Here is a 72,089-nt window from a genome sequence, read left to right as displayed (position 1 = left end):
TGTTTTATGAGTGCTTTCTTTGAGCCATAATCTTATACCCAATATTATAAGGTCAAATACATGTTACAGTCCTCCCTAGATGCTTTTAACTTTTGGCAACTGTTCGAGAGGTGTCTCTACTCAGTGTGCTCTCTTGCCCTACATTCTTTTTCTAGAAATGTGTCTTATCTTAAAAAGACTTGTTTTATGCAAACGCTTGCTATCTAAGTATATTACCAGTGTTACTGATAGTTTGCACAGATTTTCAGTCTCTGAGAAGTTGGTAGAATATAGTGGGCAGCACAGCGGTTGCTCACGAGTTCCTCATCTCTTGAAGGTACCATTTTACATTTTTCAGTTTAATAGAGTTTACCATTATATACTAATTAATGTAAAATAGATGTGCAATACCAGCTTCCTGTTGCAGCCTTTCCACTCCTGGTTATGGGAATTAATGGTGGTTGTCTTTTCAGACATTAATGAACAAAACTTTTGCTGTTTCTGCAGCAAGGACTAAGAAGATTTTGCTTATTTTTCCCCCACCAACTTTTTAGAATTTTAAACTTACAAGGAGTTGCCTAACGACTCCTCCAATATCCCTCCCCTAGATTCACTAATTGCAAACAGTTTGCTACATCTTCTTTATCTGTAGCTCAGCAAGCTCTTTCTTTTTTCTTTTTATTTTTTTTAAATTTTATTTATTTGACAGACAGAGATCACAGGTAGGCAGAGAGGCAGGCAGAGAGAGAGGAGGAAGCAGGCTCTCCACGGAGCAGAGAGCCCAATGCGGGGCTCGATCCCAGGACCCTGGGATCATGACCTGAGCCGAAGGCAGAGGCTTTAACCCACTGAGCCACCCAGGTGCCCCCAGCAAGCTCTTTCTAAGGAAGAAGACCTCCCCTGCTTAAGCACACTAGGGCTTTGCACTCAGGAAATTTCCCCGAGTGCCAGTATCTAGGGTCTGGTCCTTATGCTTCAACCAAGGATTATGTGTCAAGATGAGGTGCCCTGTCTCAGTTCCTGGCTTTTTCTTTCATAACATGGTCATTTTTTTGAAAGCCAAGGTCAAAAGTTGTTTTGTAGACTACCCCTCCATTTGGATCTGACTTGTTTCCTTGTGATCAGATTCAGATTGAACTGTGTGGGCTGCATTTTCAAGTAGACCCTTTGAGGCGCAGTGTCCACTGTCCATGCACTCTACCTGGCCTAGATGGTTCTTCTTTTGAAGGAATTACTAAATGAGAGATAAGAAGATGTAAATTTTAGGCCCATTGTAGTCATTCTCAGAGAAGGGACCAGAGGTTTGTTAGCAGGAAAAAGCAAGGGCTGTATTGTAAGGACTTGTATGGTTGCAAACTAAAGAGTAAAGAGTGACCAGCCTTGTGGACATTTGGCTCCACTCACCTGTTTGCTGCCGTTGATCCAGTGCAGTGCTCTCATTCTAGAGTCAGATTGAGATTGTCTTCTCCGTGATCCCTCTGATTACCTGCCCTGGCGCCAACTCCCTGCCTCGCACCGTTGATCCTGACTGTCAGTTGCCTTCTTTACCCTCACAAGGGACAAGCTCCGGGAGTTCTCTCCACTCCAAAAAGCCCAGTGGTCCACCACGTGCATACTGGTGGAGCTACGCACCCAGGGCGAGGACTGCTTTGTTTACACCTGCAAAGAGTGCAAGCACCACGTGGAGACCTGCTGGCACTGCACTGTCTGCCAAGTGGGCCCAAGGGGTGGGGAGCAGAGGGCACTGGAGGGTACAGGTCCCTGCCTCAGGTCAGTAGTCCAGCAGATACACCTGCAGCACCTACACTCTGTGCCAGATCAGATTACACACAAGGACAGGATGCAGTCATTTCTCATGTGTGTTCCAATAATTTGCTAGGAGGTATACCCCCCCCCCACCCCGTCCTGGGCTCCTCTCTCCAGGCAGGCCCATGCTGTGTGCTCCTTCCCACTTTGGCTGGCCTTGCTCTGGCAAGGGCTGCAACTTTCCAGGTTGGGGTGGGGGTAATGGGGGGGTATGGCAGACTGGCCACCTGGCAAGGGTGGACCATGGGGCCAGGTATGGCGGTTGGCACTTATAAACAGTGCCAACCCCCACCCCACCACCAAGGCTACTGTTTCTTGATGTAAGCCTCTAATACTACTTGATAATTTATCTATTTGTATATATTACCTTGATGACATTTTTACAAATTAAAACAAAATACAATACAGGTATTAAATATTCCACTCAAGAAGCTAAAGGAATAAATTTTAAAAATTAAAAATAAAAAACAAAACCAAGCAAACAAACAAAAAAAAAGAAGCTAAAGGAAAATATAGCAAAATATGTAAATGTAAATCATCGATAAGAACAAAGAAACTGATAGAGAACTGATAGAGAACCAAAACCAAAAATAGAAGTGTAATCTTAATTGAGAAAACAAAAACCACTTCATTGAAAATACCAATAAAATAGAAAAATTTTTTGTAAGAACAGTCAAGAAAACAATGAGTACAAATCATTAAACACCACTAAAACCAAGAAAGGGAAACAGTTGCTTAAAGAAAGATTAGGTGTTCTTAGATAATATTTTTAACTATTGTACAAAACTAACTTGACAAACTACTTGAAATGGATGATTTTCTAGGAAAATATAAATGTTATTTTTGACTTAAGAAGGCATAGAAACAATAAATACATCAAAACCTTAGAAAAAATTAGAATCTGTCAAAGAACCACTCCAAAATATTAATGACACAATTTCTTCATAGTTTCAATAATTTTTATGTTGTACAAACTATTCAGGAACATGTGCTTAAAAAATTTTTCCATCCCATTCTATGAATCTAACATACACATAGTTTTAGTTCTAAAATATAATTATAGTACAGCAAAAATAAAATTATGGCAGTCTCACTAATGAACAAAGATGCGAAAATGCTAAATAATTAGTAGCAAATTAGATTCTGTAATATATAAAGACATGAATACTCTTGCCTAATTAGGTTTATTGCTGGAATATAAAGATGCATCAGCTTTACAGAAGCCAGGAATGAAATTCACCACATTATCAGTTACATTAAAGCAATCAAGTCAGAAGATGACAAAAAAAAGAATTCAATAAAAATTCCACACTATAAACAACCTTAGTAAGCTACAAATATATCTGATAAAAGTGATCTACCAGACTCTATGGCAGACTTCATATTTAAAGGTGAAACATTAAATGCAATCCTATTCAAGTCAGGAAATAAAAAAAAAAAGACTGATAATATCAACACTGTCCTAGAGGTACTAAGCAATGCAATAAGATAAGAAAAAATGCAGGATAAATTTTGAATGGGATAGATAAACGGTCATCATTTTTAGCAACATGCACTACTAATATTACTTATAAAATGTACTGAAAGGGGCACCTGGGTGGCTCGGTGGATTGAGGCCTCTGCCTTTGGCTCATGTCAAGATCCCAGGGTCCTGGGATCGAGCCCCACATTGGGCTCTCTGCTCAGCAGGGAGCCTTCTTCCTCCTCTCTCTCTGCCTACTTGTGATCTCTACATGTCAAATAAATAAATAAAATCTTCCAAAAAAAATGTAATGAAACAATAAACAAGCAATGTCAAAACAAACACACAATAACCCATATAAGGCCAAAGATTAAATCTATTAAGACATAAACAAGACACAAATTAAGAAGACTACAAAATTTTACTCAAAGACACAAAGACAATCTGACACATAGAGAGATAGATCATGTTCCTGGATAGGCAGATAAATACTTCATTCTTTTAAAACGTAACCTGTAAATTCTATCAAAGGATATTTGTTTTCAAAACTTTATACTTTGTGAACATCTAGACTAACCTGCCAGTCTGATTATCTTTCTTTTATGGATAAGTATTTTTCTTTCTTGAAGTATATATAATTTCTTTATCTTTGCAATCTGTAAATTTTATCAGAATACATGTAGCTGTACATCTCTTTTTCAGTGACCCTGACTGCGTATCTGTTTATAAATTTCTTTTGGTTGTTTTATTTATTTTTACTTTTAGCTACTCATTAAAAACAAAACAAAATGAAACATTAGATTACTTACCTTTGCATTCCATATTTTTACCTTTAATCTAGTAACTTCCATCAGCCTTTTTGTTCTCCATTAAGGGGGTAATTCATGCATTAAATTTTCTATAAGTTGGTGCTCATTCAGTTACAATCTATCTTAACCAGGTTTGTTTAAAATATATTTCTCTCTCTTATTCTCAGATCCCTTCCTTTGAGCAGGAACAGAGCCTGTGGCTACAGAGATTGCAATCTCCCTGGAGCAAGTTTCCAAGCAGGCTTCCTCTTGTTGAGTGGCTTTGAGAACAGGACCAGGCACGTCTTTCCCTGGGGGCAAACCTGTAAAGAGGTTTCCTCCAGAGTGGGAGGCTAATAAATATTTGTGAGCCAGCCAGTTCTCCTAGCAAGCAAAAAGGATATGAGTCAAAGCCATTCTCTAGTTCTCCCTAGAAAGAATGGTTAAAGGTAACTGCCAACAAGCTGGTGCTCCTTTTTCTTGCTTATGTTAACTAAATGAAAATTCCTAGAGTCTTGAAATATGTAGGTGGCATAGGTTTTTATTTTCCAGGAGTAGGCAAACGTATCCATTTTATGTGTTAGATCATTTTGAGAGATATTTAGAAAATAAGGTTGTTGGGGTGCCTGGGTGGCTCAGTGGGTTAAGCCTCTCTGCCTTCAGCTCAGGTCATGGTCTCAGGGTCCTGGGATCGAGCCCCGCAGCGGGCTCTCTGCTCAGCAAGGATCCTGCTTCCCCCTCTCCCCGTTGCCTCTCTGCCTACTTGTGATCTCTCTCTCTGTCAGAAAAATAAATAAAATCTTAAAAAAAAAAGTAAGGTTGTCAAATACATGTGATTATGTTACTATCTTACCTTCATTCCAAGAAGAATTTGCCTATCAGCGGTTGTTAACTAAAAAAGTAAAAAAGGAGGATGTGCAATTAGAATGCTGCAACAGTAAATATAAGTTATTTTTACCTTTTTTGTTGAAGTACACCAAACATAGTGTAAGGAAAATAAAGTCTTAAGTATACAGCCTGATTAAATTTTTACAAAGTGAACACACTATGCGACCACGAGCCAGGTGGAGAAGACCTTCAGAGGAGTAGCCGTTTTTTTTCTTGTTCTGGGAATCCAGCCATCAGACTGAAAGAAGACTGGGCTAGACTCCTGAGCGATGGGACACTGTGTGTGGAGGGGTGCAGGGGGGCACACATGGAGGAGCACATAGGAGCCAGACAGTGAGTGAAGCTACTTGGAACTTCTAGCACAACTTCTATTTGAATGTAGCTGAATGAGTGACCCCAGCTTTTGCTACATAGAACACAAAAACTAAGTCCTACCTGAATTCCTGACCCAGAAGATTGTGAGAGTTCCATTCTTTTTCTTTGTATGTATCATTATTATCTTAATATCATCTCAAACTTAGAAAAAATTTGCAAATATCCTACAAAGAACTTTTTCCGAAATCATTTGCAGTTAAATTTCTGACTTGATGTCCCAACAGTAAAATTACTTTATGAATTTATTACCACAATACAACCATCAAAATCAGGCAATCAACCCTTCATAGGCAACAGATTCCTTTATAAGGAACAGATTCAATCCAGAATCACCTATTACGTTTACTTGTGATGGATCTTTAGACACCTTCAGTACCGAACAGTCCCTCAGTCTTTCTTTCACTTTCATGACCTTGATATTTTGAGAATTTCTTGCAAGTTATTTTGTAGCATGTCCTTGAATTCGGATTTGTGTGAGATTTCCTTATGCTCGCAGCTACTGAACTCTGTCAGAACCATCACAGGAGTAATGTTCTGTTCTCCTTCCATCCAATCCAAGCACACAGAATTTTTTTTGTTCCATTTAACTCTGATCACTTAAGTTGATGGCTACCAGACTTCTCTACTTCTCAGTTACTCTTCTTCTCTTTATCATTAATAAGCATTTTGTAAAGTGGTACTTCCAGGCAATGTAAAGTTTCACCAAACCTTCAATTTATCCAATTATTAATTTATGTTACAATAGATTCATGAATTCATATCCTGTTAAAAGCATCATTCTGTTGTTCCTATGGTCCCCATTTTGGCCAGTGGGAACTCTGTTCAAATAGACTTCTGTGATCTTTTGGCATGTCCCCATCATTCTTTGCATGTTTCTTATTTTTTGTCTGGTATAATAAAATATCCCAGTCTCATCTTTTACTTTCCCTGCACCAACTCTTGAATAAGCCATTTTTATAAGGAGTCCTGATTCCATTTAGTGGAGAATAATAGTATTTAGAAGACAATTTCTGGACAGTTGGTGTATTCATTGCTATTGGGGGTGAGGCATTGCTGCTTTAAGCCAAAATTAGAGAATGTATGTGTTTTATATTTATCTGTATTTTTGTATCTGTCTACACATACTGAAATCCATGAGTTCACACCAATACTTCTAATTCCAATCCAATCCAAAGTGTTCATTCTAGTTTTGTCCTTTTCCATATCTGTTTCTCAAAAAAACCCAAAAAGACACATGGCACCCATCATCATTAATATATTTTGTATTTTATATACTTGTATTAAATATACTTGTATTTTATATTATATTATATTGTAATTGTATATATACAATTTATTATACTTGTATTTTATATACTTTCATGTATGATGTCCCATTGTCTTTGCTGCATGTGTAACTTGTTTAAGGAATAGCAATAAGTCCAGTGTAGCAAGAATGGGGGGAGCAAAAGGGAAAGTGGTAAAATATGAAATCAGTATTATGTCACTAGTATCCTAATAATAAATCTTCCTTCTGATTCCATGATAAAATAGAAAAGGTATTAGATAAATGTTAGTTAAATTTAATTTAAGTTGGGGCACTTGGGTGACTCAGTCATTAACCATCTGACTCTTGCTTTCAGCTCAGGTCATTATCTCATGGGTCATGATCTCATAGGTCATGAGATCAAGCCCCACTTAGGGCTCCACACTTAGTGGGGAGTCTGTTTGAAGATTCCCTTCCTCTGCCCTTGCCCCCACATGCACATACTCTCTCTCTCTCTCAAATAAATAAACCTTAAATGAATAAATAAATTTAACTTAAATGATGGCTAATCTTATACATGGATTTGCAAATAAATACATTTTTTCTTCCAGTGTTTTGTTTTGTCTTTTGAATTGTCATTATTCAACCTGTGTCTCATAATACTTGCCTAGCACATAACAGGTGCCTCATGATTTTTATTATCTACTTTAAATTAAAAATTTTAAACTTAATAAATTTAAATTTGTTTTAAAAACAATTCAATATTTAAATTTTCTAAATAGGTATTGACTGATTTTTTTCATAAAGGAAATAATGCAGTATTTCAGAGGAAACTGGCTTATTTTTATATATTCTTAAGGTTTTCTTTTTTAAGCATTCTATTGTTTTAAATAGGTAACTTAGATTCTTAAAAATAACATTTCCTTCCCCTAAATACCAAAGTTTTTATTTCTTCCTACTTGGCAAACATTGATTTGGGGCTTCCAAGGTTTATAAGAGAATGAAAATCAATCCACACCATTCTCAAGACTTAAAATCAACACACCGCTTACTGCATTTCTCTTTTTGGATCTCTGTTCAGGATAACTAGGTAACAGCTTCTTAATGCTAAACCTTGGTGAATGAGTGTATTTTGTAGAGTGTAATAAGAGGGTCCAGTCAAGAAATGGGAACTATTCTCAGAACTATGAACAAAAGGGCCTTAATACAGAGATTGGTTATGTACGTGAGGAAGGCCTTGGGAAGCCTCGTAGGGGTAGGGTGGCTGCCCAGGTATTAGCAGGGGCGATGGAATGAGGAGTTCTTATCAGAGCCTACAGGACAAGACCATGCAGCAGGGGGATAGAACCCCTTAGGAAGAGCCCAATGGGTGCTAGGATGCCAGGGAGAGGGGTACCTAGTAGGACCTACAACCACAGAGAAGGCACAGTTACTGATGGAGAGATCACCTGAAGCAGAGTGAGAAGCAGAAAAATGGCTTGACTTCTTCCTTTATGCTACCTTCCAGTCTTTTGCCAGTGCCTCCCATTTGTATGAACCTAACGGGATCAGTTAGCAAGGGAGCCTGGGAAATGCAATCCCTGTGAAAAGTAGGGGAAATGAAAAAAATGGATCTGAGAACAAACAGCAAATGTGGCACAGCACATGTTTCTTAGCTCTTATTTTCAGGAAAACAAATCAATAGTGACTTTACAAAACAATAATAATGCCACATGGAATTTTAAAGTATATGTAGAATTAAATTACACAATGATAGGAGCACATAGGCAGTAAGAGGAAAATTGAAATCAAAAGTTCCATTACCTGGGAAGAAGTAAAAGTCATGAACTGTATTAGAAACCTTAAAAGATGGGGGTGCCTGGGTGGCTCAGTGGGCTTAAAGCCTCTGCCTTCGGCTCAGGTCATGATCCCATGGTCCTGGGATCAAGCCCCGCCTCGGCAGGGAGCCCGCTTCCCGCCACCCCCCCCACCCCCGCCTGTTTGTGATCTCTGTCTGTAAAAAAAAAAAAATAAATAATATTATAAATAAAAAAAAAAAATCCCTTAAAAGATGAAGTTACTCAACATCACTAATGATTATGGAAATACAAATCAAAATCATAATTCATACCCATTAGGATACCTATTACAAAGCAAAAATAAAAACAAAACGAGGGGTGCCTGGGTGGCTCAGTGGGTTAAAGCCTCTGCCTTCAGCTTAGGTCATGATCCCAGAGTTCTGGGATCAAACCCCACATCATGCTCTCTGCTCAGCAGGGAGCCTGCTTCCCTTCCTCTCTCTGCCTGCCTCTCTGCCTACTTGTGATCTCTGTCTGTCAAATAAATAAATAAAATCTTTAAAAAACAACAAAACAAAACGAAGCCAGAAAATAGTAAGTGCTGGTAAGGATGTGGAGAAGTTGCAACCCTGTGCATTTTTCATAGGAATTTAAAACAGTGCAGCTGTTTTTGCAAACAATATGGAGTTTCTTTAAAAAGTTAAAAATAGAATTACCATATGATCCAGCAATTCTGCTTCTGGGAATATACCTAACATAATTGAAAGCAGACTCGAAAATATATTTGTATGCCCACATTCACAGCAACATTATTCACAATGGCCATAGAAGATAGACGATAGAAAAGAAGAAACAGGTAGAAGATAGAAAAAGCCCGAGTGTTCAACAATTGAATGAATAAATAAAATGTGATATATGCATACAATGAAATTATTCAGCCAAAAAAAGGAAGGAAATTCAGACCACACTACAATATGGATGTACTTTGGAATTTGGATACATATTGAGTGACTTTCTGGCCTTAGTTTTCCAAATCTACCCTATGTGTGTTAGTTTATAATACACTGGCTTGTCATAAAACTACCTCTATCATTTAAAAAATTATGCTTACAAGGGTGATTTACTTGTTCAAATACAGATCAGATATGAGATATTTGCGAGACTTTTAAAAGAACCACTAATGGGGGGTGCCTGCTTGGCTCAGTGGGTTAAAGCCTCTGTCAAGTTCGGGTCATGATCCCAGGTTCCTGGCATCGAGCCCCGCATCAGGCTCTCTGCTCAGCAGGGAGCCTGCTTCCTCCTCTCTATCTGTTTGCCTCTCTGCCTACTGTGATCTCTGCCTGTCAAATAAATAAATAAAATCTTAAAAAAAAAACAAAAACCACTAATGGAAGCCATAAGTTCTATTAATTTAGAAATCTTTCAAAACAGAATATCTCTGTTGCTTCTAATTATGGCTTGGCATATTCTGCATTAAGTAGTACTTACGGATTTCAGATAAAAAGTAAGAACCTCACCCAGGTGATTTACTTATCATTTGCTCACTTCATACAAAACCTGAACCAATTTCTGATCAGAGCTCAGATGAAGATTAAGACTCTGCATGAAGACCTCAGATACAAAAGGGCAAGTTCCTGTCTTGTCTAGTGTGACTCCTCTGTTGGTTTTTATTTTCTTATTTTTTAATTTTTTTTAAGATTTTACTTATTTATTTGACAAAGAGAGATCTCAAGTAGGCAGGGAGGCAGGCGAGAGAGAGGAGGAAGCAGGCTCCCCGCTGAGCAAAGAGACCGATGCAGGGCTCTATCCCAGGACCCTGGGATCATGACCTGAGCCAAAGACAGAGGCTTTAAACCACTGAGCCACCCAGGCGCCCCTCCTCTGTTGGTTTTTAGTTGTCCCACGAATATTCCAGTTTGTTCCAAAACAAATTCTGCTCAGAGAAAGCGTGTTGTTCATTCTCCTCTGAATACTGAAAATGATAATGAGCCGTATGGATGAAGAATAAGGGATAGCATTTTAAGGCCTTTGCCCCTTCTCAGTCTAATACCTTTCTCTTCTAATAATGTGTTTTGACTTCTCTTTAAAAAACAAAGCCTTCTTTTACTTGCCCAACTGCCTATCAAGATTTAGTCTGATGCTATAGAAATTCAAACTCAGAAGCAGGGGTAGAGGGACAAGCAGAACAATAAAACAAAATAGAAAAATCAAAAACAGATTAATGGCGGCACCTGGGTGGCTCAGTGGGTTAAGCCTCTGCCTTCTGCTCAGGTCATGATTTCAGGGTCCTGGGATCGAGCCCCACATTGGGCTCTCTGCCCAGTGGGGGGCCTGCTTCCCTTCTTCTCTCTCTGCCTGCCTCTCTGCCTACTTGTGATCTCTGTCTGTCAAATAAATAAATAAAACGTTTTTTTAAAAAAGCTATTGGGGGTTCCTGGGTGGCTCAGGTTGGTTCAGCGCCTGCCTTCAGCCCCACATTGTAGTCCCCGCTCGGTGGGGAGTCTGCTTCTCCCTCTGCCACCACCCTCCCACACGAAGCTTGGGCTCGCTCTCTCTCTCAAATAAATAAAATCTCTTTAAAAATTTAAAAAATAAAAAAGCTATTAGATCTATATTTATTTTTAAAGATTTATTTATCTATTTCAGAGAGATAGAGAGTGTGAGCAGGAGGAGGGGCAAAGAGAGAGAGAGAAAGAATCCTCAAGCTGACTCCCCACTGAGCATAGAGCCTGACTTGGGGCTCAATCCCAAGACCCCTAGATCATGACCTGAGCTGAAATCATTAAATAATACATTTCTAATCTCTATATAAATGGAATCATACTTTTTTCCTATGCTTTTTTCCCCCCATCAACATGATTTACCCACATTGAAGAAATTACTTTTATTACTCTATACTATTCTATTCCATGAGTGCAGCACAATTTATTTTCTTATTCTTTTTTTTAAAGATGTTATTTATATATTTGACAGACAGAGATCACAAGTAGGCAGAGAGGCAGGCAGAGAGAGAGGAGGAAGCAGGCTCCCTGCTGAGCAGAGAGCCCGATGCAGGGCTCGATCCCAGGACCCTAGGATCATGACCTGAGCCGAAGGCAGAGGCTTTAACCCACTGAGCCACCCAGGCGCCCTTTATTTTCTTATTCTTCTAAGGATGCAAATTTGGGTCATTTCCAGTCATTTGCCCCAGTGAACAAAGCAGTTATGACTATCTTCTATAGGAGTCTCTCTTGGGGTGCTCATGCAAGAATTTCTTGTTTCCAGTAACTGAGGGGTGGAATTTCTGGATTCTAGGGTTTAATCCAGAATCTTGTCCCTTCAGCCGCACTTAAACACCCATGTCAAGATTGCCAAAGACCTCCATGTTGCCAGATGGGTAATTTTCCACTCTCATTATGCTTGGTTTTTCAATTGTATTTAACATGGCTTTTCCCTGCTTGAAACACTCCGCCCAGTCATTCTTGGAACAGTGCACTCTGCAGACGTTGCTCAGATTCCAAGGTAGGTCCTTCTTGATCTATTTTACCAGCCCCCTCAACCCTTCTATCCCATTTCTCAACATGGGAATTTCTTGGAAGTCCTTCCTGAGGCCTTTCTTTTCTCCCCAACATCCATATGTTCTGTCGGTGAACCCATCCATCTCTGTGACTTCAAATATTATTTACTTGTTTTAAAACCTCACTTTATTGATTCTCAGCTTCCTTCTCTGAACTCTAATTGTGTGTATTAACTGCTTAGATGACTCAGAGTTATCTCAAATTTAATATGTTTAAAGTGGAATTCTTTATTTTCTTCCATAAAACCTGTTCTGCTCCAGACTCCCACAACCTAATCAATAGTACTACCACTGTTTTAGTTGCCAGAACCAGAAGCCTGGAATTGATTCTAGATGCCTCCCTTTCCTTCATCCTCACCCATCCCACCCATCACTATGTCCTCTCGGGTCTACCTCTAAAATAAATCCTGAATTTGAACACATCGCTCTACCCTGATTGCTACCACCCCAGCCTGAGCTACTAGTCTCTTCCACCTGGCCTTCTGCGATAATATCATGACTGACCCTCATAATTCCGTTTTTGTAACCCTTCGATTTATTCTTCCTACAGCAGCTAAAATGATTTTTTTTTTTTTTTAATAATTCTCCCCGTCCCTTAAAGACTTTCAGTAATTTCCCAGACACTTTACCCTGGCCTACAAGGGACCTTTATCTGTATTTTTGCAAAAATCCATTAGTTGGTCAGGAAATCAATTCAGGAGGCAATGATCAGCATTTTAAAATAAAATTACAGAATAGAACAAAGCGTATGTAGGCATTACACATTATAAGAGTAGGTCTTGTTTTGTGCATTTGCTTTAAGTACTGAATAAGATATAAAATTTATTTCCTATTTTTTTTTTTGTCATTGTCAAAAAATCTGAGGAAATTTTCCCTGTGGGATCTGTGTCCGTGCATCTCTCCAACCCCATTTCATGCCACCCTTCCTGGTCCTGATGCTTCCCGCATCTGAGCCTTCTGTCAGTTCTTTCCTAACACGCCAAGCCCTTTGCACTTGCAATGCCATTGTCCTTCCTACAGATTTCCCATGAATGGCTTCTTTTCATCTTTTGGGTCTCAAGTTAAAAGTCCCCAGCTCTGGGGTGCCTGGGTGGCTCAGTGTGTTAGGGCCTTTGCCTTTGGCTTGGGTCATGATCCCAGTGTCCTGGGATCAAGCCCCGCTCTCTGCTCGGCAGGGAGCCTGCTTCCCCCTCTCTCTCTCTGCCTGCCTCTCTGCCTACTTGTGATCTCTGTCTGCCAAATAAATAAATAAAGTCTTAAAAAGAAAAATAAAATAAAAAATAAATAAAAGTCCCCAGCTCAAAAAGGACTTCCCTGATCACCCTATTTAATTAATTTCTCTCTGTTATTTTCTTCTCAGTGCCCTCTTTCTCTCAAAACACTCATCACAACTTATAAAAATACATTTTAAAAAGACATTTACAGTCTGTCTCCACCAATGGCACACAAGGTCCACAGGAACAGGATTTTGTCAATCTTTTCTCTCTTGTACCCCAGTATCTTGCAAACTCAACCTCATTTTAATTACAAAAAACTTGAAAGTTATGAGTAAGACCCATTTTACATCCTCCGATTTGCTGAAGTGAATAATTTATTATTATTTGTAAAATATTCACCAGCCTTGACAGTAGATGTCAGAAAGAGATCTGTGCACAGTGTAGTAATGAGGCAAATTTCCTTAATAAATTCCTGACTCAATCTGTCTTGTTATCCTGCTTCCTTACTGGAGGCTATTTGCTGTTGGCTTCCGAAATGCCATTAAAACCTTGTTTAAAATTCCGTCAAACTACAAGCTGAGGGTTTCGAAGGGGAGGGGGGATAAGGGCTTGGGTGAACCCAGTGGTGGATATTATGCAGGGCACGTATTGCATGGAGCACCTGGTGTGATGCATAAACAATGAATTTTGGAACACTGAAGAAAAATAAAATAAATAAAATAAATAAAATTTAAAATTTAAATAAATAAAATTTAAATAAAATAAATAAATATTTAAAAATAACATTTAAAAATAAATAAAATTTTTAAATAAAATTTAAAAAAATAAAATTTAAATAAATAAAATTTATATAAATAAATAAATAATTTTTTAAAAGCCCACAAACTTTTTAGCTTGACCGACCACACAGCACTGATCAAAAGTTCAGTCTCGAGGAAGTGAGGCAATCCTTTTTTCTTGGCTTGGAGTTACCTGAGTAGCCACCAAGAGTCCCTTTGTTTGGTTTGGTGGGTTCAGCTCCATGAATGAATAGCTCCTTTACCAACAAAGAATAGCGTACAGCTGGGCCACTAACTAGTTGAGAGGTGTTAATCTCCTGGTAGGTAATTATTTCCAGAGATCTAGCAACTACTAGAATGTCTGGATTCCTACTGTGTCATGGAATTTAAAAAAAAAAAAAAAGTAAGGATTTTTTCGAAATTTTTTAAAGATTTTGTCATTTTCTGCTGCAAAACTCTTAAATTTCAAAAGCCATAGTTCTACCCTGAATTCATAAAATTATACATATTTTTCTTGAAATGATTAGGAGTTTATAATTTAGAATCTAAGAGACTGATTTCCTTTATCATTTTAATTCACATTCAATTCTTAAACACAGGGAACTGATACATTGAGCAAATGCGTGGTTTACCATCACTACTTTCACCTGTTCACCTGAAGGGATACGTAAAACCTACATAGTCACTGCTGTGACCTGCAAATGTTTACTTCGAGAAGTTAAACATCAGACCTTGAGTAGGGGTTAATCAACAGTCTATGTCTAACAGCTTGTTGACAAAGGCAACCTTATACTGCGTCTTTAGAAAAACCACCCGTCAGTTACTGTAACTTCACAGCAAAAACAACAAGCAGGCTTTGCCTTGATGTCCTCAGAGGCCACGGAGTCCTTGAAAACCAAAAGTAAACTGGAGAATGAGAAAAATAACTTTTAAACTTAGTCTTCCTCCAAAATTTCCAGTGGCAAATGAAGTGAACTGGGGCTCTTCCCCACACCTGCTTGTGAATTGGAACATTCTGTGCTGAGTAAATTGAGCCTGGTAACACACCATATGCTGAATTTAGCTCAGATTCGAAAAATACCACAACCATGCGCCATTGTCTGATCGTGTTTACTTTCTGGCTAAAAACAACTTCCATGAAGTATTTATTCTCTTGACCTCTTTTAGGACCTGGATTTTTGCTCACAGTGGTACAACTGTGTATGGTGGGACTCAGGTTGAGTTCTGAATGCTGAAAAGGCATCATTAGATTTTTCTTAAAAATACCATTTTTAACTTAAGGGATGGACTCTTGGTTTCAGCTCAGGTCAAGATCGTGGGGTTACGGAATCGAGCTCCACACTTCAGTGTGGTCTACTTGAGATTCTCTCCCTCTCCTTCTGTCCCTCCCCATGCTCACACACACTGTCTAAATAAATAAATAAAAATAAATGGTATTTTTAAAAATACCATTTGAAAATACAGTCCATGTCTTATTGTCTTGAATTTGTTCCGGTCCCAATTTTACACAAGGTTTTTAAACAAAATGATTTAAGACTTCCTGAGACTCAGATTTAAAAAAAAAAAAAAAAGACAACATAAAACCTCAACCATTTATCATTTCTAATTTAATCTTCTTGTCACACAGATACCAAATTCATAAGGGATGAGACTCTCCATCCTTTGCTGTATTGTCAATTCTCAATTAAAGGCCTGAACCGCGTCAGGCTCCTCAGTCTTCAGTTTCTCTTTTGCTGAAAAGCAAGACTCCCCTGGGGAGCTATCGTAGCTTCCCGCACTGATAGAGGGACAGCCTTAGCTCTCTCAGGAGGTATGCGGTATCCAATATTATATCACAAGGACATTAGGCGGGAGTGGCCTCCAAGAACGGGTTTCCTGATTGGTAACATTTCACTGTGACATTTTCTTCTGTATTTGTCTTATTACATAATTTAATTTTTAAAACTACGCAAGTCAGGGTGCCTGGGTGGCTCAGTTGGTTGAGTCGACTCTTGATTTCAGCTCAGGTCATGATCTCAGGGTGGTGAGTTTGAATCCTCTCAGCAAGGAGTCTGCTTGAAATTCCTGCTTGAAATTCCCTCTCCCTCTCCCTGCCCATCCCCCTGCTTACATTCACTCTCTAAATAAATAAATAAATAAATATCTTTAAAAAAAAAAAAACTACGTAAGTCAATAAAATATGAATGAAAAGAAAGAATATTCTTTCTGTGAAAACTAAGTTAAATGTCCTGAAAACAGTAAGGTCTAATCCCTTACTGAAATTATTTAGTTGTCGAATTAGATGTGGGTTAAACAATAAACAACAAAAAAAGATGGACATAAAAATGGGCATATAAAGGTCTGAGGACTTGGGGCACCTGGGTGGCTCAGTCGTTAAGCATCTGCCATCAGCTCAGGTCAAGATCCCAGGGTCCTGCGATGGAGCCCCACATCAGGTTCCCTGCTCAGCGGGAAGCCTGCTTCTCCTTGTCCCACTCCACCTGCTTGTGTTCCCTTTCTCCCTGTGTCTCTCTCATAATCTTTAAAAAAAAAAAAAGGTCTGAGGACAGACAGCAGAAAAAGGTCTGAGGACAGCACAATAGAGTAGCTACATTGCTATAAGAGTTAATTCTATGGGCATCAGGTAGGTCAGTTAGGTGGAGGTCCTTGAAAGAGAATTTACTTTAATGTAGACTTAAACTGTTTTTATGATGTTCTTTAATTTAAAAACGTATCAAGAGTGTGATAAAGTGTGCCTAAGAAATCCAACTGAACGGGCACCTGGGTGGCTCAGTGGGTTAAAGCCTCTGCCTTCTACTCAGGTCATGATCTCAGGGTCCTGGGATCGAGCCCCACCTTGGGTTCTCTGCTCAGTGGAGAGCCTGTTTCCTCCTCTCTCTCTCTCTGCCGGCCTCTCTGCTTACTTGTGATCTCTCTCTGTCAAGTAAATAAATAAAATCTTTAAAAAAAAAAAAAAAAAAAGAAATCCAACTGAACGAATTAAGTAAGAGAGACTGATAGATAATGATGGTAGTACAATTGGCAAGAAAACATCCCAAAGAAAATGCCATATGACCTCGTGATTATAAACAACTCCATCAGGGTTTTTAGTTTCAAACAATAGATGCTGACTCTGGATATTTAAGCAGTTGGTTAAAAGAACTTTCTCAAGAATACTGGGTTAAAACAGGTGAGCTTGATACTATGTCAGCTAGACCTTGATAAATCTATAAAAGAAAAACAAAGAGTACTAGGCATCCAATGTGTGTTTGTTTTTCTTTAACACCACCAAGCAATCAACTCACTTCTGACACTACCTGGAGATGGTGTCAGATCCCACAGGTTAAAGACTCAGTCCTGCAACACTGCCCACTGTCACAAGTCCACGTTGTCCCCTGTGCCATGGAACACATGACTTCCTTCTCAGGTTTGATTAATTTGCTAGAGCAGCTCACAGAACTCAAAGAAACATTTTATTTGCTAGATTTTCAGTTTACATTAAAGGATATACGCGAACAGGAACAACCAGAAGGAAGAGAAGCACAGGGTCAGGTATTTGGGAAGGGGGCATGGATTTTCCACACTGTCTGATCTTGTCGTTCTCCCCAACATGTTATCTCCAAGTATTCACCAACTCAGAAGCTCTCCAAACCCCATCCTTCTGGGTTTCTATGGAGGCATCATTACATGGGCATTATTGATTAAACAGATGCCCACCAGCGATGGAACTCAATCTCCAACCCCTCTCCCTTCCTCAGGATGAGGTTGGGTGGGGGACATGGGGGTAGCACATACTGAAAACTCCAGCCCTGTAATTTCTCAGACCAGCTCCATTCTTAGGGTCTTTCCAAAAGTTGCCTCATTAGCATAATGAAAGACTTTTTTTTCCACTCTCATCACTGGACGAAAACCAAATACATATTTCTTATTATAAATCATAATATCATGGGATAGCTCACAGAATCAGTGGGAGAACAGGAGAAAATGTACGTGAATTAAAGTGACACTTCCAGGAGCAACAACGAATCCATCGTGCAGGAATGGTCTGTTGAAGAACATGTTGGTCTTGCTCTCCCCACCATGGAGGGCTCACCATGGTCCTTCTTTAGAGTGTCCATACTGCTGGCCAGCACCATAGCTAACTGCTACATGGGAAACCAACCTTAGGACGAGAGCTGTCCCCTCTACTTCCACTCTTACCTGTAAAATGGATGGTTTCCTCTGAGTTTATTTCCTTGTACAAGTTTGGAGATAAAGTCTCACATAGCTATGAGCTAGCTGCAAAGGATCCCAAGGAATTGAATTTTCTGGGTTTCTCTCTTGGGGAGGCAAGACTCGTAAGTCTAGAGATTTCTTGATGTAGCAAAAGTGATCAGAAAATGTTGGGCAGACCAAAAATGAAAGAAATAGCCATTTCAACAAACTCCAAAGTCAATGGATTTACTCATGTTCAGTCAAATTCTCCTAATCTAGTACTTATGATGTCAGAACCTCTAGAATTTCACATGTCATGTGTGACTTACCAAAGTCTTTGATTTCTCCAAAAGAATTTAATAATAATAATAAAGAATAATGGTGATCATGTATACAACATATACACACATGCACACATACATCTTAGTGGTTAAGAGCCTGACTCTGAAACCAGACTTTCTAGATTCCAATCCCTGTCTGCTACTTATTAGCAGTGTGACCTTGGGCAATTGATTGTAACATGTCAGTATCATCAACTGTCAACCGTGGATAATAATGGTAACCTACCCCATAGCAGTGTTGTGTGTTTTAAATGAGTTGATAAATGCAGAGCTTTCAAAACCATCCCTGAATGACTAAAAGTGAGCTATTATTATGGGTAGTACATAAATACTATAAGAAAACAGGAATGCACTGAATTTATGAGCTATACAATATGGGCAAAGTGTGTAGATGAAGGCTCAAAGGTGGAAAGAGGCATGGTCCTTGCATGCTGAGCAGGTAACCAAGCGTGGAAGATAAACACATAAATAACTGTGATACAAGACAGCAACAGTAAGCGTACAATATCAGTACACACAGAACACTATGGGAATATTAAGAACAATGAAATTCTTTCCTGCCTTTCTGAGGCACTTGGGGTATGTCAGTTTGGAACTATGCCTTAAAAAGAAAAGTATGTGGGGCACCTGGGTGGCTCAGTGGGTTAAAGCCTCTGCCTTCAGCTCAGGTCATGATCCCAGGGTCCTGGGATCGAGCCCCACATCGGGCTCTCTGCTCAGCAGGGAGCCTGCTTCCCCCTCTTTGCCTGCCTCTCTGCCTACTTATGATCTCTGTCTGTCAAATAAATAAATAAAGTCTTTAAAAAAAAAAAAAAAAAGAAAAAGAAAAGTATGAATTTGATGGGCAGATACTAGGGGAGGGAGAGGATGAGGGAACTCCAAGCAGGAATGGAGCAGCTTAAACCAAAGCCCAAAGATAAGAAATGATACAAAAGAGGGGCGCCTGGGTGGCTCAGTGGGTTAAAGCCTCTGCCTTCGGCTCAGGTCATGGTCTCAGGGTTCTGGGATTGAGCCCTGCATCGGGCTCTCTGCTCAGCAGGGAGCCTGCTTCCTCCTCTCTCTCTGCTTGCCTCTCTGCCTGTTTGTGATCTCTGTCTGTCAAATAAATAAATAAAATCTTAAATAAAAAAAAAAAGAAAGAAAGAAAGAAAGAAAGAAAGAAAGAAAAGAAATGGTACAAAAGATATGGGATAAAGAAAGTTTAGCTGGAGACAAGGCAAGAAAAGAAGCCTGGACCAATCTGCGTCGTGTGTTCAGTTCTTGGCTGGGGAGATGCACTAGATTACAAACGCAATGGAACTTTCAGTTGTTTTACAACTTTTTCCTTTTTCAGTTGTTTTACATCAAGGAGGGGGTGTGTGTCCCAAGCCATCCCAAATCACTCAAACCATTCCATTTTTTGTAGTCCATTAGTTATCCTCTGATTCTAGGTTTTTTAGAAAGGCATTAGCTTTTCACAGCTATGAGATAAAATGAATTACATTTCTTTTTTTTTTTTTAAGATTTTTTATTTATTTATTTGACAGACAGATCACAAGGAGGCAGAGAGGCAGGCAGAGAGAGAGGTGGGGGGAAGCAGGCTCCCTGCTGAGCAGAGAGCCCGATGCGGGGCTCTATCCCAGAACCCTGAGATCATGACCTGAGCCGAAGGCAGAGGCTTTAACCCACTGAGCCACCCAGGCGCCCCATGAATTACATTTCTAAGTCAAACTGGAAACTGCTTTGAACTATCCTTGCTGGAGTTTTCCAATTCTCCGTTTCTATATTCTTCCCTGGGCTGCCTAAAGGAGGTTTTTTTAACTCTAAATAGACAAAAGCCAGTTAGCAGCATTCCATTATTCAGGAACTAGAGTTTCTTGACATTCACGAGGCAGTCATGGCTGCTGTTCTCATTTACCTCTCCACGAGCGCGTTTCTTCCTCTTACTCTCTGAGATCAAAGAGAAGGGCACGGAGAAATCCTGGTGAAGTCAAACAGTTCCTTATCCGAAATGTAGCTCAGCGGGGCGCCTGGGTGGCTCAGTGGGTTAAGCCGCTGCCTTCGGCTCAGGTCATGATCTCGGGGTCCGGGGATCGAGTCCCGCATCGGGTTCTCTGCTCAGTGGGGAGCCTGCTTCCGCTTCTCTCTCTCTCTGCCTGCCTCTCTGCCTACTTGTGATCTCTATCTGTCAAATAAATAAAAAAAAGAAAGAAAGAAAGAAAGGTAGCTCATTTCCCCTTTCCTCAAGGTTTGATATGTTCTTTCCAGCAACAAATCCACAGCAGAAAGGTCGGTGAGTGACTCCTTGGGTCAGTGTTTGCTCCCTCAGCCACCCCCATCTGGCAGGAGCCCCAGGTTGGCCAAGTGTTCCAGCACGTCTCCCCCAGGACGGAGTCCTGGGCTTGGTGAGCCTTCCAAACCTCCAACCACTAAATTGACTTACGGACTGTGCTCACCAGTAAAACATATTCACAGCTTCGATTTTTAAATATATAGTAAGCAAATCTGAGTTAAGAAGTATTCCAAAACGAACAGAATTTGGAATTGCTAATGATAGGGAACAAACACATCAGTGTAAAAACTCTGGTGTGACTCTGCATCAGTTCATGGGCCACAAATTTGGTTCTGAGACTCGAAACCAGAATAGGAAACTCGCTTGTTCTACTGGAGACCTGTTTGCTTCATTAATATATGGTTTTTTTTTTTAAAAGCCTTGGGATTTTTTACTGGCCCATTTAACTGAAGAGTCCAGAAATGGTTCCAAGCTTCAGGAAGAGTTGGATCGGGGCTCTGGCTTTCCTTCTCTCTGTTTCTTGTTTTTGCTGGCTTTGCACCCAGTCTGGCTTCCTTCGAGATTGCAAGAACACTTTTAGCAGTCGATGACTTGTTGGAAAGTGATCTTATGATTTCACTGTAGGTTTTATACATTGTTTTACTATCCTTCAAAATCTAGCAGGTGCTGCATTTTTACACAAAGGTAAGAGTCTTTTACAAATGGTTCTTCAAAGCAACAAACCCCAAACTTGCGGTGCTGGACAATGACTGAGGGTTACTTCATCATGGGTGCCATGGGTATCCTCCCTGTCTGGGCCCATGCGGTCTCTTCAAATTAGACGGTTCTGCTGCTCCCATGTCAGGGGAGTATCCAAGCCTCTGCTTTTTTGGACGCCCTGGCACCCAGGACTAACCCTTCTTACATTATTACCATGTGGCCACTTTTCTCCAGGGTCCTTCCATTATTGGTTCCTTTTAAGAATTTGAAAAATAAAACAATGGATAGAGGAAAATATTAAGACCTATTTACTTTATTTTTTTTTTTAAGTTTAATTTTTTTAGTAATCTCCACACTCAGTGTGGGAATTGAACTCACAGTCCCGAGATCAAGAGTCACAAGCTCTTCTGCCTGAGCCGGCCACACATCCTAAGACCTGTTTCTTTGGACATAGAGGACCCCTAAGCAATAATGTGAAAAGAAATGTCATGGGGGTCATTCTCTATTATTATATTTTAATATGTCGGGTTGTTCTATTTCTGGTCCAATTGTTAGGAAAATCAACTAACTTGTATGAGTGCCTGAAATAGTATTGATGACATTTTCTCTCTGGCCTGGACTGTGTTTTTAGTGTGCAAAATCACGTATGTGTGTGGACTGTGTGTGGGCATGAGGGGATGGTCAAGGGAATAAGAATCAGGTCCTGCTGTTGAACTCTGCAGCAGGCAAGAGTTAACATTTACTAAGCACTGCTCTGTGCCAGCCATGGTTTTGAGCTGTTTTATTATTTTTTTAATTCTGTTTTTGGTTTTGAGCTTCTTACATATTTTTTTTTAAAGATTTCATTTATTTATTTGACAGAGAGAGAGATTACAAGTAGGCAGAGAGGCAGGAAGAGAGAGGGGGAAGCATGCTCCCTGCTGAGCAGAGAGCCTGACGTGGGGCTCGATCCCAGGACCCTGGGATCATGACCTGAGGCAAAGGCAGAGGCTTTAACCCATTGAGCCACCCAGGCATCCTGCTTCTTACATATATTAACACATTTAATTCTCATAACCACCCAATGGTATGATATTGATCTTCTCCCCATTTATGGACAGAGAAACAAGTTCAGAGAGGCAAGTATATTTCTCAAGGTTGCACAGCCCAGGGCCTATCTCCAAAGTCCGAGGACTGACCTGTGAGTGTGTACCTGGCTTCCAGCGCCCTCTCCCCTGAAGTATACAGCTTGATGTTCCCTAAGTGTGACAAAAGGTGTCTCCCACCTCTATTCAGTGCCCTTTGAGAAGCCTTTTCTCTGAGAATGCCATAGAATTATGGTTCAGTGTCAGGGAGAGAACAGCTTGCCCAAGCCTTTTCTCCTCCCCTACCCCTGAAACATTTCATTTCCTCCACTATAATGACCTTCTTCCCTTGCCATATAATTCAACATGCTTCAGATGCAGACAAAGTGCTACTACTTGATTCTTTAAAATACATTTTTCTGAGTGTGGAAGAATTACACCCAAATTGGAAACTTTTGGAAAAAGGAAAACATGGGAATCTGTAAAGAACCACATAAAACACCTTAACACTCCTAATGCCATTAATATTTTTGTGCATTCTCTTCCAGCAGGCATGGCTTTGCATTTTGGTTAATCCATACATGTTTATGTGGTGAACATGTGTCCAGAATTCTTGAGGGTAACAACTGCTTTTTTTTTTTTTTCCTTGATCAACATTGTACTTCCAAACAAACTAGAATTTAAGTAAAAACTTGACATAAAAACGAACAAACAAAAAAACCCACGGTACTTCCAGGCCTAGCGCAGTACCTGACATAAAACAATGAGCATCTAATTAGTACTCTCTAATTATGTGATTTAATAAATAATTGTTGATTGAATGACTGACATTATATACCCTCCAAAACTTTTTAAAGGCCAGATGATTATGAATCTCTGAAATAAAACATAAATGTGAGATCACATTAAGATAGCACTTATGGGGCACCTGGTGGCCCAGTGGGTTAAAGCCTCTGCCTTTGGCTCGGGTCATGGTCTCAGGATGCTGGGATCGAGCCCCGCATCGGCTCTCTGCTGAGCAGGGAGCCTGCTTCCCCCCACCTCCCCGCCTGCCTCTCTGCCTACTTGTGATCTCTGTCAAATAAATAAATAAAATCTTAAAAAAAAAAAAGATACAGCTTAGCTTGTTTTCAAAGGTTTCCCCCACAGTGAAGGCAAAATGGTGCAACACAGAGAATGCAGTGGCAGGAGCGGGGCTGGCAGGCTCTAGCTCAGCTCGGCCGCTGCATATGCATTCTACTCCTTAACACCGCAGTTTCCGTATCTGTGATGTGAAGGGGTTGATTGGACTGCTTGCCAAGATGGCCTTCTATTTTTAAACTGTATCATTTTCCCTCTTTGAAAGGCTGTTCCTCTAGTACATAAATACATTTTATTTCAAAACATTCAAGTCCTTCAGAATTATATAGGCTAAAACATTGAAATTTTCCTTTTACAAACACCGCCCATCCCCAATACCACTCTCCTGCCCAAAGGTTACAACTAGGGGCGCCTGGGTAGCTCAGTGGGTTAAAGCCTCTGCCTTCCACTCAGGTCATGATCTCAGGGTCCTGGGATAGAGACTTGAGTCGGGCTCTCTGCTCTCCAGGGAGCCTGCTTCCCCATCTCTCTCTCTGTCTGCCTCTCTGCCCACTTGTGATCTCTGTCTGCCAAATAAATAAATAAATATCTTTATTAAAAAAATTAAAAAGAAACAAAGGTTACAACTAGTGCAGACTGATGTCTCTAAAGTCCTTCCACCCTTTCTCTATGCTTGTACATATCCAAATACAGATATGAAATTTAAAGAACCATACATGGAATCATATTATATGTATTATACCGGGAACTGCTTCCCGCCTGCTCCCCCTCCATCCGTCTGCTATTTTCCCTACAATATGTCTTTGGGGGTCTTTCTGAGTCATTTCATCTGGATTGACCTCATTTTGGTAAGATGGATGTAGCATCGGTGATTCAGGTATTCCACTAGCAATGGACGTGGGTTGTTTCCAGCTTTACACTATTAGAAACAATACCCTGTCCTGCCCAGGTCTTGCTTAAGGGTCTTGCTTAAGAGCATAAACTCTGCAATCACACTGCCTGTATTTGAATCCTGGTTCCACAACCTCGTGGCTGTTAGTTAACCTCACTGTGCCTCTTTCCTCAACAAGGCAGAGAGATCACTGGGCTACTTTTAGTATCACGTTAGTCAATATACATAGAGTTCTTCAAACTTGGCACATAGTAAGCGGTAAATGCTATCATCATCGCTGTGATCATTACATATGCCTTTATGCACACAGACAAGCCATTTCTGGGGAACTGATCTCTGAAGATGGCATTGCTGGACTGAACTTAAGCACGTTTGACACTCTGAAAGATTTTGCCGGATTGCCTTCCTAAATGTCTTTAACGGTTTCAACTTCTATCAACAGTGGTTGGGAGTGAGTATTCTACAGTGATCATTATCAATATTATGTGTTCGCCCTACTATTAGATATCTAGGCACCTTTCGAAATGTAGGCTAATTAGCCATTGTCCCTGTTACTTAGTGTCCTTTACTGTCAAACTAAAATGTAAGACTTCTGAGTACTATTCAGGCAAGTTTGGGCCGTTAGTTGTTACCAGGAAAGCTAGTGTCAGCGGTCTTAGGCTGCTCCCTGTCCATAGCCTGTACTGCCTCTTGTTAGTGGAACTTATGTGCCCGAAACATGCCTGGTGATTGTTTTCTTTTGTGGGGTTAATGTAAAATTAAAATCTGTATTTATCTCAAAAAGAGCTAAAAACAAAAGCAGAACACAGAACAAGTATCAGAGAGTTAGTACACACTGTCAGAGTTTGAAGACTGTGGTTAGAGAAGTGTTAGACATTAGAGAGATGTGTCTGAGCTTGTCCCCTACAAAGTGCTGTGCAGTCTGATTCTGAGTCAGGACTGGGGCAGGCTGGGCTGAAGGATCGCTTCAGGCTCCACCTAGCCCTTTGGGATTGGCGCCCTGAAAACGGCCTGAAAGCTCTCTAGTGCCCTCTTCTGGCAAAAATGAAGAGTTACATGCTTCCAAGAGAGCTGCACCAGCTTGGTCCCACCAGAGTATTTGTTTACAGAGTTAAGGTCAAAGAGTTAAAGGGAGAGGGAAAAATTCATGTTTCAAGAGAGGAGAAATTAAAGTACTTGAAAATAAATTGATGACTGAAGTGCTGATTAATATTTACTTATTTATTCAATTGAGAAAACCAAGTGGAGAAACAAATACAACAGCATTTTGCAGAATCCCATCCCAAACGATAAAAACCAATCTCCACCATACAAAACTTCTAAAATTCCTAAGTCCCCAGATGTATTCATTTAGTGAGTACTTATTTAAATGCTTATCATGTGAGGAAATGTGAAAATAATAATTCTAGTTGCATTATGGATTCTCTAAAACTGTAGTTACTTCTCATTTCCCTGTGTTCCTTTTATCTGAATTGCTCTCTGTAAGTAACTCAGTGATGGAAAAAAGTTTCTTCCCTTTTCAATGTCAAAGTCCAATATTTTCCTTCTGACCTCCTTTGGATCTGTAGTCACTCAAATATCACCTATGGTGAGACCTACCCTCCTTACTCTGAGTAAAAATTCTATCAAAACTCCTCCATCTCGGGGCATCTGGGTGGCTCAGTGGGTTAGAGCCTCTGCCTTCGGTTCAGGTCATGATCTCAGGGTCCTGGGCTCTCTGCTCAGCAGGGAGCCTGCATCCTCCTCTCTCTGCCTGTTTCTCTGCCTACTTTTGATCTCTCTCTGTCAAATAAATAAATAAAATATTAAAAAAAAAAACTCCTCCATCTCTGCTTCCTGCCATATGTTTTATCACTCTCAGAGGGCTTATTACTATAAATTTTACTTTTTCACATTTATTTTAATACACATACTATACAATTCACCCATTTCACACCTACAACTTAATGATTATTAGTGTGCTCTCAAAGTTGTGTAACTTTCATTACAAGCCATTATAGTATGTTCTCATCACCCCTAAAAGAACTCCAGGACCTCTTAGCAGGAAGACCTCGTTTCCCTTTGAGCCATCTCACAGCCACTAATCCTGGGCAATCACTAATCCGTTTCCTGTCCTTAGAGATTTGCCTATTCAGGACATTTCATATACATGGAATCACACGTTCTGTGGGCTTTTGTGACTGAGTTAATTCCCTTAGCATGTTTCCAAGGTTCTTCTGTGCTGTGTGTATTGGTACTTGATTTCTTTTAATGGTCAAATAATATCCCTTATATGGAATATACCACATTTCCTTTGTCTGTTTATCAACTGATGGACATTTGAGTTCTTTTCATTTTTTGGCTATTGTAAATAATCTGCTCTCAACATTCTTGCGCAAGTTTTCATGTGAGCAAGTGTTTGTTTCTCTTGGGAATTTTACTTTAAAAAAAAAAAGTTTATTGTTTATCTCCCTTATCTAGAATGCAAGCTAAGGGATTTTTGTAAGTTTTGCTCTATCCCCAGCACATAACACCATGCCAGCCAGAGTAGGTGGACAATACATATCTGTCGCATGAAGCAACTTCTTTTCTCTTTTCTCTTTGCTACACGGGATCCCTCAGTTCCTCTTAATTCTGGTCCCAACTCTTCCCCTCAATTCAGGTTAGGCATCACTAGGGGGGAAGGAAGGCGAATCCTCCCAGTCTCTGCTGTCTGTCCATCCGTGTCCCCAGTCCCAGAGCTGGTTGTATTAGACCCCAGCCCCTGTTACATCTCTGTACTCATGTCCAGTAGATCTGTCTTCTCCTGATCCCAAGTCCCTATCTTACATGGAAATGAAACCGCGGGGAAACTCTGAGTCTGGGTGGATCTCTGAAATGTCAGTGAGTCTTATTCTTTTTTTAAAAAATGATTTTATCTGTTTGAAAGGAAAGGAGAGGCAGAGAGAGAGAGAGAGAGAGAGCCAGAGCATAGGAGCAGAGGGAGGGGCAGAGGGAGAAGCAAATTCTCCCCAGAGCAGGGAGACCATCAGGGCTGGACCCCAGGACCCAGAGATCTTGACCTGAGCCAAAGGCAGACGCTCAACTGACTGACCACCCAGGTGCCCCAAGTCTTATCTATTCTTGTTTTGTCTACAGCTAGGTGTTATTATTCGTAGGTGCTTTGCTTTTTCCCTCGAAGGCAAAAAAGAAAAAAGAAGATCTCAAAGAGTTAATGTTCAGAGATTGGAAGACTGAAAGACTGTTTCACAGTGACCTAGGAAGATAAGCTCTTTGTTTTTTAAAGAGGAAGAGAAGTTTTGATCAGAAATATTTTTCAGACAGACAATCATGAGTTTTGATTTTTTTTTTTTTTTTTTTTAAATCCGAGAGAGAGTGAGCAGGGGGCACAGCAGGTAGAGGGAGAAGTAGGCTTCCCTCTGAGCAAGGAGCCCAATGTGGGACTTGATCCCAAGACCTTAGGATCATGACCTGAGCTGAAGGCAGCCGCTTAACCAGCTGAGACACCCCGGCATCCCTAATGAGTTCTAATTTTTAAATAAGCTTTTTTTTTTTTTTAAGAGATTTTATTTATTTATTTGACACACAAAGAGAGAGATAACAAGTAGGCAGAGTCAGGTAGGGAGAAAGGGGGAAGAAGGCTCCCCTCTGAGCAGAGAGCCCAATGGGGAGCTCAACCCCAGGACCCTGAGATCATGACCTGAGCAGAAGGCAGAGGCTCAACCCACTGAGTCACCCAGGCACCTCTTAAATAAGCTTTTGTATGTAGATCATTTGTATATTGGAGACAGCCTGTGGATTTAACTTAGAGGTCCCTCAGACCTGAAGAAAATAAAAGCCTGTGAAAATTCCCCTTAATTTGTAGAATTTAACCCACATACAACTTATGGATATAACAAATCCACATAACATAGCCCACATACAAATGGACATAAAGATGAGTAGAACTGATCCTGGGTGGGCATCAAGGAAGTAAAACGCTAGGGGAGGAGAAGAATGGATACACATTTCACTCAGAAATTGGAAAAAAATATTGATTATACTTCTATAGTGGTACCATTCTTAAAACTTTTACTAGTTATGTGCCAAGGACTGTGCTAAGTACTGCATATAAAAATGTATCTGTCCCTGTACATGAAGGATTTTCAATGTTGATAATACTGTGCAGAAAGTACTCAAGCTTAGTTCTCATGAGGGCTGGTGTATTGGAACCTGGCCTAGGAGAATTCTGACAGGTAGAGACAAACAGGAAGGGTTATTCAAGTTGAAGAAAACGGCATGAACAAGGCACGACAATGGCTACTGGTCAGATCCCTGGAAACAAGAGAAAAAGAAAGATACCCAAGACTTGAGATTTCTCAAGTTCAATTCTGCCACAATCAGGCAGGTCTTTGTGAGAAACAAGACAAGGCCAGCAGGTTTTGGCCATAAAGCCCAGTGTGGAAACTAGCCCGTAGGCAGGAACCATAGACTCTCTTCTACCTCAAAGGCCGGCCTAGCTCAGTGTCTGTGCAAGCCAGGCCGCCGCCTGCCCTTTCCACCTGGGAACCCGCTCAGCAATCGTCCTCTTGTATCTCACCACTTCAATGGGAAGGAAGAGCCAATTCAAGGAAAAGCCTCCAAGAAGAAAGAAGGGAAATGAGTTTTTCAACCCCGAGAGAGAGTACAGAGCTGGCTTCATGGAACACTCAAGGCCGTGCCAGTGAGAATCACTAACCAAATGCAAGAGTCGTTTGAACTGCTCTGGGAAAGCAGAAGCTGACAGAACATCAGATGAGATGTGCCGCCGGCACGGCTCAAACCGCAGAAGGCCAAGGTCGCAGAAACTCCTTACCACACACTGGTATTACAGCCCCATTTTGGCAAGGAAAAGGCCGTAAAGAGGAGGAGAAATTTACCTTGACTTCAGAGAAGTCAGAGAACCCAGGCAGTCTGGCCAGAGTCCATGCTCTCGACCATTCGTTTTTCAATATTACTTCCCCAAAGACGTGAATGGAGAGAAAGTGCTGGAGGAAAAGAAAGCTCAAAGACATGAGCCCAGTGAGATCAGCTACATAGACATTCAACAACTGTGCCTGTATCCATCCCTCAAATCCCTTGAACCCCGGGCTTATGGAGAGGATGGCTAACCCTCCCTATGTCCCATTAATACCCGGAGCTAAAACCAACTGAATTCTAGACAGTAAGCTCAAGTGCTTGACTTACCTCTGTGTTAGAGGCCAATGGCTCAGAGGAGCCCACAGCAAGTCCACTTTACCAAAATAGAGTTCTATTCTTATAACGTAGTCTGACAACTCTGTGGAGTGGATGATCTGGTTTGCTTCCCCAAGCCTTCTTTTAGAACCAAGATATCCAGGGGTGCCTGGGTGGCTCAGTAGGATAAAGCCTCTGCCTTCAGCTCAGGTCATGATCTCACAGTCCTGAGATTGAACCCCGCATTGGGCTCTCTTCTCAGTGGGGAGCCTGCTTTCCCCTCTCTCTCTGCCTGTTGCTGCCTACTTGTGATCTCTCTCTCTGTCAAATAAATAAATAAAGTCTTGGGGGAAAAAAAAAAAAAGAATCAAGATATCCAATCTCTTGGACGCTGAAAACTCGCTTCTAAAGCCCTCTCTGGGAGTTACCCTCCGCCAAAAGGTGCTGCTGCTACTCTGCATCAATTAGAATGGCCAGGACACAGACACCACCAAACGCTGGTGAAGATGTAAAGCAACAGGCACTCTCATTCATTGGTGGAGGGAACGCAAAAATGGCACAGCTGCGTTGGAAGACAGTTTGGCAGCTTCTTCAAAGGGAGCTACCACATCAGGGTCATGCCTCTCTCTGTGGGCAGCTCACCGCCAATGACAGGAAGATGCATGGATGTAAAGGGCCATCCCCCGCCAGAACTCAAAAGGGCCATCCTAGCCCAGAGCTTCCAGGATGAATGGCTTAGAACTCTGTTGCAAACTCATCATAGTTGCACAGTTCTCTTTGTCCATTCCTGATTCCCTCCTTCCCTTATAGATATCATTCTCGAAAGCATCTCCCCAAATTCTCCTTATGGAAATCATTGTTGCTCATCCCTCCCAGGAGACCCAAGATAAGACAAACAGTAAGGAAGCAGATTATAAAATGACATGTTGGAGCTGAATCACCTTCTAGACCACCATCAAGGAGGACGCTGTCATTGGTGGTCCATGGTATACTGATGGCTCTTAGCACGCTGTGTCATTGCAATTATTCCAACTTCTGCTGTGGGTGAGAGGGACGAGAACGCCCTGGTGGTCCGATGTCAGGAACTGGAATGGTTTGGTGGAGACAGTGTTGTAAGGACGATGGACTCAATGTTCTCTTGCTGAGGATTATGTATTTACTGGCATAAGACAAAGAAATGCCGAGATAACCAATTTAAGGTGAAGTGTCAAAGCCAGAAAGGCCTCCACTGCGGCACATAAAGAGACTCATTTATAGCTGAAAGGCAGGAAAAAACATGGGCTCTGGGGTTTTTATGAGGATAAGTTCCAGGGATGCCTGGGTGGTTTGGTCAATTAAGTGTCTGACTTCAGCCCCAGGTCATGATCTCAGGGTCCTGGGGTTGAGCCCCGCCTTGAGCGCCAGGCTCAGTGGGGAGTCTGCTTGAGAGTCTCTCTCCTTTTCTTCCTCCCCTTCCCCGTTCATGTTCCCTCTCTCAAATAAATAAAATCTTAAAAAAAAAAAGGGGGGGGGGAATGGAGTTCCAAGGAAGGGTGAGTTCTCAGAGGCAGGATTGCTAAACCAGTCAGTCTCTGATTGGGAAGGAGAGACCCTGAGCCTTGGTATGAGGATATCCTGGTTGATGCAATGGGAGATACTGAATCCTCTGAATCCTCTGAGCTCACTTCTCCCCACTGAAAGCTAGAGTCCCCCGTGCTTGCAGATGACACATAGGCTTCTGCTTTGGAAGACTACATGCACCACTGAGGACCTACCCCATACTCCCTCCAGCCCACCAGTCCAATAAATAGGGTGAAGGCACAACCTAACCCAGCAAGAGATGTACTGCGTCCAGCCAGAGAGGACTGACCAACATGTACTGGCATGACCGAGGAAAGTTTATGTGGGAGTGGATACAGAGGGTGCTAGATCAGAGAGTAGAATATCAAGTTAGATAAGGGAGAGTCTCTCGGTATGGTTAGAATTCAGCTACCTATACACATAACATACATGACCCTCTGTGAGATGGCTTTTGTATATTTCTCCAACCTGAGGTTTTGTCCCAGTTTGCCCCTGCTAATCCAGCCATACTAAGCTACCGAGACCAAATTCTTTTACTCTTCTGTAAAATCACTAATGACTCTCTGCCTGGAAAGTTTATCCTACTCCATCTCCCATTCTATTCCTAGCTGAGGTGTCTATAATCTACTATTTCATAACACAGTCCATCTGAGAATTATATCTGCTAATGGAAGTAGAAATTCATACACATCCTTTTTGGGAAACAACTTGGCAATACTAGCAGTCTTAAAATGTTTACACATCCTGACTTGGGAATCCTACTTTTCCCTGGGGGGTGAGTGTGGGGCATACTAAATACAGGCAAAATTTAAGTACAAATGTATCAAAATGGCATATTCATTATTATGGAAATTAATGTAGCTCAAACACCTAAAAGTATGGGTTTATGGAAATTATACACAGATATTGGAAATAATGTACTTAAATAATTTGTAATAAGATTTTAGTATATGTGCTGCCAAAGCGAGCACAATAATTTGTAATAAGAAAATGATTAGCCTAAATAAAAGATTAATGAAAAAGTTAATATGATCTAAACTATGTAATAATGTGATAGGAAAAACTATCGAAAGAAAATATTCCAAAATCTAACAGTAGTTATTGCCAAGCATTGGAAGTACAACTGATTTAAATTTCCTTCTATTTCAAAATGACACAGATATTGCTTTCATGATCAAGACTCAGCTTAAGTGTCACTTCTGGGAAGAAAGATCTTTTTTTCCCATAAAGGGGTTAGAAAAAAATATATACATATATATACACACACACACTTGCAGAATACACACACACACACACACACACGTGTTTTAAAAAAAATTTTTTTTTAAAGATTTTATTCATCCATTTGACAGAAAGAGATCACAAGTAGGCAGAGAGGCAGGCAGAGGGGGCGGGGGAAGCAGGCCCCCTGCTGAGCAGAGAGTGGGACTCGATCCCAGGACCTTGGGATCACAACCTGAGCCAAAGGCAGAGGTTTAACACACCAAGCCACCTAGCACCCCTAAATACATTTTTAAAATCAGAGTCCTTCCTCAACACAATCATCTATTAACCCATCTGCACCCAGAACTCAGTCTTTTATTTCTAAAACTTTGACATCTATGTGTTACCTGGCACATAGCAGGTTCCTACAAATATCTGCTTGGGTTTGGTTTGGTTTGGGTTTTTTTTGGAAAGAAGCTATTGTTGTTTTTAAACTTTTGACTAGGACAAGTGGTCTCTGTTACTCTAAATCTAATGACAATGTACTAAAATGTCTTAAAAAACAAACTTTTTGAAGAAATGCTAGAGTAAATAGATTTTACTTTCAGTAAGTGAAGTCTGTAGCTAAGTACAATTTTAAACAAAATCCAAGACTCCTGACAAAGGGAATAAACATAGAGTCAAATGTGATAAATGGAATTATTCCCTGAACATGATATTAAGTCTAATATTTTCCTCAAAATAAACTCCAAATTTAACACAGTGTTCTTCCAGATGAGTGTGAAGGAAGGCAGGTGTTTTCCCAATGCTGTTCGTTGTGGGAGCTGTTGGCCCTGGTGCAGTTTTTTCACAGCTAGAGAGCAAACAGAAGTTATTCCAACCCGCTCTATGCACATTTAATAGTTATATAACAGAAATGAGTGGTCTCTGTTCTTCTCCAAAATGTATTATCTTTTTTTTTTTTTTAAAGATTTTATTTATTTATTTGAGTGAGAATGAGTGAGAGAGAGCATGAGAGAAGAGAAGGTCAGAGGGAGAAGCAGACTCCGCAAGGAGCTGGGAGCCTGATGCGGGACTCGATTCTGGAAGTCCGGTATCATGACCTGAGACGAAGGCAGTCGTTCAATCAACTGAGCCACCCAGGCGCCCTCCAAAATATATTATCTCGAGCAGACTTTTATTGTGAGGGTATTCTTAGTTTGCACACATTCCTCCCAGCTGGAAATTTTAATCTGCTTGAATAGTTACATGATATAAAATGTAATGATTTGAGCAGCAAAACAGAGACATGAAAGGAGACTAACCTACCCTTTTTGGCAAAATGTGTCTTGTTCAAAATGTAAAGGCAGATTTATATTGGGAACCATGTGATTAGGTTGGGGAAAATCTAGATCGCTGGATTTGTCATTGGAGTGTCCTTTGGTCATAAGCAGAGGGTTCCACTTACTACAAGTCCCCAGCGTAAAACTGAATTTTCTTTCAGATTGTGTTTGTGCAGATGTGCGTGTGTGCAGTGTAGGCGGCGCATGAGTTAGGTCACGATGACCTTGGGGTGACTCACAAGCACCCTGAAAACGGAGGGGATCCTGGGGAGAGAATTCTCTGTTGGGTAGGTCGAAGGGGAGCGGCGTCGGGTTAGGGCCGACCTAGCGGGGGCGCCGCACTGAACGCCACGCGGTCCACCCCCGCCCCGCCCTGCAGCGTCCGCGCCCCCGCACCACCCTGCAGACCGCGGCCCCCTCGCCCCCGCCCCCGCCTCCACCCCGCCCCCGCCTCCACCCATCCCCCAACTCACCGGGCCCTGCGCCCCTCGAGGCCCCGCGCTCGTTGCGGGCTGCGCCGGCGGCGCTCGCTCATTGGCCAGCGGGCTGAGAGCGGGAAAAGCGACTAACGGCCGCAGCTGGTCCTCGCGGTGTGAGGAGATGGCGTCGGGGGCCAGGGCTTCCGCGCCGGAGGACTCCGTCCGAACCGTCAGCCCCGGCAGGCGAGGCGAAAAGGGGGTGTCCGCGCCCACCGGGGACTCGGTGTTGGTGGGGACCCTGAAGAGCGCCGCATCCCCGGTGCGGGCGGTGGCGGCGTCCCCGCGGCCCGTGAAGGGGAAGGCGGGCCGGGAGGCGGCGCGGCGGCGGCTGCAGCTGCTGCCCGGGGCTCAGGCCGAGGGCGAGGGCGAGGGCGCGGAGGAACAGCAGCAGGAGGAGGAGGAGGAGCCCCTTCTGTCGGTGCCCGAAGAGGATGAAGAGGAGGCGCAGCCACTGCCCCCGGTCTGCGTGTCCCCCATGAGGGGGATGTGGCGCAACGAGAAGGTGGCGCTGTACTGCGACGAGGTGCTGCAGGGCTGTAAGGTGAGGGCCGGCCTGCGGTTCCGAGGAGGACGTGGGCTCGCATTGGGGGGGGCCTCCGCCGGGCCAGAGGCACCCGGCCTGGCCCAGAGCCAGTTACCGTTGGCTTTTCCCGCACCCAAACCACTGTCCGTGAGGGGGGCAGCCCTGGTAGAGCGTTTGCCCGGTTTCTGGCAACTTCCAACAGATGAAGATCGCTAGGCCTTAGTCAGTGCCCCAGTGGACGTCTTAGATCGACAGGCCTTATCGGTGCCCAGGTTTGCGTCTCAGTTCTCTCATTTAAGGACTCGTGTCCACACGTGAGGATACCGTGACCTAGCCTTGACTTTGACCTGACAGAGCTGCACGGGTGTACACTCGATGTACATCCCAGACCACCCGGGGTGTTTCGTATCCAGGATACGCATACCTCGTAACACTGCAGAGAACAAATATCTTGTTTCTAGCCTTTTTTTTTTTTTTTGAAGTTTGTACAAAGATATTGGACACTGGTATGTATTAGAATTAAAAATTAGAAACTAGGGGCGCCTGGGTGGCTCAGTGGGTTAAGGCCTCTGCCTTCAGCTCGGGTCATGGTCTCAGGGTCCTGGGACCCGAGGCCCGCATTGGGTTCTCTGCACAGCGGGGAGCCTGCTCCCCGCCCCCCACCCCCGCCTGCTGCTCTGCCTACTTGAGATCTCTTGTCTGGCAAATAAATAAATAAATAAAAATCTTTTTGTAAAAATTAGAAATTAAATTTCTGACTATGGGGCAATAAAGAACTTATGGCTGCATATAGTGGCGACCCATGCAGAGCAAAAAATTGGGTTTTCAAGAGCATTAGTTATATCTTACACTATAATATTAGAAAAAAAAACCCAGGAGACAAAACAAAATATAATTCATATGCAGGATGAATACAAGCACAGGAAAATGACGGGAAGGAATTAGCAACAATGGTTATTTGGGCTGTCAGGATCAGGAGTGGGTTTTGTTTTCCTTACAGGTTGTGCATTTTTCAGATTTTCTGTAGGTGAGCCGTATTTTACAATCGGATGAAAATTTTATTTCTAAGAACACATTTAACATAAAACTAGGACAGTATTAATGGCCAAGTTATATCTGATAATGAGGGTTGGAGAAGAGGAAGTCTCTGAAAGGCAACTGAAATACTTTTATAGAAAATTTTGTGCCATTAATCAGACTGGTTCTAATGGCTGAGTTTCACAATAGCTTTCCTGATGATTATCATCCTTGAGGTAACTGAATTTTAAAGAAATCAAATGGGTAGTTTTTGTTGAATGCTTAATATGCTCATTTGTTTTACAGAATGGAGTGCTGTTTTAAATTTTTATGTACTGTTTTAAATAGGTTACTGTATCTTTAAAGTTCAGAAAAATAATTGCTGTTTTTTAAAAAAGATAATTACTATTTGTAAATGTATAATTACAGTTCTTCTCAGTGGATTAATAAAACAAATTACTTAAAAAATAACAAGTAGATGTTTCAGCACTGAATTACTCTATTGAGTGAGTGGATCTCTTTTAAGTTAATTTTTATGATATTTTCCAGTAAACATTGATTCAATTAAAATCTGTTACTTTCCAGGTAACAGATAACTGTTTTTTAATTATTTAAGGGTGTATCCATCTCAAATTTAAATAGAAATCAGTAAAAATATTTATATACTAATCTATAATTTTATATGCTTACACATTTTCTCTTTTGCTAGGCAGAAGATGCTGATGAAGCTATGAGTAAATATCTATCAGAAAAATTAAAGTTGAAGGACAAATGGTTTGGAGTCTGGAAGACAAATCCTGAGTTATTCTTTGTGAAATATGAAGAAGCTTCTATCCCTTTTGTTGGTATACTGGTTGAGGTAAATAACTTTTACCTGAGCTTTGTTCTTTTGAGTGAAATTATTAGTTCTTTTGAAGACCAAAATATGACCTTACTAATTTGGGGCTTTGATTCTTAAAAGCAGGCTGACAAAAGTTATGTCTATTTTAATTTTCTAAGCAGATTAATAGCATAAAAAGAAGGGGGGGATATTAGCATCCATTTACCTGGGCACAGTTAATTATTAAATGGAATCTAGTGCATCAGACAGTATTTATTAGCTTAGTTTCAACTGCTCACATAGCAAAAGTGCATTTCTTTAAATTACTAATTTAGGCTTTAACAGACTTGGGCCTTCTTTTTCCATCATTTGCCTTTAAACTTCATTTATCTGAATTATGAGGTTTAGGTAGAATAAGACAGGAAAAAAATGGATTAGAAAACTATTGGCAAAATTTGAAATTTCCCATGAAAAGTACCCTTTTAGTATAATACATCAACTTCCAGGCCTTCATCTGGTAAGATTTTACTTTTTTAGGTCTATAGGTTAAATACTGTAGCATATTTGATGTCATGAGTTTCCCTTAAAGATTAATTTTCCCTGTATAGACATTAATATCTATAATCACAAATGGTATCCCTACCTCAGATATTTCAAATCTGTTGTTTTGGTTACCAGAAAAATTTGTGTTTGAAATTCATTACATTGCACACTACCTGAAAATAATTCACTTCTATGTGCTATGGAAAAGTAAGTTAGTGATATTTTTACAGATAAAAAAAGGCTTTTTTTTTTAAATCATAGAGACTATACAAAAAATATAATAGAGACTTTGGATTAGTTTTTCAGTAATATTCTGTTTTTAGTGTTTTTTGAGTTTTGCTCAACCTCAGATTTTGAGTAACTTTTTCCTGGAACTTTCGTAACTCCTCTGGACTTTTTTTCACATAGATAAGATAAGAGGAGGTGTACTACATTGATATCTTTAACATTTTGGGGGGGGGGTTAGTCAAGTTTTATGTGGAAGCCTGACTTACACAACACATTAAAGCAGGACATTTCTGACTGAAATAAAGGGGATGGCAGTCTAGCAATTAAAAAAAAGGGGGGGGGGATGGCTTTTCTTCTAACATCTCATGATAGCCCCTATACACCATAAATCCTTGAAAGATCCTTAAACTTATGTGAAAACTCACTGGATTAGATTATCTAGAAATTATATCAAGTTCTAAGGTTTTACATGTAATACACTGATTAATTGCTCTCTTTCTTACTCTAAAAATAACAAGATTATAGATAATTAGATTGCTAGAATCCTCTAGGGATTGCCCATTCTCTAGAGATTGCCAATGTCCTGTAAATACTAGAAAGATAGGAAGAAAAGGGGAGAACAGAGCAAAAAGCAGAATAGTATATTGGCAGATTCTAATTTTTTTAATTACATGGCAGTAAAACTAGCTCTTAAAGTAGTGCTGCACAATTCAGATGTTGTTTTATCTGCCAAAGCTGCTTAAATCTTACTTGAAGTATCAATAGTTGCTAAGTTGCTAAGTTGTTCTGAAGTCACAATAATTTATTTCTATGGACCTCATTCTCTTTTTCTTTAGATGCTCAGTTTTCTGTTGCTGCTGTAAGAATTTACTATAAGTTTGGTGACAATACAAATTTGTTTTCTTACACTTCAATAGAAAAAATCTGACATGGACCCAGTGAGGTAAAATCAAGATATAGGCAAGACTGCATTCCCTTTTGGAGGCTCTAGAAAGGAATCTGTTTCCTTGTCTTGTCCAGCCTCTAGAAGCTTCCTGCATTCCACAACTTCTGGCCCCCCTCTTCATCTTCAAAGTCTTCCTTAGATTCTACCTGTTTGGTTCTTGGCAGGCTGAAAAAGTGCATGTCCTTTAAGATTTATGATTACAATGGGCCCAACTGGGTAATTCAGGATAACTTTCCCATCTCAACTCCTTAACCTTAATTACACCTGCAAAGTCTCTTCTACTATGTAAAGTAATATTAATATATTAACAGGTTCCAAGTATAAAGACATGAATGTCTTTGAGGGCCATTATTCTGGCTACTACAGATTCACTCAATGATAAAAAAAAATTTGGAAATATTTGATTGGAAGAAAACCTGGCATATCCTTAATCTTGGTTACAAAATGGTCCAGAAATTAAGGGAATTTTTTTTATAACCTCTGTAAAAAGCAGTCTGCCAAAATATATTAAGCATTTTCAAGTAAGGGCTCCTGGGTGGCTCAGTTGGTTAAGCGTCTGCCTTCCAGTCAGGTCATGATCCCAGAGTCTTAGGATTGAGCCCCCATTGGGCTCTCTTCTCAATGGAGAATCTGCTTCTCCCTCTCTCTGCTGCTCTGCTTACTTGTGCGCTTTCTCTCTCTCTCCCTCTCTGTCAAATAAAATCTTAAAAAAAATTTAAGTAGTTCACTCATTATATGTCAGTTATCTCAATAAAGCTAGAAAAAATAAAAATAACAAAAATAAATAGACCCCATTGCATGTAAAAACAAATAAACAAAAATGAAAAAGTATGCTTAATTTCTAGAAATTTAGTCTACAGAAATCAGATATGCAGAAAAAGATTTATATATTGAGTGATCACAGTGATACTTAAAAAATTAAAAATTAGTAATATCATAAAACTTCAATAATAAGATGCTGGTTAAATAAATGATATAGCCATAAAATGGAATATTATATAGCCATAAAACATATTAACAAAAAACTTTTAATGATTTAGAAAAGCACTCATTATATATGTAAGATAAAATAAAAGATTACAGGGGCACCTGGGTGGCTCAGTGGGTTAAAGCCTCTGCCTTCGGCTCAGGTCATGATGCCAGCGTCCTGGGATCAAGCCCAGCATTGGGCTCTCTGCTCGGCAGGGAGCCTGCTTCCCTCCCTCTCTCTCTGCCTACTTCTGATCTGTGTCAGATAAATAAATAAAATCTTTTTAAAATAAAAATAAATAAATAAAAGAACTAGATATTCAGTATGATCCAATTATGTAAATTATATAAGGACATAGGAATAAAACTGGAAGATAAAAAGGTTAACAGTAGTTGGTGTATTATGGTTGATTTGTAAACATTTTGTACAAAGAGCATGTGTAGACACTATCAATAAATTTAGAGAATCTAAGTTTTATTCAAATTCCAGTTAGTTAACATACAGTGTAATACTAGTTTCAAATGTACAATATAGTGATTCAACACTTCCCTACAATAGCCAGTGCTTGACTTGCCGCAACAAGTGCTCTCTTTAATCCTTATCACTTATTTGATTTATTCCCCACCCCACTCACCCTCCCTCTGGTTCCCATCAGTTTGTTCTCTATAGTTAGGAGTCTTTTTCTTGGTTTGCCTCTCTCTCTCTTTTTTCCCCCTTGTTTGTTTTATTTCTTAAATTCCCATATAAGTGAAATCATGTAGTACTTGTCTTTCTCTGACTGACTTATTTTACTTAGCATAACACCCTCTAGCTTCCTCCATGTCTTTGCAAGTCGCAAGATTTTGTTCTTTTTTATGGCTGAGTAATATGCCATTGTATATATGTACACACACACACACATATATATATATACACATATGTATATATACCAATCATCTTTATCCATTCATCAATTGATGGACACTTGGACTGTTTCCATAATTTGGCTATTGTAGATAATGCTGCTTGAAACATTGGGGTGCATGTATCCCTTTGACTTAGTATTTTTGTGTTCTTTAGGTAAATATTTAGTAGTGCAATTGCTGGATCATAGGGTAATTCTATTTTTAGCTTTTTGAGGAACCTCCATACTGTTTTCCAGAATGGCTGCACCATGAAAATAGGAAAAAAGCAAAGCTGGAGGCATCACAAGTTATATTACAAAGCTGTAGTGATTAAAATAGTATGGTACTAGCACAAAAATAGACACCACAGATCAACAGAACAGAACAGAAAACACAGAAATAAACCCACTAGTATATGGTCAATTAATCTTTGACAAAGCAGGAAAGACTATCCAATGAAAGAAAGACACTCTCTTTAATAAATGGTGTTGGGGAAACTGGGCAGCAACATGCAAAAGAATGAAACTGGACCACTTTCTTATACTATTCACAAAAATAAATTCAAAATGAATTAAAGACCTAAATGTGAGACCTGAAACCATAAAAATCCTAAAAGAAAATATAAGTGGTAATTTCTCTGACATCAGCTATAGCAACATTTTTCTAGATACGTCTCCTCTGAGGTAAGGGAAACAAAAGCAAAAATAAGTAGCTAGGACTACATCAGAATAAAAAGGTCATGCACGGAAAAGGATATAAGCAACAAAACTAAAAGACAACCTATGGAATGGGAGAAGATATTTGCCAATGATATATCTGATAAAGAGTTAATATCCACAATACAAAAATTATACAACTCAACAGTCAGAAAATAATCCCATTAAAAAATGGGCACAAGACATGAACAGACAATTCTCCAAAGAAGACATGGCCAACAGACACATGAAAAGATGCTCAAACTGATCATGAGGGAAATGCAAATCAAAACTACAAAGAGATAGCACCTCACATCGGTCAGAATGGTTAAAATAAAAAACAAAAGAAACAACAGTGTTGAGGATATGGAAAAAAAGGAACCCCCACAAATTGTTGGTGGGAATGCAACCTGGTGCAGCCATTGGAAGACATTATGGTAAAGGTTTCTCAAAAAATTAAACATAGAACTAGTTTTGAATTAGTATTTTGTATTTTGTATTTATTGAGTAAATACCCAATAGTGTATTGCAGAATTATTTACAATAGCTAAATTATGGAAGTGGTCCAAATGTGCTGTGATAGATGAAAGGATTAAGACAATGTGTATATATATTCACAATGGAATATTATATAGACACAAAAAGAATGAAATCTCATTTGCAACAACATAGATGGATCTAGAGAGTATAATGCTAAGTGAAGTTAAGTCAGTCACAGAAATACAAATACCATATGATTTCACTCATATGTGGAATTTAAGGAAGAAAACCAGAGACAAACCAAAAACAAACTCTAAATTACAGAAAACAAACAGGTGTTTATCAGAGGAGAGGTGGGTTGGGGGATGGGTGAAATAACTGCAGAGTAATAATGTTTCCTTTTATGAGCTCTGAACAATATAGGGAATTGTTGAGTCATTGTGTTGTGCAACTGAAACTAATATAACATTATTAACTACACCAGAACTAAAAGAAAAAAAAGAAGGAAATGAGAGGAGAAGGGAGAGGAAGGAAGGGAAGGAAAGGAAAAAAGAAAGGAAAAAAAGGAGAGGGAAAAGGGGAGGGAGGGTTTTGAAAAATTGTATTTTATTTAGTATTGACCTATAATTTGTGTGTGGTTAAAGAGGTCATAAAATTTAAAAGAAGAAATTTTATAAGCAGATGATGTGTGAGGAAAAAATCCTGTGGTTTATTTTGATTTGTAATTACAAATTTTATATTTATCTTAGGTAACTTGTAAACCACACCAAAGCTCATCATCTTGTTTCAAAGTTACTGTATCTGTTGCTGAGCCCTTTTCCTCTAACATTGCAAATATTCCAAGAGATTTGGTCAATGAGATTTTAGAAGAACTGGAGCATAGTGTGCCTCTCTTGGAAGTATACCCTGTTGAAGGACAAGATTCTGATATACATGATATTGCTCTGGCCCTGGAAGTTGTAAGGTATTAAACCTTTTTACCTCTTAAAAATTATCATATTCAAAAAGTTAATGTGTAAATATATAAGTGCTTCATAAATAGTTACTGATTTCATTTTTACCCACTGCTGAATTCAATTTGTCCATTTTTTTTTAAGTTTATTTATTTATTTTAAGTAATCTCTACACCCAACATGGGGCTTGAACTCATGACTCCAAGATCAAGAGTCACATGTTTTGGGTGCCTGGGTGGCTCAGTGGGTTAAAGCCTCTGCCTTCTGCTCAGGTCATGATCCCAGGGTCTTGGGATCAAGACCCGCATCGGGCTCTCTGCTCAGCAGGGAGCCGGCTTCCTCCTCTCTCTCTGCCTGCTTCTCTGCCTGCTTGTGATCTCCATCTGTCAAATAAATAAATAAAGTCTTGAAAAAAAAAAAGAGTCACATGTTTCACTGACTGTGTCAGCCAGGTGCTCTTGTTCATTTTTAATGAACATATTTGTAACTCTTTTAACATTTTCTTTTTTTTTTCTTTTAACATTTTCTTGAAGAAGTATTATATATGGGCAATGAAAATTCTGCCATTCTTTGATCTTGATTTTTCAAAAATTGAAAAAAATGCTAGACACAAGTAACATTAAATTTTGTTCACATACGGGGCGCCTGGGTGGCTCAGTGCGTTAAGCCGCTGCCTTCAGCTCAGGTCATGATCTCAGGGTCCTGGGATCGAGTCCTGCATCGGGCTCGCTGCTCAGCAGGGAGCCTGCTTCCTCCTCTCTCTCTGCCTGCCTCTCTACCTACTTGTGATCTCTCTCTGCCAAATAAATAAATAAAATCTTAAAAAAAAAATTTTGTTCACATTCAAGCATCTTAAATATATTAGATTTTATGTTTCACATGTAAAGGCATTACAAATACTAGATGTCATCATCTATATTATGATTGCTCCTTAAAAATTGATACAATATGAGAGAAGCTGTCCAAAAATATAATACAGAGTATTTGGGGGCATATTTTTATTTTTATTTATTTTTTTTTAAGATTTTATTTATTTATTTGACAGATAGAGATCACAAGTAGGCAGAGAGGCAGGCAGAGAGAGAGAGAGGAGGAAGCAGGCTCCCTGCCGAGCAGAGAGCCTGATGTGGGACTCGATCCCAGGACCCTGAGATCATGACCTGAGCCGAAGGCAGCGGCTTAACCCACTGAACCACCCAGGCGCCCCATATTTTTATTTTTCTAATGCTTCCTCTGAATATACAAATTTTATTACTTTGTAAGTATTATTTCTTTGTTGAATAAAACCATAGCCAAAATCTAGGAAATTTGGAAATATTTTTCATTACCACTTCAAGAATATTATCTGTAGTAACCTCAAATAGAATCTAGGTAGGTAATCTGATTTTTAAAGGTTTGATTTTAATACTAGTTCACTAAAAAGTCATTTAAAAACATTTTTCTTAGAATTCATACAAAGAATTCTGACGTGAGATTGTCTTTAATTATATACATAGTATTGTCTCTTTTTGATCACTTTTAAATTATTTTTATTCATTATAGGTTTTTTTATGACTTTCTTTGGAGGGACTGGGATGATGAAGAAAGTTGTGAGAATTACACTGCTTTGATTGAAGAAAGAATTAATTTGTAAGTACAGTTAAAAATGAACTCAGCACATTATTATTATAAGATAAACATTGTAATTATATTGACACTTTTCAGGTGGTGTGATATACAAGATGGAACCATACCAGGTCCTATTGCACAACGTTTCAAAAAAACTTTGGAGAAATATAAAAATAAACGTGTTGAGCTCATCGAGTATCAGAGTAATATTAAGGAAGATCCATCTGCAGCAGAGGCCGTTGAATGCTGGAAAAAATACTATGAGATAGTAATGCTCTGTGGATTACTGAAAATGTGGGAAGATTTACGACTCCGGTAATTTGCTCTATTTTAAACAAAAAGATTACATGGTCATTCTTTTATCCTATCACTTGTCATATATGTTACCCTGACTAAAGTAGATTATAAAATGAGATGTCCAGTTTTTGAGATAAGAACAAAGTGCAACTACTAATATTGGAAAATTATTTTTATATAACTGAGTTCACTGAAATCATTGGCTCCTTGGATAAGAAAACATGTTATCAATCTTGTTTTTTTCTTATCTCTCATCTTTATAGTCTTGACTTTGGCCAAAGCCTAAGAAAAGAGGAGGTAGATCTCTACCACATATAATAGGCAAAGTAAAGAGACAGTTGATTAATTTGGCTGCTTCTTAATTTCTTCTTTTTTAACCAACATAAATTGATAAGTTCTTTTTATGATAAATAAATCAGTGGAGATTTAACTAGTATCATTCTCCAGAATGTTTCAAAATGTCTTAAAATGTTTTCACAGTACTATGCACTAAAGTACATATTTCTTTGTTTTAGATAGAGAGGAAACAGGAATTCTTGCTTGTGGTTTCAAAGTAAATGGAAAATTTTGAATGGAGCCAAAGGACATCTGACTTAGGTTCCACTTTTACACGTCTGTGCCTTAGAAATTCTGAGCCACATTTTACTTGTCCAACAATTAACTGTTAGCCTAAACATTTTCTTTTTGTATTTTCTTTCAAATTTGAATTTTTTTTAATTATTAAGAATCCCATCTTAATGTCTATTGGGATTCCTATCTAAGAAAACCTTGGGATCACTTTGGGAAGTCAATATAGATAAGATTTTTGAAATCTACTTATGTTGAAATCAAGATTCAACAAGAGTTGAATTTGAATACAAGCTATCATCACTGGACTTCAGATTCTAATGGCATAGGGCAGACAGGGCTCTCTCATCTTAAAAGTTATAATCACAAAGAATCTAGGTCTAGGAGTGGTAGAATAAATTAATTGGTCAAACCCTTACATAGATAACACTTATAAAATTTGGACAAAAATATAATTAAAGTATCCAGGTATTTGAAGGCACTGTAAAATAATCAAAGCAGGCCATAGCCTTGAAATGTATTTATCCTTGGAATGGGTAAGAAATGGGAATTTGTTGCTTTTCAGTCTTAGAGGGATCACCAGTTCTCATAGCTCTGGCAGCAAAAAATGCAGTCCAACTATTTCATGATGGTGAAGGACAGAGTTCAAAGCTGGCAGAAGAGCTGGAAATAATAGGTGGGATATCTTGAAAGAAGAAAGTTGCAAAAGGGGTGAGATCTAGAATTTTAGCATAAACTGTGCCCAAATTCTTGACTGACTGCTAAACTGTGCTAGCACTGGTCGGGGAAAAATTGGGGACCCATGCTTAAAAAAAAGTATGTAATTGAAACATGGAACTTGAGAGAACTTAACAGAGATGTCAGCTGCATTTTGAGCCCAGACAAGTTAAGTGCCTGCTAGAATACAAGAGTAGCAATCCTCAGAAGAACAAAACATAATCCAGAGTTATGAGAATATATTTTCCAGAGTCTCCAGTGTTCAACCAAAAATTAATGGGCATGGAAAGAAACCAGAACATAAGATCCATACCCAGGAAAAAAGACATTTACTAAAATATGAGTTTGAATGGACCCAGAGGTTAGATTTCAAAGACCTCAAAGCAGTTATTTAAATATATTCAATGAATTGCAGGAAAACTGGTTTAATAAATGGACAGAGAATCTCAACAGAGAAATGGAAGCTAAAAAACAAAATATTTTCAGATGCACCTCTGACATGCTAATTACCGCTAATTACCGCTCCCATTCTTAAAAAAGAAAAAAGCTGAGCAAACCAAAAATGACTTTCTTGGACCCATAGGAAAACTGAGGTCACAGGGCAAACCACCACCTTGAATTCTAGAGGAAGAAGTAAATTCAGAATCACAACCAAGATCTGCTTACCTGGAACAGATAACCACATAGAGCCATAAACTGTAAGAACACAAATGGTAATTTTGATAAACTGCTGGAGGTTAAGTGTGGACTAGTATGCAAGTGAGAAACTGCTGGAGGGATGCAGTTCATTGGGAGAAACCCTTGCCTCCAGGAATTCTGGTGAAGAGTCAAGAAAAATCCCATTATGCCTCTGGTTGGGCATGGGAAAAGTTACTATTATGAAATATATCCAAAGCATCTCCATGACAAAGATCTGTTCACCGGAGGAAGATTTTACCAGAGCCTTTTCCCACTGAGGGGAGAAGGGCATTTCCTTGACTCCAGTCCCTTCTAGCCTCCATATCTGGGAAGAGGAGGGCACTAAGAAACTTCTGAAGGTCACAGTCCAGGGATATAGACCCACTAAAAGATCAATATTTCAATATAAGATCATAGAACAATTCCTCTCCACCATACCACACCAATCACATCAGCTAGGCTCCTGTAATAACTGGTTTATAGCTAAAAGAACTACAAGACAAAAAAATCTAAAGAGTTTTTAGGGAAGCTTGAAGGCAACAGAAGAGACACAAATATGGAAACATAGGAATGTGAGGCCTCTGACACCTACAGCTATAGCAAACATTAAACACAGTTTACCTCCTGGCCAAATTAATATAAAACTGCACTCTAAAAGCCTATTTGCTTCAGTTTTTAGTCAATATATCATGCTTGGCTTTCCACAAACTATTACAGGACATACTAAAAGGCAAGAACAAACCCAAGAGAGAAAGCAAGCATCAGAACCAGACTCAATCATGATTTTGGAATTAATCAGATAGAATTTAAAATGCCTAATTAATGTTAGTCTCTAATGAAAAAAGGACACAAAATGTAAGAACAGATAGATAGTGTAAGCATAAGACAGAAACTCTAAGAATTAATTAAAAGAAAATGCTAGAAATTAAAAAACACTAAAAATGATGAATATCTTTGAAGAGCTTACTAAAAAGATGGGATGAAACTGAGGAAGTAATCAGTGAGCTTGATTCTTGTGAGTGAGTGAGCTTGTCAGTGAGTGAGATGTGTCAACAGAATCTTTTCAAACTGAAATGCAAAGGAAAAAAAAAACATCCAAGAATTGTGGAAATATTTTGAAGGGTGCAGCATATGTGTAATTGGAATACCAGAAGAGAAAAAGAGCAAATGCAGCAGAGGAAATGTGAATTAATAATGTTGAGAATTGGGGCGCCTGGGTGGCTCAGTGAGTTAAAGTCTCTGCCTTCAGCTCAGGTCAAGATCCCGGGGTTCTGGGATCGAGCCCCGCATCAGGCTATCTGCTCAGCTTCCCCCCCTCTCTCTGCTTGCCTCTCTGCCTACTTGTGATCTCTGTCTGTCAAATAAATAAATAAAACCCTTAAAAATCGTAATAATAATGTTGAGGATTTTCCAAAATTAAATGTAGACACCAAACCATAGATCCAGGAAGCTCAGAGAATACCAGGAATGATAAATACCAGAAATCTACACATAGGCATATCATATTCAAACTGAAGAAAACTATACATAAAGAAGCTGAGGAGGAAAAGAACACCTTATCGATGGTGAACAAGAATAAGAATTAAAATGCATTTCTTATAATCATGCAAGCAAGATAAGAGAGGAGTGAAATATTCAAAGCATTAAAGGAATACCAACCTACAATTCTATATATTTGGTGAAAATATTTTTCAAAAGTGAAACAATAATAGCTCTTTAGACAGAAAGAAAAAGAAAAAAAAAAAAAACTTGGGGGGATGTATCACCTTGCAAGAAAAATGAAAAGTTCTTTAGAGAAGAAAATTGCTAAAGGTCAGAAACACAGATCTATGTATAGGAAGGAAGAAGAGATTTGGAGAAAGAATAAATAAAGGTAAATTAAAATATTTTATTTTTCTTTATCTCAATTTATTAAGAAGACACCATTTCATACTAGTTATGATGGTATTGGGTGATAGTGTACATATTGTGTAAAATAAGTGACAGTAATATACTGAGGGAAGAAATGGGACTACTCTGTTAAAAAGTACCTGTACTATATACGAAGTAGCATAGTGTTATTTGAAGGTGGACTAAAATTAGTTTAAAATGTATATTGCAAGACTTCAGCCACCAAGCATGTGCCATGAGACAGCTTTTCTGTGACAGAATGGTGCCAAGCACACCACAAGGGTCTCCGCCAGTGGAGGGAAGCAGTCCATGCATTGCCAGGCCCTTTAAGATTTGGAGTTTTGAATCCCAGCCCTGTGACAGAGATAAAACACAGGAGAACTTGGATGTCACGTGGGCTGACAGGTTGAGGGCAGTGATCTGAAAAAAGCCTAGGACATATGAGAGGATATTGTTTGCTTTTCTGTGAGAGCATCCTGAACACCTATGGCTGAGTTTCCCTCCCTGGGGAAAAGAGCACAGGGTGACACCATCTCTCCCCCACCTCTACTAGCATGGATGGACTTCAGAGAGAAACCCAGTACATCCAGTGGACGCTGGAGTGGCTTGTACAAAACCCTGCCCCCTCTTGCACTCAGCAGGAGATTCTTTGCAAAGGCAGGTCTGATTGTGAACCAGCTCAGAAGGCCCGTCCCTCAGAAGACCAACACCCTAACCTCATCCCTGCATGTTCCAGGTCTGTTGACCATAGAGTACTCCAGAGTGTCAGCCCAGTTCTGGTGGAAATAGGACCAGGCTGGCTGGCTTTCTTTCCTTCTTTCTTTCAATTTTATTACTTTATTATTTAATTTCTTATATATTCTTTTTTGTTTCTTTTTCCTTTGGTGTCAGACTTATGGTTTTTTTGTTCATTTGTTGATATGTTTTATTATTTTTTTTAAATCAGGCTTTTTTATTTTCTTTTTTCTTTCTTTTGTATTCTTTAGAATTGGGCTTATAGGTTTTTGTTTCCTTTTGCCTTTTTTCTTTTTTTGGTTCCTTTTCTCTTTTCTTAGATCAGATATATTTTTTAAATTTATCAGGTTTAACAATCCAAGCACACCTAGTTAAAGGTCTGAATACTGCCCTCTACAAGCAAAAAGGAACTCTGTAGAGGACTGACCTGTGGGAAAGAGCAGCCAAAACACAACAGCAGAGAGCACACAGCATACACAGAAACACGTCCTGAAGCACCCTGAACATTGTATGACCCCTTCTTAATATAGTATTACTCTCAAGAGCAGAAATAAAACAAGCTTTCAGGGGCGCCTGGGTGGCTCAGTGGGTTAAGCCACTGCCTTCGGCTCAGGTCATGATCTCAGGGTCCTGGGATCAAGTCCCGCATCGGGCTCTCTGCTCAGCAGGGAGCCTGCTTCCTCCTCTCTCTCTCTACCTGCCTCTCTGCCTACTTGTAATCTCTCTCTGTCAAATAAATAAATAAAATCTTAAAAAAAAAAAAAAATTTAAAAAAAAAAAAAAAACCAAGCTTTCATAACATGCAAAAGACAGAAACCTAGACGTAATGACAAAATGGAGGAATTCTCCTCAGAAGAAAAGTCAAGAAGAAATCACACCCAGGGATTTTCTCAAAACAGATATAAGCAATGTACCTAAATAAAAATTTAGAACAGTCATAAGAATACTAGCTGGGCTTGAAAGAAGCATAAAGACACCAGAGAAACCCTGGCTGCAAAGACAAAAGACCTAAAACCAGTCAGGTCAAAGTAAAAAATGCTTGAACTGAGATGCAAAATCAACTGGATGCAATCACAATGAGGATGGAAAAAACAGAAGAACAAACAGGTAATACAGAAGATAAAATTATAGAAAATAAGTTGAAAAGGAAAAGAAAACTATTAGATTATGAATACAGATTTAGGGAACTCAGTGATTCCACAAAACACAATAATATCCATACATAGGAGTCCCAGAAGAAGAGGAGAAAAGGGGGAAGAAAGTTTATTTGGGAAAATTATGGCTGAGAATTTCTCTAATCTGGGGATGGAAATAGGCATTCAAGTGCAAAAGGTACAGAAAACTCCCCTCAAAATCAACAAAAACAGGCCAACACAAAGACATATATTGAAACTTGCAAAATACAAAGAGAATTCTGAAAGCAGCTAGGGACAAAAAGTCCCAAACCTATAAGGGTACCTACATAAGGTTAGCAGCAGACCTGTCCACAGAAATTTAACAGGCCAGAAAAAAATGACATGATCTATTCAAGGTGCTAAATTGGAAAAATATGCAGCCAAGAATACTTTAGCCAGCAAAGCCGTCATTCAGAATAGAATGAGAGAGCGTGAGTTTCCAAGACAAGCAAAAGCTAAAGGAATTCTGAACACTAAATGAGCTCTGCAAACAATATTAAAGGGGACCCTCTGAGCAGGAGTGACCAAAAGCAATAAAAGACTAGAAAGGAACAGAAACAATCTGCAGGAACAGCGAATTTACAGGTAATGCAATGGCACTAAATTCATATCTGTCAATAATTAATCTGAATGTAAATGGACTCAATGCTATAATAAAAAGACCTGGGATATCAGAATGGATTTAAAAAAAAAAAAAAAAAAAAAGCAAGACCCATCAATATTCTACTTACAAGAGAGTAATTTTAGACCCAAAGACACCTCTCGATTAAAAGAGATGGGGTAGAGAACCATCTATCATCATGCTGGTGGACATCAAAAGAAAGAGGGAGGGTCACCTGGGTGGCTCATTCACTAAGCGCCTTCGGTGTGGGTCATAATCCCAGGGTCCTGGGATCAAGCCCCGAGTTGGGCTCCCTGCCCAGCAGGAAGCTTGCTTCTCCCTCTCCCACTCCCCCTGCTTATGTTCCCTCTCTCACCGTGTCTCTCTCAAATAAATGAATAAAATCTTAAAAAAGAAAAAAGAAAGAGGGAGTAGTCATACTTCTATTAGATAAACTAGATTTTTTAAAAAAGACTGTAATAAGAGATGAAGAAGGCCTCTATATCATAAAAAAGGTATCTATCCAACAAGAAGACCTAACAGTTGTAAATATTTATGCCCTCAACTTGGGAGCAGGCAGATATACAAATCAATTAATAATAAACTTAAAGAAACTCAATACAGTAACAGTAGAGGACTTTAACTCCCCATTCAGCAAATGGACAGATCATCTAAGCAGAAGATCAACAAGGAAACAATGACTTTGAATGACACTCTGGACCAGATGGACTTCACAGACATATTCAGAACATTTAATCCTAAACTAGCAGAATACACATTCTTTTTGAGTGCACATGGAACACTCTCCAGAATAGATTGCATACTGAGTCACAAATCAGGCCTCAACAAGTACAAAAGGATTGAAATCATACCATGCATATTTTAAGACCACAGTGCTATGAAACTTGAAGCCAACCACAAGAAGAAATTTGGAAAGACCACAAATACATGGAGGTAAAAGATCATCCTACTAAAAATGAGTGGGTTAACTAGGAAACTAAAGAAGAAATAAAAAATACATGGGAGCAAATGAAACTAAAAGCACAACAGTCAAAAACCTATGGGACACAGCAAAGCTGATCAAACGAGGGAAGTATATAGCCATATAGGTCTTAAGTAGTTTGAAATACACAACCTAACCTTATACCTAAAGGAGCTGGAAAAAGAACAGCTAGTAAAGTCTAAAAGATTAAGATTAGAGCAGAAATAAAGGATACAGCTATCAAAAAAAAAAACAGATCAATGAAACTAGGAGCTAGTTCTTTGAAAGAATTAACAAAATTGATGAATCCCTAGCTAGACTTACCAAAAAGAAAAGAGAAAGGACTCAAATTAATAAAATCATGAAAGAGGAGAGATCATAACCAACAACACAGAAATACAAACAATTATAAGAGAATATTATGAGCAATTATATGCCAACAAATTGGGCAGTCTGAAAGAAATGGATAAATTCCTAGAAACACAAGAAACCTTCCAAAACTGAAACAAGAAGAAATAGAAAATTTGAACAGATCCATAATCAGCAAAGAAATTGAATCAGTAATAAAAAAAAATTCCCAACAAACAAGAGTCTAGGGTTGGATGGCTTCGCAGGGGAATTCTACCAAACCTTTAAAGAAGAATTAATACCTATTCTCCTTTCCAAAAAATAGAAATGGAAGGAAAACTTCCAAATTCATTCTGTGAGGCCAGCATTACCTTGATCCCCAAACCAGACAAAGAACCCACTAAAAAGGAGTATTACAGACCAATATCCCTGATGATCATGGATACAAAACTTCTCAACAAGGGCGCCTGGGTGGCTCAGTGGGTTAAGCCTCTGCCTTCAGCTCAGGTCATGATCTCAGGGTCTGGGATCGAGGCCCGCATCGGGCTCTCTGCTCAGTGGGGAGCCTGTTTCCCCCTCTCTCTCTGCCTGCCTCTCGGCCTACCTGTGACCTCTCTCTCTCTCAAATAAATAAATAAAATCTTTAAAAAAAAAAAAAAAAAAAAAACTTCTCAACAAGAATCCAACAGTACATTAAAAGGATTATTCACCATGATCAAGTGGAATTTATTCCTGGGAGGCAAGGGTGGTTCAAAGTCCACAAACCAATCAATATGATTGATATTAATAAAGGATTAGAACATTAATAAAGGATAAGAACCATATGATCCATGAGGCACCGGGGTGGCTCAGTGGGTTAAAGCCTCTGCCTTCAGCTCAGGTCATGATCTCAGGGTCCTGGGATCGAGCCCCACATCGGGCTCTCTGCTCAGCAGGAAGCCTGCTTCTCCATCTCTCTCTGCCTGCCTCTCTGCCTACTTGTGATCTCTGTCAAATAAATAAGTAAAATCCTTAAAAAACTTTTTAAGAAGAACCATATGATCCTCTCAATAGATGCAGAAAAAAATTTGAAAAAATATAGCATCCTTGATTTAAAAAAAAACAAACCCTCAAGAAAGTAGGGAAATAAAAGATATACAGAAATGGAAACAAAAGATGTAATAAAAGATAAAAGTTTAGAAAAGAAGTAAAACTCTTTGCAGGTAACATAATTGCCTACATAGAAAATCTCAAAGAATCATTATCATCATCACCATCATCATCATCATCAACAACAACAACAGTAATAAAACCCTGGAACCAACGACTATAGCAAGGTTAACATTTTAAATCCCTTGCTTTCTTATATATCAGTAATAATTTGAAATTTTTAAAATATCATTTAAAATAAAGCCAAAAAATTAAATATTTAGGTATAAATCTAACAAAATATGTATAGGATCTACATGTGGAAAACTACAAAACTATGATGGCAGAGAAAATGTAAATGAGAGATATTATCTATCAATATTGTTAAATGTCATTTCCTCCCAACCTGATGTAGATTCACTGCAATCCTAATGAAAATCCCAGCAAGCTATTTTGTAGGTATTGACTATTTCTAAAATTCATATGGAAAGGCTAAAAGCCTACAAGAGCTAACATAGTACTGAAGAAGAATAAAGTGAGAGTACTCATATTACCCAATTGTAAGGCTTGTTGTAAAACTATAGTAATCAAGAAAGCACAGTATTGGTGCTTAGATACATAAACCAATGGAACAGAAAAAAAGAGTCCATAAATAGATCCACACAAATATAGTGAGTGGGCTGAACTTTGATAAAGGAGCAGAGAAAATTCAATGGAGAAAGAATATTATTTTTAACAAATGGTGCTATAGAGTAATTAATTGGATATCCATATGCAAAAAGATGAGTGTAAACACAAACCTCACATCTTCACAAAAATTAACTCAAAATGATCCAATGACCTAAATATAAAATAAAACTGTAAGACTTGAATAAATCATAGAGGAAAACATAGGTGATCTTGGATTGACAATGAGGTTTTTTTTTTAGGTAAAACACTGACAATATGATCTGTAAGAGAAAAACATCGAGAAATTGGACTTTTATATTAAAAGTAAAAAATTTATGCTCTGTGAAAGACACTGTTAAGAGAATTAAAGATAAGGCAAAACTTTGAAGAAAATATTTGTAAAATACATATCTGATAAAAGTTTTGTATCTAAGATACAAAGATTCTTAAAATTCATTGTGAGTAACAGCCCAATTAAAAATGGACATTCTGGGGGCACCTGGGTGGCTCAGTTGGTTAAGCCGCTGCCTTCGGCTCGGGTCATGATCCCAGGGTCCTGGGATCAAGTCCCACATCGGACTCCTTGCTCGGCGGCGGGGAGCCTGCTTCTCTCTCTCGCTGCCTCTGCCTGCCTCTCTGCCTGCTTGTGTGTACTCTCTGTCTCTCTCTCTCTGGCAAATAAATAAAATCTCTAAAAAAAACAATGGACATTCTGAACAAACACCTCACCAGAGAAGATATACAAATGGAAAAAAAAAAAACCCTGACAATACCAATTGCTGGCATGGTTGTGGAACAAGAACTCTCATTTATTGTTGATTGGAATGCAAAACAGTACAGCTTTTTTGGAAGATAGTTTCTTAAAAGCTTAGTGTGATCTACGCATATGAACCAGCAATAGTGCTCCTAGTTGATATTTAACCAACTGAGTTGAAAACTTACATCCACGTAGAAACCTGCACAGAAATAAAAAAGGGTTACTAAGGAATACTCCAAACAATTATATGCCAGAAAATTAGATCACCAGATCAAGTGGACACATTCCTGAAAAGATAAAATCTACCCAAACTGACTCAAGACAAAACAGAAAACCTGAGTGGGACCTATAACAAGTGAGGAGATAAAATTAGCGGATTATAAACTACCCACAAAGAAAAGCCAAAGACCAGATGTCTTCACTGGTGAATTTCATCAAATATTTAAAGGTTTGACACCAATTCTTTACAAACTTCAAAAAAGTAGAAGGAAACACTTACCCACCTCATTCAGTGAAGCCACTATTATTCCCCTGATACCAAAACTAGAAAAACATCACAAGAAAACTACAGAATAATATCCCTTATGAATATAGATGAAAAATAATATACTAACAAACTGATCCACTTAAAATGGATCAGACTATGAGTAAGTTGGATTTATTCCAAGGTTGTGAGGTTGGTTTAACACATAAAAATGAATCAATATAGTGCACCATTATTAATTAAAAAAAAAAAAGCCACACCTCAATAGACATGGAAGAAGAATCTGACAAAATTCAGTGCTTTCATGATAAAAATTTTCAAAAATCTTGGAATAGAAGGGATATTTTTCAGCCCATAAAAGGCCATCTATGAAAAATCTTTAAATCCTACTTAGAGGTGAAAGAATGGATGTTTCCCCACTAAGATCCGGAAGAAGATAAGGATGTCTACTCTTACCACTTCTATTCAAATTGTACTGGAGGTTGCAGCTAGAGCAATAGGCAAGAAAAAAGCCATCCAGATTGGAAAGGAAGAAGTAATAAAATTACGTCTATTTGCAGATGACATGATTTTTGCATACAGAAAATCCAGTAATGAAATACTGCTCAGCAATATAAACAAAATGCTGATACACAAAATAACATCATGGATCTCAAAACAGACTGAATGAAAAAAAGCCAGACACAAAAGAGTACATCATATATTATGTCACTTTAAAATTTCATTTAAAAAATCCAAGAAAGGGAAATAAATCTATGACAGAAAGTAGATCAATGGTTGCCGGGGAATAGGTGTGGAGGATTGACTGCAAAGATGAATGAAGGAACCTAACAGTGTGATGGGAATGTTCTATATCTTGATTATTTTGATTGAGTTAAGTGGGTATACACATTTGTGGAACTTCGTGGAATGGTTTACTTAAAATGAGTGTTATATAAATTATACCTTAATAAATTTGATTTTAAAAAAACCCACTGATACATACTTTTGATTTTAAAACTAGGATTGCATGATAAACTACTGTATTTCCTGAACGTAGGATGCTGTACTCTTTGAGCAGCTAGTGATCAGGTATATGGTGAAGAAATGTGTGAGTAGTTCTCTTTCTCAAGATCATAATCACTTGCTTAAATAGGTATAAAAATGCTGAATGGCTTTACTTTTGAAATGTTCAATGAAACTTTTGAAGCTGAAACATATTGGTACTAAAGCTGCTTTCCAGGAGTGTCAAGCAGTAATGTGCTGTAGAGAACCCAAAATATGACACCTAAGGAGATTATTAGTAAAGCTACATATGTTGGTAAAGGAGTGACCCTTTCAGCTGATAGTAATGATAAAAAATTATACTCAAACTTTCTTTCTTTTGATAACACTTACATGATTAAGAGTTAGGAAACAGGAATTGTAAAGAAGAGCAGAAAGACAAGAAAGAGTGGAATCAGAAGTGCTGAAGAGCAAACAATAATAATTAAAAACACACACATACAACTCAGAGAGAAGCTAGAATTGTTCTATTGGGAGGCTGCAGTCAACGTATCTATGGAGACCGTATCCTTTGAAACAAAACACTTTGTTAGTTGAACACAGTATCTAAAATCGGGCATTTCTCTAAACATTTTTATGCCTCAGTATCGGAGACCTAATTGATCTTTGCTTTGTTTTGAGTCCACAACTCAGTGGACTATGTAAGTATAATCAGGAAAATTTTCTACTGTATTAAAGATTTGAGGTGACAGGTGTTGATTTTAGTGGGTTACATACAGATTTCCAGGTACAAACCATGAAAATGAAAAGATTTTAGAGTTAGAGAGTGTAAACATTCAGTTATCTAAAAGATTTTAATTATTCCATTGCTCTCAAGTTGCTCATTGCTCTCAAGGAGCTTAAAATAAGTGAAATCTACTTCTCAAAGATGCTTGGTGCCAAGTTTTATTTTCTAAGCAAGCATAGCTTGAGTCTTGTTCAGGTTAATATCATCATAATAAATGTTTTCAACTCTAGAGTTCATGGGCCTTTTTTCCCAAGAATTCTGAGGCGCCGGAAGGGAAAAAGAGATTTTGGAAAGACTATAACACATATTGTGGCAAAAGTGATGACTACTGACATGGTAAGAAATACACTTTATCCCTATTTGTTCATTTAAGTTGTAGTTGTGTATAATCAAAAAAGAAGTTATTTGAGGGTAGGATACTCATCTGACATTAATGCTTTCTTTCTCCTATTACATCCGCTTCAGTGATTAGCATATAATCAGTACTAAATAAATAAATGTCAGCAACTATTTACTGAGTACAAACCTTATTGCTAGGCACTATGCTGGTAGTAACTATGGAAAGGATAGGAGACAAATATGAGAAAGCCTGCTTTTGAGGGTGATACCATTTTGAACCAGGTCCATGGTCTTGCTGCTTCATACATTTGAGAAGTTATTGAAGGATAGTTTTGCTAGATATAGAATTCTTGGTTAACAGTACCTACCCCCCTTAAATATGTCATCCCACTGTTTTCAGGCTTCCGTGACTTCTGTTAGGAAATCAGCCATTAATCCTATTGCCAATTCCCTATATATCGAATTGCTTCTCTTTCACTGCTTTCAAGATTCTTTGACTTTCAACAGTTTGATTATATGTGTTGGTTTGGCTTGTGTTTATCCTACTTGATGCCCATTAAGCTTCTTGGATATGTAGATTCACAAATTTCAACAAATTTGAAAAGTGTTCAACCATCATTCTTCAAATATTCTTTTTGCTCCTTTCTCTCTTCTCCTTCTGGGACTCCTATAATATGTTTGCTTGTATTCTTGATGGTGTATCACTGGTCTCGTCAACATTGTTTACTTTTCCTTGTGTTTTTTTTTCCATCTGCTCCTGACACTGGATATTTTAATCATCTTGTCTTCAAATTTGTTGATTCTTTCTTCTTCCCATTCAAATATGGTATCTAAGCCTCTCTAGTGAGTTTGTTGTTGTTAATTTCAGCTATTGTGATTTTCAACAATAGAATTTCCATTTGGTTCTTTTTGTAATTTTTATTTCATTATTGATATTGTCATTTTGTTCATTGCCCTTCTGGCTCCTTTAGTTTTTTGTCCACGGTTTCTTTTTGCTCTTTGAGCACATTTAAGACAGTTTATTTCAAGTTTTTTGTCTGATAAATCCAAAGGCTTGTCTGGGCTTCCTCAGAGGTGGTTTCTATAAATCTTTTTTCCTGTAAATGGGCCAGTTTCCTGTTTCATTGAATACTTTGTAGCTTTTTTGTTGAAAATTGGCTTTTTGAGTATTATAATCTAATAACTCTGGAAATCAGTCTACCCTATCTCCAGGGTTTGCTCTATTAATTTTTGAGGACTGTGGTTGTCCATATGGTTAGCAAATTTTCCAAACTATTTTTGCAACAGCTGTATTTCTTTTTGCGTGTGGCTACTGAAGTTCTATTATGTAATCTCAGCAGGTAACCAGTTACCTGACAAATTTCCGTAAACACTGATACTAAGAAACAAAAACAAAAAATATCTCACAGTCTTTGCAAATTAGCTCCGAGCTGAGGCACTCCTTCAAAGCTGAGCCAGGCTGCTTACAACTCTGCCTTGGCTTTCACCTCTTGTTTGCATGGGGCCCAAAGATCAGTGGGAAGCAAAGCTTGGGGTACTTTCAGATCTCTCCTGAGCATGGATCCAGCCCTGGCCATGTGCTTTTCACTCTAGATGTCCTAGTTTATGAGGGAACCCTTATTTCCCCAAGAATCTTCCTTCTCAGCCTCCTCCTCTGCAGACTTTTCCTTTGACCCAGACAGCTATGGGTAGTGTGTGTTTTTAAATGCTTTCATCAAGTGATACCTATATTGCTGCTCAGTTCTGAGGAGGATATTAAACAAGTGAGCTTTGTCAATCCTTCCCCTGAGATACTGCCTGGTCTCAAAATAAATCACACTTTTCCCCCCAAGAAAGAGAGCAAGGGAGCGGCAAAAGGAAATGGAGAGAAAGAATCTTTTTTTTTTTTTTTTTAAAGATTTTATTTATTTGTTTGACAGAGAGAAATCACAAGCAGGCAGAGAGATAGGCAGAGAGAGAGAGGAGGAAGCAGGCTCCCTGCTGAGCAGAGAGCCCGATGCGGGACTCGATCCCAGGACCCTGAGATCATGACCTGAGCCGAAGGCAGCGGCTTAACCCACTGGGCCACCCAGGCGCCCCGAGAGAAAGAATCTTAAGCAGGCTCCATGCCCAGTGTGAATCCTGATGAGGGGCTCCATCTCAACACCCTGATATCAAGACCTGAGCCAAAATCCAGAATCAGATGCTTGACAAAGCTGCCCATCACAACCATACTGTTTTTGAGAATAAGGTTCATATTTCCCCCACCCCGTGCCTGCTTCAGATCAGCAAGCCATAGAAACATGGGCTGTTCTTTCCACAGCTGCTGCCAAGCTGGGGAATAGAAGCTGGTAGGCAGCTAAGCAAAACCACATTTTTTTTCTTTCTACCATATTTTGGCAGCCTCTTCATTAAGCATTTGCATGGTTGCTGTGTTTGATTAGGTTCCAGAGTTCCCAAAATGTTGATTCTGTCATTTTTTCCCCCCAACTTAATATTTGCTTCAGTGGAAGAACCATTTTTTTGCTCTTCATTCCACCATTTCCATGACATCACTTCTCTTTTATATCGTTCTGTTTCCTTCCTAAATGTACTGAGATGTATTCAATTGTTTTCTAAATAATAAAACAGTATACATCCTCAATACCACATCTCTCTTCTTTTACACAGGAGAACTTGACAGATTTATCTGTTTCTACTGCTTTCACATTCATGCCTCTACTCACAGTGATCTTGTTTCTGCCTCCAGAGTATCAGTGAAAATGCCTTTCTGGTCAATGTGGGACCAAGCTGTGGCTAAATGCACTAAGATTGCCATCTCATTTACCGTTCAGCACCCGACATCATCAACGATTTCCTCCTTTCCTGACACCTTGGTGTCCTGATTTTTACCACCTCTTTGGCGACCCCTAGCCTCAGCTTTGAGATTTCTTTTGTTTCTGCCTGTTCTTTTAATGTTTTCATCGTTCCATCCTAGAGTGCTCTCTTTCCCTCTTCAGACAGTCGCGTAGCTAATCTTATCCATTCCTATGCTTAAGTAACTCCCAGATCTTTACACCCAAATGTTAGTCCTATATTCTAGACTCTTATATGCAATCTATTGGATACCTCTGCTTAGTGAGTCCACCAGCATTTCAAATTAACTGGCATCAAAACTAAACTCATTATGTCCCCTCACAAACTTCTTTCTCCTGGGTTTCCTATTTTCATGAATAAGAAAAATATAAATGAGATGGATTTTAGAGTTCTTCCAAATTACTTAGAGGTAATCCTTGTGCTCTCTGCCACCAAAGTATTTAGAATACACACATAAATGAATATAGTAGTTTGCTGAATTAGTAAGGATTATGAGTTCCAAATATATCTGGAAAAAATGTTCACTCTTATCAAATGAGTGAAAATTAAAATGAGGCAGTGAAGATTTTTGCCTATTAAGGTGGCATATATTTTATAAATTTAAAAGATAACCCCATGCTGATGAGTTTACAGCAAAATGAGTTCTCAAGCCAAATTTTAATTGGTTAAACTCTTCAGGAGGGCAATTTAGCAGTATGTCTCCCAAGACACAAAATCTTTTGTACTTGTACAAAAGATTGTACTTTTGTACAATAATTCCCCATCTGTAATTTATCCAAAGAATTAACTAGAGATGAATGTAAGGATTTATTTGTCATAGTATTTTCATAATCTTGAACTGCAAACCATCTAAATAAGAGTAAGAAAATCAACTATGATAAATTGTGATTGCCCATATGATGCATTATTATGTAATGACTAAAAATTAGTCTTTGAAAAGATAAAGACATGGGAAGATATGATGTAATGAAGTCAGGATTCAGTGGTGTCTGTCTGGGTCATGGAGTTGGTTGAGCATCTGACTCTTGGCTTTGTGTTCAGCCTGGAGCTGCTTGAGATTCTCTCCCTCACCTTCTACCCCTCCCACTCATGCTCTCTCTCTGAAATATGTAAGTCTTAAAAAATAAGTCAGGATTCAAAGCCATGTATATGTATGGTATGATATGTTGGTATTATGAGTAACGAGTATATGCATGGGAAAAAGACTGAAAAGGAAATATCTATATATTTTATTTAGCTTAAAATTTCAATTTGTTATGTTTTCATTTGTTTTTCTTCTAACCACTTTATAAGAAAAAAGACAGAGGAATGATAATGCCATTTCTTTTTTTATTATTTTTATTAACATACATTGTATTATTTGCCCCAGGGATACAGGTCTGTGAATCATCAGGCTTACACACTTCATAGCACTCACAATTTCACATACCCTCAATAATGCCAATTCTATAGGGATAAAATAACAGGCATTTTTTCAGAATATATTTTTAGTTTTCAAATTTTGAGAGTTCCCCACTCTTTATGGTACTAATAATGAAGTTCTCTTCCCTTTTCTACTCTTAGTGGATTTAATTGCATATAAATTAACCTGAGAAAAGGCTGAATATGTTTTAATACAGCCTTTCATTTGGTTTTTCTTTTTATAAAGATTTTGTTTATTTATTTGACAGAAAGATGGCAAGTAGGCAGAGAGAGAGAAAAGGAAGCAGGCTCCCCGCTGAGCAGAGAGCCCAATGCGGGGCTCGATCCCAGGACCCTGGGATAGTTAAAAGTCTTATCATAGTTAAAAGATAATTACAATTATCTTTTATTTAGTTCTAGAGTATTTAATATATAAGGTTTTATTGATTGACTAAAATTATAGGATTAGTCTGAGTTAAAGAAAACAAAGTAGTAGACTGCAAAGAGATCTAGTGTCATAAAGTCCTGGATCTAAAGCTTAGATTAGCTGTTCACCAACTCTGTGTCCTTGGGCAAATCATTTTATCTCATTGAGTTTCAAAGTCCTTCACCTGATAAGGGGATATCATTTCCCCTCAAAGAACTGTTGTAAGGCTTGGGAGGTAATATGCTAGTTCAAATTCTGCCTTCTTGGCACATAGTCTTTCATAGCTGTAAAATGATTAGTGATTGTAAAGAATATCCCATTTCACCATTCCCTTAGTTGATGATACTTGGAACAATTTAATGAACATAAAAACATATTTACAGTGTATTACAGTGTAATATACAAGGTAAGTCTTTGAGAAAAGCACACGTCACCAATACGTTAGCTGATTAAAATGACCTGTTTCAGTTTAATTTATTGTTTAAAGTGTACTGTTTTATTTCTTCTTTTCAGGTAAAGGACTTATCTTCAGACACACTTCTCCAACAGCATGATGATTTGGATTTGGCTTTGGATAGTTGTTACAGTGGAGATACAGTAGTTATTTTTCCAGGAGAATATCAAGCTGTAAATCTTGCTTTATTGACTGACGACATCATTATAAAGGGTTAGGGCATCCTTTGCCATCTTTTTATAACAATGTATACTGGAAAAAATTTTATACTATAAACATGATTTACCTAACACAAAAATTCCTTATGTATCTTTTTAATTAAGATTTTCACACGTGCTCATGAGTATATTATCTGTACAGGTGACTTCATTTGGACAAAATGTACCAAAGCAAATCAATGAGACTATTCTCCATGACAGTGTAGCACTACAAACACAGATTCTAAAAAGATCAAAACCACAAAAAAGCCAAAAAACCTATTTGTAATATTTTTACCCAAACTACTTTCTCTTCCTCTATTGTATTTCTTATCACTTTAGTAGAAATAACAGGGGTGCCTGGGTGGCTCAGTGTGTTAAAGCCTCTGCCTTCGGCTTGGGTCATGATCCCAGGGTCCTGGGATCGAGCCCCGCATTGGGCTCTCTGCTCAGCGGGGAGCCTGCTTCCTTTTCTCTCTCTCTCTGCCTACTTGCCATCTTTCTGTCAAATAAATAAACAAAATCTTTATAAAAAGAAAAACCAAATGAAAGGCTGTATTAAAACATATTCAGCCTTTTCTCAGGTTAATTTATATGCAAACTTGCTAAAGTAGAAGAATTTACTAAAATTTCTTTTAGGTTCTGAACCTATTTAGTAACTTTAATTCTGCTGTTTAACATTGAAGTAAGGATGTTCCCACTGTCTGACCAAAAGAAAAAGAACCAGGTGACTGAGGCTTTGCCTATCAATTCAAGAATTGAGCAAAAACTCATTAGATCTTGATGACTGTAACCAGTAGTATTTTGCTGAACTGCATGGGTAATAAGGAGTGTATCTGTCATTTTCAAATCTTAAAGCCTTGAAGCTACGACCCCTTATTTTTGCACTGTTGTTAAATTTAGATGATTGCTTTAACTATTCTAGATCAAAATTGTAGATATGATTTTTTTAAAAGATTTATCTATTTATTTATTAGACAGAGAGACAAGTAGGCAGAGAGGCAGGCAGAGAGAGAGAGGAGGAAGCAGGCTCCCTGCTGAGCAGAGAGCCCGATGCGGAACTTGATCCCAGGACCCTGAGATCATGACCTGAGCCGAAGGCAGCGGCTTAACCTAACCCACTGAGCCACCCAGGTGCCCCAAAATTGTAGATATGATTAATCTTATAACCTAATTCATATGACTGTCTTTTTTAGTCATGGTAAGGTAGTTTTTTTTGTATCTTAGACATTTTGTAAATGACTATTGATTATATAAAGGAAAACTTAGGAAAATGTATTATGGAATAAGTATATTGAATACAGGTACATTTATATTGACTATAAACCCAGATTCTCCCATCATGGCATCAAATATGGACAAAAAATTACATTACAGTTAAGTATATAATTAGATATATTACAAAAAATATGTGAAAAGAAAAAGTATTATTGAATGACTTGACTAAAGGACTTTAAACTTTGGGATTACTGAATTACTTCTGTTTTGTCTCCTTGAATCAGGAGTTGGAAAGAGAGAGGAAATTATGATTACTTCTGAACCTTCTCATGACAGTTTCGTGGTGTCTAAAGCTGATAATGTGAAGCTAATGCATCTATCTTTGATACAACAAGGGACCGTTGATGGTATTGTGGTGGTGGAGTCTGGTCACATGACTCTAGAAAACTGTATATTAAAATGCGAAGGAACAGGAGTGTGTGTTCTTACAGGGGCTGCTCTGACAATTACAGACAGTGAAATAACTGGTGCCCAGGTATTTCCTTTTATAAAGACCGCTTTATTGACAATAAATACCTTGCTGTGCAAAGGATAAGTGACTTCACCTTTGAACTGAGTTATAATAAAGCTTAGAAACTGCTAAAACCAGGACAAGTACAGGGCATCATAGCACACGTAAGGAAAAATGAACTAAGTCCAAAGAATTACTGGCTTTAAATGTGATATTTTTTAGATTTTTTTTTTTTTTATTTGACAGAGAGAGATCACAAGTAGGCAGAGAGGCAGGCAGAGAGGGAGAGAGAGGAGGAAGCAGGCTCCCCGCTGAGCAGAGAGCCCGATGTGGTACTCGATCCCAGAACCCTGAGATCACGACCTGAGCCGAAGGCAGCGGCTCAACCCACTGAGCCACCCAGGTGCCTCAAAATGTGATATTTTTTAAAATCTAGAAATTGCTGGCTACAAAACAGATCACGAGTCAGTTAACTTGTTAACATTTACTTAACTAAGACCACTGAAATACTGCAAAACTAAATGAAAAGATTAAATGATGAAAATAGGATTTAACAGAATTACTTAATTTCCAATAAACTGAGGAAGTTGACATTAGTAGCACTGAGGGAGTTAGAATATATATAAATTTTTATAACAATTGAAAGAATTGCTCTGAAGAGATTTTTGGCTCCCTCCTAAAGACTTCATTTGGGTGGGAAAGCAATCTGACTCAATGAGACTGTGTGACCACAACCCTCCGTCTAGGCCCAATCATCTTCTAACACAGATTGATACTAGTTTTAATGTTTTAAAACATTATCTCTAAAATAAATCATTACACCAATTATTTTTGTGTAACTTAGTGTGTCAAGAGTGGTAAAATAGAATTACAATTTTTAAATCTAAAGAAAATCTTGGAGAGGTGCATGTGTGTTTTGAGATTGTTTTGCTTTTAATTTACAGGGTGCTGGTGTTGAACTGTATCCTGGAAGCATAGCCATTTTAGAAAGGAATGAAATTCATCACTGTAATAACCTCAGAACCAGTGATAATTCAAAAAGCACCTTAGGTGGTGTTAATATGAAGGTATTCTCATATTTCTTAAATATAGAGTTGTTTTAAGAATTATCACAAAAATACTAAAATACTATGTCTAGACAAGGTTTAGTCTGTTATTGATCTGGAAAAGAATAGTAGAGATAATTAAAATATAGTTTAAATGACGGCTGATATAAAATAAGTTTAGCCTTCTAATTTAATAGTTTCAACTTTAATTCTTAGCAGAAAACTGATAAAGTGGATAGTTTGGCTTTTATAAAAATGTTTCAGATTTTTTATTGGGCAGATCTGTAATATGTTTTGGAAAGTAAAGCAAATAAAAAAATAATAAATATATTAAGAAAATTTAAGTCTTTCAAACTTTGTAATGTAATTTAAGCTAGTCAATTAAAATAGCAATAATCTGTAAGTGAAATGTCTTCCCATTCCTTTCTACTATTTGTTCTACTCTTCTAGATCCCTCTCTAGACTTGTGTAGTTGATGAACATTTTCCCTAGAATTCTAGATTAAATATAATTATTTGAAAATTTAGCATTGTCAATATCTGAAATTATTTTTATATTTGTTACATTAAAGCTTTATATATTTTTATGTATATTTTATATTTGTTATATTAAAGCTTTATATATTAAAGTTATACTACATAAAATAAATTGAAAACTTCATTTAGTATTTCAATATTAGAGATTTCCTTGGTTACTGTGACAATAAGCAGTGAGGAAAACACTGCTTGCTTAAAACAGATTGTTGTTTTAAAGAAACATGTAAACCTAAATAAATTCTAGAGTACTTATTTTATAGAAATTATTGAAAACTAATTTCCTTGAATAATTTAACAGGTTCTTCCAGCACCAAAATTGAAGATGACTAATAATCATATTTACAACAATAATGGCTATGGTGTAAGCATTCTTCAACCAACTGAACAATTTTTTATTGTAGCAGAAGAAGCCCTCAACAAAGGGGCAGCTTCAGGGGATAAAAATGATGACAGTATGCTCTCCAGGGTAATGCAGAATCTGAACCTGGAGATGAACAACAATAAAATAGAAGCAAACTTGAAGGGGGATATCAGAATAGTCACAAGTTAAAAGTATGTGGATTTATGTTGTTGATGTTTTATATTTCAGAGATTTGTTTAGTAAATAATTCTCATATCCCAAAGAAATGGTAGTTTTAAATTAAAAACCTATTTAATTAAAAAATATTTAAACATTCTAATGCTTTCATTGGATGATTCATTTTAACTTAAGTAACACTTTTTTTTTTTTAAAGATTTTATTTATTTGACAGAGATCACAAGTAGGCAGAGAGGCAGGCAGAGAGGAAGGGAAGCAGGCTCCCTGCTGAGCAGAGAGCCGGATGCGGGACTCCATCCCAGGACCCTGGGATCATGACCTGAGCCGAAGGCAGAGGCTTTAACCCACTGAGCCACCCAGGCGCCCCCCCAGTAACACTTTTGATATAATTCATACACCATGAAATTCACCCTTTTTTTTTTTTAAAGATTTTATTTATTTATTTGACAGAGATCACAAGTAGGCAGAGAGGCAGGCAGAGAGAAAGGAAGGGAAGCAGGCACCCTGCTGTGCAGACAGCCCCATGCGGGACTCAATGCCAGGACAGGGAGATCATGACCTGAGCAGAAGGCAGCGGCCCAACCCACTGAGCCACCCAGGCGCCCAAAATTCACCCTTTTGAAGTCTATAATTTAACAGTATGTAGTTTATTTTTAGTATTTAGGTACCAACCATCATCACTATTTAATTCCAAAACAATTTGTTTTTAAACATTGTTTTTGATACTCTTAGTTTAGTAAGAAGCATCAGGTGTTCTAAGTAAGTAATAGAAAAAAATTTTATAGCCAATTCTGATTCATTCCCATTTATCCAGCTAGGAACTGGAATAAGGTAAGACAGCACTATAGCACGCACTGTATTAGACACAATTAGGTTCAGCTGCAACTAGGACATCCAAAATGAGAGATAAAGAATACGGAAATATAGAGGCGCCTGGGTGGCTCAGTCCGCTAAGCATCTGCCTGTGTGGCTCATGTCATGATCCTGGGGTCATAGGATATCAAGCCTTGCCTTGGGCTCCCTGCTCAGCAGTCTGCTTCTCCCTCTGCCCCTTCCCCTGCTTGTGCTCTCAAGTAAGTATTTAAAAAATGTTTTAAAAACCTGAAATGTCAGAATTCCATCTTGTCTTACCATTGTATGGTTTCCATTCAAAATCACCACATGGGCCAAGATAGCAAGTTAGCAATAGTTTAAGCCATGGTTTAAATTCCAACCATGCAGCAGGAGAGAGGACCTTCCTACAGTTACACACATTATTCCAACTTTCATGCCTCCCTCCCACTAGAATCTAATTACATGGCTCCACCTAACTACAACTGAAGCTAGAAATTGTGTATTCTTTAAGAGTTAATCTTTAAGTTGGAGAGGTTATGTGTCCTCTAAAATAGGGGCTTCGGGTTTTTTTTAAAGATTTATTTATTTGACAAAGATCACAAGTAGGCAGAGGTAAGCAGAGAGAGGAGGAAGCAGGCACCCTGCCGAGCAGGGTGTATACATCACAGGTCTCAATCCCAGGACCCTGGGATCATGACCCAAGCTGAAGGCAGAGGCTTTAACCCACCGAGCCACCCAGGTGCCCCTGGTGGATCATTTTCTAAGATACAACTAGTGGTCTTTTCTACAAAGCAGTACTTATTTTTGGCTTTAGTATATAAAAGGAAATAAACACTCGGGCTCACACACTTATTTTCCTTCCTCGATTTTTTACTTGATGTTATGTGTAATTTAGGAATGTTTGTCAAAGAAAATATCTTGATTTGAGAGTCAAATAAGGCATGGTTGTTCTTCAGTTTCATCAGGATTCTTTTTTTTTTTTTTTTTTTTTTTTTACACAAGGTCTTGTTCACTGAGTGACATGAGATAATTGCAGGTATTTTCATGGAGGCTTTAACAAGAACGGTCTTTCTATAATCAATTTAATGAGCTGTAAGGGGAGGCATTTTCCCTTCCAATCATCTCCCTCTACCTGTTTTCGGCTCCCAGAAGAGGTGATGGACAAAGGATCTTTTGAGAGCAAAAAGAGCAAGCGCTTTGCATGAGCACAACACGCACTCACCGGTCACCTGCCTTCTGTGTGCTGTCGCCAGTGGTTTCCAACCAATTTCTTTTCCAGGCCCACTTCGAGTACGTTGTTTTCCCTATTCTCAGGTTTCTCAAGCACGCAAAAGCATGTAAGAAATTTAGTATTTCACATCTCCTTTACCTTCCCATCTCTACTTTCCCCTCCAGTGTAACAAATGACAACTTTAAAGATTTAACACCAATTTATCTTCTGTAGGCTAAAGTCTGACATGGGTTTCAGTGGCTTAAATCAAGGTGTTGATAGGAACTTTCTTTCCTGTGCGTTTGGGTAGCTGGTGGGGTTGGTTTTTTTTTTTTTTTTTTTTTTGCAGTTGTAGGATTTAGACGTTTCCCTGGCAGTTGTCAGCTGAGGGCTGCTCCCAGCTTCTGATGGGCAGCTGCGTTCCCTGGGTTATGGCTTCCTTCCTCCATCTTCAGAGGCATTACCAATTGATGGGAGTCCCTCTCTGCTTTGAATTTCTCCTGCCTGTTCTTCAGTCTCACCGAAAGGAGGGAAGGTTCTATATTTCTGCTCCGCCCTTCCCTTTTGTGTACATATCTGGCTTTCCTACTAGACTGTAAGTTTCAGAGTACGGACACTGGTCTTAGGAACATTATATCCCACACTGCATGTGCATTCCAAGTAGTAACTGTGTTAATAACGGTACGAATGGGTCTCTGCCTATGCTACAAACAGGTAAGATTTACAATCCAGGACTTTCAAGTTGCTGGGATGAAAATGTTAGAGGACTCTTAAGGTGGAGACTGGACGAATCAAGATTAGAAGAGTGGCCTGTGATGTGGAATGAAAAGGGATGATTTTTAATCCCTTTTTTTTTTTTATGAGACTGGTGTGGGGTGAAGACTTCCTTTTTTTCCATACGACGCCAGCAGCAGCTAGGGTAGAGACTCAACTGTAGAGCAGAATGGGACCCACAATACTAGAGCCTGTTGTCGGTTCATGAAGTAGAGGCAGTGAAAATGGCAGGTGGCTACAGATCAAAAGACTGAGACATTCCTCTGGCAGCACAGGACACAGACAAAAGGCTCTGATTATAAGGAGCAAATTGCCATTCTTGGTGAGACACCTATCTCAAAGTGTTCTCTTCTAGACTGAACAGTTACAACCAGAAAGCACTGCACTTGAGGACAGGTCTAAATATTCCAAAGTATTGAAGTAAAAAATGAGAAAACTACATTAATATACTATGCTTTCAGTGACTGAACCGAATCAGGTGTTCTTAAACATAAACATATAGACAGGTCTCGAGTCTGTGAACTACTGAGATTTTAAGTAAATTTTATGTACCTGCCTTTTGGTGGACAGCCCATAGCTATCACCATATTCTCAAAGAAGCCTCTCAGTCCACGCTTACGACCACTGATTTGGGTAACATTTAAGTTTCCTTTCACATATTACTGTTCAACCAAAGTCGCAAACATATGTTGCTTTTTCTATGGAAAACTGATTTGTTCTGTAGAAAACTCAGGAAACTGTGTAACTCAGTATTTTAATACTGAACATTATGACAATATACATTTTTTGGTGATTTCAGATTTTGTGGCTGCATAAGATGCACATTTTGAAAATTTACCAGTAAAATTCTGAAGCCACTGATAGATATTATTAGAAATTCAAGGTTAGGGACGCCTGGGTGACTCAGTGGGTTAAGGCCTCTGCCTTTGGCTCAGCTCATGATCCCAGTGTCCTGGGATCAAGCCCCGCATCCGGCTCTCTGCTTAGCAGGGAGCCTGCTTCCTCCTCTCTCTCTGCCTGCCTCTCTACCAACTTGTGATCTCTGCCTGTCAAATAAATAAAATCTTAAAAAAAAAAAAGTGTTATTAAAAAAAAAAAAAAAAGAAATTCTAGGTTATTTTGAAATGCTCAAAACTATTACTAATGCCAAAAAAATTTAAATTTTATTTAGATCAGAAGGTTAACCAAATCCTATTGTATTTCTTATTTTAAAAGTGTAAATTTTCAGGGCACCTGGGTGGCTCAGGTCATGATCCCAGAGTCCTAGGATGGAGCCCCACATCGGGGCTCTCTGCTCCGTGGGGAGCCTGCTTTCTCCTTTCTCTCTGCCTGCCTTACTGCCTACTCATAATGTCGCCAAATAAATAAATAATTTTTTAAAAAAAGTGTAAATTTTCAGTCATTTGAATAGTTACTAAAATATTAAAAAATAACCACTAAGTGTAATTATTTTAATTTTTACAGGTTCCAAGGAAAATACAGGTTTACTGGTTAAAGTCAGAAGTGTTAGACACTGGATTATACAAACAATTTCCTTTATTACCTCCATACTTAAATTCATTTCTAGGTTTCAAGGAAATAAATGCAATTGCAAAGTTTGGAAATTCCTGAATGATCTCCCATTAACATTAATCCCAGAGTGAACAACTTGTTCTAGTTTCCCACCCTAATGAATTCCCATGAAGTAGATTCTTCCCAGGAAGAATTCCCAGGAGGTAGATTTAGTGAAATCATCACTAAAATAGTCTGATAACCTCAGTTTGCTCAGATTCAACAGTAAATTTTCCCCATGTGAGTCAGAAACCTTTTACACTATACCTAACAGGACAGTCCACAATTATCAAAGGCACACAAACACACTAAATAACACTCCTGTCTTCTGGCCAAATGTGTTTCAGGTAAATCCACTGGAAATCAAGAATCATATTTCCAGTCAAAACCAAAACCTATGTCAGTTTCAGTGCAATTCAAAATTTCATTCCTAGTGTCCTTTACTGCCCTACAATCCCAATTCTGCTTATAGAATCAAAGGCAAGGAAACCAACTGGCTTTCAAATACGGGATTTGCTACAGTTGATGTCCTCTTTCTAGTTGTCTGTGCTGATCCTAAGCTGACACACTGTTCATGTTCTCCTGGTCTGTGCCTTTGGCATAGGTGATGTCCCGAGGGTTTTATGTGCAGCTCCACAGCATAGGAAATCCCAATAAATTGCAGCCGTTGCTAACAAATACATGCCAACACAGTCTCTAGGCACAGAGAGCTCTTCAGCATGGCTTCCTGGAAATGGCACGTCAACTTAAGCTCCCAGTTAACTTTTTGACCTCTCTCTGGACCCAAAGGAAATTTACAATTCCCTTCTACATCACCCCCAGCCTCAGGCCTCAAACAAAGTTGCTGGGCTGTCGCTGCTATAATCTTCAAGCTTCTAAGTACATAGTGAAGATGCCATCACATTCAGGTCCATTCTCATCCCTGCCTGAATTTCTAGAAGGTCAGACCCAATTTTCTCAGTGCCAACTCTCACTATACTGCCAAACCCCAATGTATGTGATGATCTACATATTCTTTCTTTGCAAATTCTCTCCCCCATACTCTCCTAAATGGGAAAGGGGTGCAATCAGCTCTCATCTTGGAAACACTTTCCAGTCATCTTGCACCTGCTGCAACATCCCTTTAACTGAATATTCTTTTTGTTCTAGGCAGGAATGTTTGAGAAAGGAACCGTAACACATTGGGTGAATCTTCAGGTATTAATATGCCACAAAAAACTCCATGTGGTCTTCTGTCCCATAAGTTTGATCATTCTCTCGAAGGAATGATTTCTGGATATGATGTTATAATGGACTGACAATTAAAACTGACTTAAATTGACTTCTACTTACAGTGATAACAGTCTGATATTTATTTTCCTTCCCACTCCCATGTAAACAACTAGAAAACCAAATGATTTTTTAAAAATGATTTCTTAAAAAAAACGATCTATATAAAGATCTTCATATGCATATGTTTGTGCATATGTATCTGAATCAGCTGCTTTCAGGAATCAAACAATGCAGGACTGTGATCATCAAATTAAGGGAAACAAATGAGACGAGCCCTATGATCACCCAGGCTTTCTGTGAAGGTATTTTGATAGATCATGGCATAGGAATAAAGAATGAAGCAGAGCAC

At 38.8% G+C, this 72,089-nt stretch overlaps 1 protein-coding gene across 1 annotated transcript; it reads left to right on the top strand.

The window, feature by feature from the left end:
• Nucleotides 1–34,252: 34,252 nt before the first annotated feature.
• On the top strand, nucleotides 34,253–68,325 carry SHCBP1L (SHC binding and spindle associated 1 like). Its single transcript, XM_059412739.1, has 10 exons — nucleotides 34,253–34,672; nucleotides 36,381–36,530; nucleotides 41,987–42,201; nucleotides 43,733–43,819; nucleotides 43,895–44,113; nucleotides 56,828–56,933; nucleotides 62,113–62,266; nucleotides 63,753–64,003; nucleotides 64,924–65,046; nucleotides 65,860–68,325. The coding sequence occupies exons 1-10, from the start codon at nucleotides 34,253–34,255 to the stop codon at nucleotides 66,109–66,111; spliced, it is 1,977 nt and encodes a 658-aa protein (XP_059268722.1). The 3' UTR covers nucleotides 66,112–68,325.
• The last annotated feature ends 3,764 nt before the right edge of the window (nucleotides 68,326–72,089 follow it).

This window comes from Mustela nigripes, chromosome 10 (genome assembly GCF_022355385.1).
Source record: "Mustela nigripes isolate SB6536 chromosome 10, MUSNIG.SB6536, whole genome shotgun sequence".
NCBI classification, from domain to species: Eukaryota; Metazoa; Chordata; class Mammalia; order Carnivora; family Mustelidae; genus Mustela; species Mustela nigripes.
This window is presented reverse-complemented; position numbering and strand designations above follow the sequence as displayed.

What these genes read in the sequence shown, in the direction of transcription:
- SHCBP1L (XM_059412739.1), top strand. Translation starts at nt 34,253, where the DNA reads ATGGCGTCGGGGGCCAGGGCTTCCGCGCCGGAGGACTCCGTCCGAACC. An exon ending in TGACGACATCATTATAAAGG is followed by an intron (nt 62,267 to 63,752) that starts GTTAGGGCATCC and finishes TCCTTGAATCAG; the next exon opens with GAGTTGGAAAGAGAGAGGAA. An exon ending in TAGGTGGTGTTAATATGAAG is followed by an intron (nt 65,047 to 65,859) that starts GTATTCTCATAT and finishes ATAATTTAACAG; the next exon opens with GTTCTTCCAGCACCAAAATT.